The 72,089-nt window shown below is 38.5% G+C and overlaps 2 protein-coding genes across 2 annotated transcripts; both read left to right on the forward strand.

Moving 5' to 3' along the window:
• Window positions 1-18,664: 18,664 nt before the first annotated feature.
• Window positions 18,665-20,188, forward strand: LOC109152726 (receptor-like protein kinase). Its single transcript, XM_019300403.1, has 2 exons — window positions 18,665-19,586; window positions 19,707-20,188. Exons 1-2 carry the CDS (start codon window positions 18,665-18,667, stop codon window positions 20,186-20,188), a joined length of 1,404 nt encoding a protein of 467 aa, XP_019155948.1.
• A 4,749-nt stretch (window positions 20,189-24,937) lies between these two features.
• Window positions 24,938-30,605, forward strand: LOC109152805 (probable LRR receptor-like serine/threonine-protein kinase At3g47570). Its single transcript, XM_019300496.1, has 5 exons — window positions 24,938-26,708; window positions 28,050-28,218; window positions 28,811-28,862; window positions 29,885-29,941; window positions 30,228-30,605. Exons 1-5 carry the CDS (start codon window positions 24,938-24,940, stop codon window positions 30,603-30,605), a joined length of 2,427 nt encoding a protein of 808 aa, XP_019156041.1.
• The last annotated feature ends 41,484 nt before the right edge of the window (window positions 30,606-72,089 follow it).

The following is a 72,089-nucleotide window of genomic DNA, read 5'->3' on the forward strand; positions in this document are numbered from 1 at the left end:
CCCCCCGTTTGGTAGTCACCAAGTGACAGTAGAATTCCTTTACCAATTCGGGGTACGTATCTCCTTTAATCGCGAGATAGGTATCCAAAAGGCCTTGGAATTCAAGCATATCAACCAACTCCGGAGAGAATTCGTCGGGTTTGAGTGCTTTACCTCCGATCACCATGTAGTCAGCGTCGTTCCATTCCAGGACTCGGGTACCGACGGGCTTCTTCGGCATCGCTTAGAGTGATTACGGTTGGGGTGGCCTTCCCGGTGACTTTTCCGACGAGAATTCTGGCGTGGCATGGTGTGGCGTGGCGGCGGTGACGTTGTTCTATTCCAGTGGCCGGCGACTTGGTGGGTGCGGAGGCATCGGGTTCTCGGCAGTGCTTGGCAGGTCGGTAGACAGCGGTTATTGTGGGTGTCTCGGCTGGTGCGGCGGGGAGAGAGAGAGAGAGAGAGAGAGAGAGAGAAGGAGAGGAAGAAGGGTTTTTGATTTAGGGATTTTGGGTTTTGGGACTTGGAGGGGGTTAAGAAGGTTGTGTTCCCTTAAAGTTTCAAGAAACATTCATGGTCTAGTGGTTAGGAACTTGGTTTTATAAGTGGGAGGTTTAGGGTTCAACTCTCATTGGTTACATTAGCTCTCTTAGTGCACTCTTCCATGCTTTTAAGGGCTTCTTATTGTTTGTTTGATATGGTGTGGCAAGCGGTTCGATAAGATCCTCTCGATGGACCTTTTGGGTTCGGAATTTGTAGATTATAGACGGCGTGGATGTAACACCCCAGATTTTCAAGATATTTAAAACTCACAAAATAAAGGTTAAATCTCATTAAATCCCAAAACATAATACAAGAGTGCGGGGTGCTATGCCACACCTAAGCTAGAGAACTCAGGTGCACAGGCTAACTAACTAATATCCTCAATAATGTAAATGCATAAACATGGCACGCAGGCCGAAAGGGAAACTATCTACTTCTACGTCCCAAGTTCTAGCGCGCTCCAGTGACTTATTCTTCTGTGCCTGAAAGCCAAATATATCTGTTCAGCGAGAGATGCTGGTAACCCACTCCAACGCGTTGAAATACAATACATATATATACATATATACATAGTTATATGAAAAGTCATTTCGCAGCATGAAGATATATCCTACGAGACTCTAGTTTTCAAATCAGGGAACCGACTCGACAGATAGGGGTACACGCAATCAATAGTCATAATCAAGCATAAACAATTCTCACATAGGGAACAGTTATAGATAAGCACAACCAACGATCACAATTAAGCATTACTAGTAAGAGTCCTATGGTCACGTTTCCACAACAGTCACACCATCAATTCTTCTCATCTCATCACATAGCACACTTTGTTGGTGCCACAGGACCAATCGCATGCCCATACATGAGGGTCAGCGCATATAGCTCTGACAAGGCCCCGCAGCACCCTGCCCCGTCTCACATTACGGAGGAGCCGATCGCAACCGACTAATGAACCGCAGTTCTATATAATATTTATATACCTGACCGGTCTTTACCAGCCTGGTTAACAGTTGGGATGGTTCTCAGCCCCTTCAACTGCCTGTATAGTGGACCTTTGTCCTATATAATATTTATATACCTGACCGGTCTTTACCAGCCTGGTTAACAGCCGGTATGGTTCTCAGCCCATCCGACTGCCCGTATAGTGGAACTTAGTCCTATATAATATTTATATACCTGACCGGTCTTTACCAGCCTGGTTAACAGCCGGTATGGTTCTCAGCCCATCCGACTGCCCGTATAGCCCGATTGATCTCAACCAATCGGGGTAACATGCACACATAACACATAGCAAGCACATGCAACCCATATTAACACATTGGGAAGGGGGAAAACGTATAACGAAACCTATGCGTGGTCATCCACAACTAGGAATACTCCTAAGGGGTTCATACTTCTTATACCTAGGCCAACGGGATACCAATTCAACTAGCATGCAATATATAAGACTCATACAACCTACGAACGGTACCCGAAATATCAAACTAGACACAGGCACGATAGACGGAGTCCGTTGGGACACCACGGGGGTCGGGGAAACATCAAACGGGGAAGCCGGAATCCCCAGGTAGGGTGTAAACCAGCGGGTAGCCGGTGGATGAGGGTTCACCCGCCGGCTGCCCGCCGGCGGCAACTATTCCGGGCAGCGGGTGCCCGGCGAGCAGCTGCCCGCCCGCCGGCTGCCCGCTGCCGGTGATGCCTAAATAGGCCGCGGGTAGGTGGCGGGTCCCCTACCCCCCACTGACTCTTTTCATCACAAAACGCCCCGGGAACCTTCGTGGAACCCGGAACCATGCTTAGACACTTTCAAACGCAATTGATAACACACGTAGACAATTAACGGATCAACATCAAGAAACAAACGGCACATAACCTATCATGCTTTTCTAAACATAATAAACACCCAATCATGCGAAATCCCACCCAATATACCAAGAATAATACCATACGAATTCCATGATATAACCTAGGGTTCTAATTATTTTTAATCAACAAGAACACAATTCATCTTCCCGAATCAAGATTCGGTAGGAATATCACATAACTATCAAGAGCCTCATATAATCATTAAGAACATCAAGATCACCATGTAATTATCAAGAACGTCATTTTAATCATCAAGAACGCCATAAATATCAAGAACCCATCATCGTTAAGATCATCAAGAACATCAATGGAATCATAACACCAATTATCAATATAACGAATCATCAACATACAATAATATGGGGGATCCTAAGGGGGAATCATAACTATGAAAATAGGTTTTGTTGAGACATGGGTTACCTCTTAGCCTTAATTAATTCCTCGGCTATGAAGGGTCTTTCTTTAAGCTTTCTTGCTTTCTTGATTTCTTCTAGGGGATTCTTGGAGCTCTTTAGGGTGGTGGGCGTTATTCTTGTGGTGGGGGTTTCTAGGTGCCCCTTAAGTCCCCTATTTATATATTTAGGAGTCCTAGTTAGGAACTAATATTATGGGCTTGCTAATTCTATTTCTTTTGGGACTAAGGATTGGGTTTAGGGATAAGGGCCTGTGGACTATGGTGGGCCTTCCTAATTAATTATTGTGATTTAATTCTTTCTTTTGGGTAATTGATTAAATGATTTAATTGATCTTAGGGGTCGTAACACGAGGTGATACAGTGGATCTTAGCCCTTCTCTTACCCCGAGGGGCGGTAGTTAGGGGAAATTAAGCTGATTGAATTAATCGACTTTGTCTTTTATTTAAATGAATGAGAATTTCTAAATAACCGAACTAAATAAGCGATTCTATAAAAAGGGTAGTTTACAGGGGTTCACAGTTTATCCTAAGCAGAACTCTCCTTCCGGATTCCCCTCCGGTTGATTCGTGGGATCCTCGTCCCCTAGAGCTATGTTTTTTGTGTCAATGTTGGCTTCAGTTTCAAGGTCGGCCTGGGTGCGGCTAATGACGAATACCTTTCCGGGAGCCCCGTAACTCCCTCGGTTATTCGCGCTCCCTTGTTGGCCCATGACCGTAGGATTTGTGCTCAGGGGTCGAGTTCACTGGAAAGCCTTGTGTCTTTCTCCCCCGCAGTTGAAGCACCGCAAGGTGTTTCCAAGGCAGTCCTTGCCCCTATGATCTTTATTGCATCTCCGGCAAAGGAACGGTCTCGCGTTGGCTTCATTGTTCCTCATAGACGATCCTTGATTAGATGGGTTAACCGTCCTTGTGTTAGATTCGTTTCTTGCTCTTTTCACATGCGGTCCCCGCTTCCGGTATTCCTCTTGCGGATCTGTTCCTGAACTCCTCGTTGTAAAAGTTGGATCCGGTAGAGGTCGGCGGCACTGGTGTAAGCCTCGTTAAGGGTTCGGGGTTTGCTTACGATTAGAGCCTTCCGGGCTTCGAAGTTGAGGCCCGTCACAAATTTCTCTATCTTGGTCGTTTCTGTAGGCACCAATTCGGTCGCAAAATGAGCTAGCTCGAGGATTCGTTTGTGGTATTCCATGACCGTGGCCATCCCTTGTTTCAGGTGGAGGAATTCCTCGTACATGGCTGTCCTTATGTGCGCGGGGTAGAACCGTCCCTGTAGTCGCACTTTTAGGGACTCCCAGTTGAACCCTGGTTCTTTCCTACAAGCAGGTCCTTCGTGGACCCACCAAAGGTCGGCTTCGTGTCCGAAGTAAAATGAGGCTATTTCCACACGGCATCCATCCAGGCATTCTACTACCTCGAAGATTTTGTCGAAGGTTCGGATCCATTCTTCAAAGATTGTGGGATCTTCTTCCCCTGAGAAGACAGGCGGGCGATGGTTCGAGACTTGGCGAGCTACAGCTGTGTTTCTGTTTGGTGGTGGTGGTGGTCGGTTATTGGTCTCGACCGTTTCCGCCTTCTCGAATGTACTGTATCTGCGTCATTCGGTCCACTTTGACTCTAATTTTGTCCTAGGACTTCCCTTGCTCATAACTTTGACCTACAATGGTTCAAAAGCACTAACAAACACTGTAAATCATTCAAAACGAGTGTAAAACCATATCCTAATGAGAAAGCAAGGAAACCATGTATTAAATAAGCAAAATTAAAGAACTTAGTTACTAAGATGATTCAAAATAACTATAAAAACAAGCACAGATGTGATAACATCAATTATTGTTATGGAGGATGGTGTTGCTAAGTGTCTGGGCGACCTGAGTCAGTTGCTATAGATTCTAAACTAGTGATTCGTGGGCGGATGGTTCAGGGGTCCTTGACTGACTTCTTGTTGGGGCCATTCTGGTGTTCTACAGGGCCAATGTCGATTGTAATGGTAAGTTAAGGGTTCGCATCCTTACCTTGATGCTATAATTATAGGGAATCTTTAAGCTAAGCATAGGATAGAGTGGGGAGGAATTAGGCAGATAATGATAGATAAACTCACAGTCTCACCGCGCGTCCTAAGATTCTTAAGTCCTAAGTATTTAAGCACCTAGAGTTAACGCTTAACATCTTAAAGTCTCAAACTTAGAGTACTATCCTAGATGCAGCCTAGATTCTTAAAGTCTAACTCTTAACATCCCAAGTATGTAAGTACCTAGAGTTCAAGCTTAATGTCCCAAAGTCTCATCATAAGGGTGTTGTCCTAGGGTCGAACTTAGGCTCTGATATCAACTGTAATACCCCTAAATTTTGAGATATTTAAAACTTATAAAATAAAGGCGAATCCATTGATTAAACCCCAAACAAGGCATACAGCTATCCGTAAGTGTCGGGGTGCTATGCCACACCTAGGTTAGAAAACCTAAGTGCACAGGCTAAACTAACTAAGCATAAGGAATCCTCAAATTGATATGCAATACAATCCCAAGGCACGCAGACCAACTATTGAGCTAAGACGAACTAAGCTAAGTCCAAGGCTCTGACTAGCGCGCTCCGAAGCTAATGCTCATCACCTGAAAAACATTCGGTATAACAATCGTCAGCGAATAATGCTGGTAACCCACTCCAACGTGTTAAGTACAATATAGGTAAATATAAGAAACTCATTTTGAAACTGGAATACATATATACTTACGAGACTCTAGTTTAAATCCAAGATCAAGATTCAAGGCGTATTAACAGACTCGATATCATAGAATTATCATATGAACTAATAGGCATCCTAAGTATGCAATTCAAAACATGACAGGAAGATATGCATACAAATAACAAAGTAGAGGCAACGAAGGCAATCATTACAGTCAATTAGCAAGTAGTCAACAAAGCACACAAATCATCCTCCAACCTTTTACCAAGTTCCAACCTTGTAGCTCCACTCCGTCCTTATATCAATTCCAACCTATACCTCCAGGCCACCCTTATATCCCCACCCCTTATGCATCCAGGCAACTACATGCCCCCACCGACAAACCACCTTTCAACCACCAACATATCAAGATGGTGTCGCAGTGCCATTCAATGATCCGCACCTCTAGTGCCAATATCAAGGGTTAGCGCATATAGCTCTAACATGACACCGCAGCACTTATAACCTGACCCATGCTCAACGGCAAACTAGTCGAAGGTGGGTGTGTGCCTTTAGCACAGTCACCGCTATGGCCTGTACCTTTAGTACAATGACCGGGCACAAGTGGTGCTAACCGCCAACAGTTTATTTTCCACCAATCACAATCTCATCATCATCATTATCATCATCATCAGTCACACTGGCCATTGCGCAATGACCACGATACTCATCATCATCAATCAATCAACACATAATCACATAACAAGCAAGACACAACAACAACGACACGTATCACACAAAATCCTAGAACGATGCCTAAAACACCAAACGAGACTCATACACGACAAACGGGGTATAACGGGACACGGGGAAACATCAAACGGGGAAAAACACCACGAACCACGCCGGGATTCCAGCGGGTAGGTAGCGGGTGGAGGACCACCCGCCAGCAGCCAGACACTATTCCAGCGGGTGGCCGGCGGGCAGCCCACCGCCCGCCGGCTGCCCGCTGGAACAGTATTGCGGGCAGCAGGTAGGTGGCGGGTGGTCAGTCCCTCCACCTACCCCCTACTGATACGCAGGCAACTTTTGGTTCTGGGATCTCTCGCGGAACCTGAAACCATGTCCAAACACATTCAAACACATAACGACAACACCACATATTCAAGTAACGGAATTAAACCAAGAATCACACCAAATATACCCTTACATGTTTCCTAAACATGCCAAGACTTAACATAAATCACATAACGATCCAGGGACATCTGGAATCACAAGAACATCAAGAAATCTATATGCAAAGTCCTAAACACAAGTCCTAGGCTAGACTCAACACCCGATCATGCAAAATCCCACCCAAATATACCAAGAATATCATAATACGAAATCCACGTTATAACCCTTGGGCTCTAGACATAATCAAAATACAAGATCGTTCATATAATTAATCATAATATCAATAACATCAAGATTATCACATAAACATCAAGATTATCACATAAACACAATATAAACCCTAGGCAAAGCTCTATCAAGACTCAAGCACTGAATCATATATCAAAGGAGCCAATGAATATGATATAGCAAGGGAAATAGGTTTTGTCGAGACATGGGTTACCTCTTAGCCCTAATCAATATCCTTGGCTACTAAGGTTTTTCTCTAAGATCTTCTTCCCGTGGATTCTCCTACGTTTGGTGGCAGGGGGATTCATCTGTAGGTTTCTCCCTGGGAATATCTTGTGTGGTAGGATTAACTGTAACACCCCTAAAATTAAAAACATAGAATGCTTATGAAATAAAGGTAATTCTATCATTAAATCCCGAAATAGAGCATAACTAAACATAAGTTTTGGGGTGTTATGCCACATCTGACCTGGAGAACTCAGATGCAGAGGCTAAACTATCTAAACATCAGAAATCCTCAAATCAATGTCATGTACATCATCATGGCACGCAGGCCGATAAGGAACTAAACTAGCTAAGCCTCGGGTACTCTAGCGCGCTCCAGAGCTACTCATCTGTGCCTGAAAGCCAAATATATCTGTTCAGTGAATAATGCTGGTAACCCACTCCAACGCATTAAATACAATATAGGGGTAGATATATATATATAAGGAAAACCATTTTGAAGCCGGAATACATATATACGTATGAAACTCTACATTAAAACTGAGAATAGACTCAAGCAAGCAAGCGTAGGCACATTCATCACGCATATAAAGATACTAGCATGCACCCTAAAGTCTCAAGATTATTCCATATCAATCATATCAGTATTCAATCACTACTTCAATCACGTATACACATTTGGTGGTGCCGCAGGACCCTTCACGCGCCCATACACGAAGTGCCAGCGCATATAGCTCTGGCATGGCCCCGAAGCACCCTGTCTATACCGCAGCACAAGGAGATTGATCGCAACCAATCAATGAACCGCAGCTCATTTATAACGTTTGATCGCAACCAAACGGTGGACCGCAGCCCGAATAGTATGTATATTTGATCGCAACCAGATTATGGACCGCAGCCCTATATATATATATATATATATATATATATATATATATATATAACTGACCGATCGCAACCTGCCAGGTTAACAGCCGATGGTTCTCAACCCATCCAACTGCCTATATAGCCAATTTATCGCAGCCAATTGGGGAATCATGCACAAATAACACATAGCCAAGCACATGCAACCCACATTAACACATAAGGAGGGGGAAATCATACATATATATCTTATGAGTAGTCAACCACATTACTGGAGATATGTCTAAGGGATTCATGCACCTTTCTCCTAGGCCAATGGGGTACCAATTCGACTAGCATGCAATACACAAGACTCTTTAATCCTACGAATGGGGGAAAGATATGCATGTAAATTGATGCGATAAACGCAGGGGGGATTCTTAAATTAAGTGCAGAATAGAGTGAGGGGAAAGATATGCATGTAATGATAGGTAAACCCACAATCTCACCGCGCGTCCTAGGTTTCCTGAATCCTATGTACCTAGATACCTAGACTTCAAGCTTAATGTCCTAAAGTCTTATGAGTCTTATCCTAAGGTCAAACTTAGGCTCTGATACCAACTGTAACACCCCTAAAATTTAAAACTTAGAATGCTTATGAAATAACGGCAATACAATCATTAAATCCCAAAACAGAGCATAACTAAACATAAGTGTTGGGGTGCTATGCCACATCTGAGCTGGAGAACTCAGATGCACAGGCTAAACTATCTAAATATCATAAATCCTCAAATCAATGTCAAGTACATCATCATGGCACTCAGGCCGATAAGGAACTAAACTAGCTAAGCCTCGGGTCCTCTAGCGCGCTCCGGAGCTACTCATCTTTGCCTGAAAGCCAAATATATCTGTTCAGCGAATAATGCTGGTAACCCACTCCAACGCGTTAAATACAATATAGGGGTAGATATATATATATATATATATATATATATATATATATATATATATATATATATATATATATATATATATATATATATATATATATATATATATATATATATATATATATATATATATATATATATATATATATATATATATATATTTGTTGTTTTGTTGTATGAGTACGGCAAATACATTTATATACATATTTACATACGGTAATGTATAACAACAAATCAAATAAAAAGATGTAAATTTTTTTTATGCCCAAATCACAATAAAAGTACATATTGTCAAACACAAGAATATTTCCAAATAATCACTTAAATCATTTTATAAGGCAAATAATTAAGAGCCAACAATTCATCATTTTAAAAATTAATTTGGGCAAAGGAAAACCATTTTGAAGCTTATGAAACTCTACTTTAAAACCGATAATAGACTCAAGCAAGCAAGGGTAGGCACATTCATCATGCATATAAAGATACTAGCATGCACCCTAAAGTCTCAAGATTATTCCATATCAATCATATCAGTATTCAATCACTACTTCAATCACGTATACACATTTGGTGGTGCCATAGGACCCTTCACACGCCCATACATGAAGTGCTAGCGCATATAGCTCTGGCATGGCCCCGAAGCACCCTGCATGTACCGTAGCACAAGGAGATTGATCGCAACCAATCGATAAACCGCAGCTCATTTATAACGTTTGATCGCAACCAAATGGTGGACCGCAGCCCGAATAGTATGTATATCTGATCGCAACCAGATTATGGACCGCAGCCCTATATATATATATATAACCGACCGATCGCAACCAGCTGGGTTAACAGCCGATGGTTCTCAACTCATCCAACTGCCTGTATAGCCAATTGATCGCAACCAATTGGGGAATCATGCACAAATAACACATAGCCAAGCACATGCAACCCACATTAACACATAAGGAGGGGAAAATCATACATATATATCTTATGCGTGGTCAACCACATTACTAGAGATACACCTAAGGTATTCATGCACCTCTCTCCTAGGCCAATGGGGTACCAATTCGACTAGCATGCAATACACAAGACTCTTTTATCCTACGAATGGTACCCGATACATCAAACTAGACTTAAGCACGACAAACGGGGTCTAATGGGACACCACGGACACGGAGAAACATCAAACGGGGACAACCACCATGTTCCACACTGGAATTCCAGCGGGTGGGCGGCGGGTGGAGGGCCACCCGCCGGCGACAAACTACGAGGCAGCGGGTGCCCGGCGGGCAGTCGCCTGCCCGCCGGCTGCCCGCTGCTAGGCGGTCTCATGCGGCAGTGGGTAGGTGGCGGGTACCCTTGCCCCCCCACCTACCCCCCACTGACTCCTAAGTAATAATTCGGTCCCGGGATCCCTCGTGGAACCCGAAACCATGTCCAGACACACTTAAACACAAACGATGACACCACGTAATCAAGTAATGGATTAAAACAAAAAATCACATTAAATACACCCTAACACGATTCCTAAACATACCAAGACTCAATACCCGATCATGCAAAAATCACACCCAAACATACGAAGAATACCACAATACGAAATCCACGTTTTAACCCTAAGGCTCTAGTCATAATTAAAACACAAGATCGTTTATTTATCTTAGAATCAAGAACATCAAGATTATCACATAAGCATCAAGATCAACATATAAACATCAAGATCATCTCATAAACATCAAGATTATCTCATAATCATCATATCAATCTTAGGCAAACCCTTATCAAGACGCAAACATAGAATCACATATCAAAGGAGCCAATGAAGAAGAGCATAGCAAGGAAAATAGGTTTTGTTGGGACATGGGTTACCTCTTAGCCTTAATTAGAATCCTTTGCTACTAAGGTTCTTTCTCTAAGATCTCCTCTTCGTGATTTCTACTACGTTTGGTGATAGGGGAATTCTTGGGAATTCTTGTGTGGTGGAAGCTATTGTGGTGTGATTTCTAAGTGCCTCCTAGGTCCTTATATATATTTAAGGTTCTAACGAGGGTCTAAATGGTAAGGATCTACTTATTCTATTCCTTATAGGACTAAGGATTTGATTTAGGGATAAGGGTTCATGATCCATGGTGGACCCTTCTCAATTAATTAAGGGAATTCAGTTCTCTTTTAATGGTAAGCAATTAAATAATTAGTTCGGGTTAGAGGCCGTAACACGGGGTGTTACATTAACTGTGGTAGGGTCTCTAAATGCTTCCTAAGTCCCTATATATAGATTTAGGAGTCCCATCTAGGGTCTGAATTGTAAGGGTTCACTTATCCTATTTCTTATAGGATTAAGGATTTGGTTAGGGTCCATGATCCACGGTGGGCCACCTCAATTAATTAAAGGGAATCCTAACCAAATTAAATCCTTTCTAATTATTATTAACAGAATCAATTAAATAATTAATCCAGGATTAAAGGCCGTTACATGGGGTGTTATAGGACCATTTGGAGTTTGGACTGCTTGACTGAGTTAGTTCCTTCATATGTAGTTTCCAAAATCTCCCAAGCGTCTTTGGCATAGTCGCAACCTATAATAAGGGTAAACTGACTCTCATGCATTAAGGAATAAATAATATCTAAGGCTTTATTATTGTAGTTCGCAGTAGTCGTCTCAGCAATTGTCAATTCTGTTTCTGGTTTGAGAACTGAAGGGGCTCCTATAGTGGCTCCATCTTTGGTAGGATGAGTCCACCCAGTGAGAACTGCCCTCCAGATCATCACCCCATGAGCTCGTAGTTGCATTTTGGTACGAGCCTTCCAGTACGCATAGTTGTCACCTGTTAATTCAGGAGGTGCTCTATGTCGTTCCATTCTGCAAAACTCAATGCACAGTAAGCTAAAGAAGATTGACCAGAAAAGAAGAATCAAGAACAAAAACCGAGATCTTGAATTCAAGAAACACAAGTAAGCCAGATCGATTAGACTAATATTTTAAGTCACAAGGCTCTGATACCAATTGAAAAAGGCTCGTGGATCTTGAATGCCAGATATAACCTAAAGGTTCCTACTAAATTTTAATTCAATTATTAAGATGGACTAGCTCCAGGATCTACTCCAGCCAGAATAAAGAAATTAAATATAAAAGCAATAAATGGAACCGTGCACCAAGAAATGTTCACGCAGTTCGGAGCCTCACTCCTACGTCTGCGGGGCCACTCACGTCAGCCCAATCCACTAGATGATCAACTAGGAGTACAAGGGGGAGCACATTACACACTAAAGCATAAACTACACTACTCCAGCACAACACACTACTCCGATCCAGCGACTACTCCATCATCACCATGGACTTGACGTGCAGGCTATCTTCATCACAACTTGAACCAGTTGAGAAACCTTCAACACACGAATATATTGATAGAAAAACCAGTGGAGGATTTGAGGAATGATATGTATAATTTTAATCCTTGAATCTTCAACTTTAATGTTTAAAAAATTAGCATTTTATAGTGATGATATGAAACCTCTTTGGTCTAAAAAAATGCAGCCTTCTTTCCTCAAATTAAGTTGCATCTCTTGATTTAAAAAGCCATGGAAGTAGGGCCTTGACCAAAATAAATGTTTGAATGAGTTTTAATTCTTCTGGATTACTTCCTGGACTGCATCCTGGCGCTGACACTGGACTAGAGTAGGCGCTGATCCAGACTCAACCTGACACAGACACTGGACTATTTTGACAACTAATTTAAGCCAACTTAAGTGGGTTTTAAATGTGTAACATTTTACTATTACAAATTGTTTTGCCAACTATTAATAATCTTGTAATTTACCAAATAGATATCAAGATTGCATTCTTAAATGGTAAATTGGATGAGGAAATTTATATGAACAAACTTGATGAATGAAATGAACTTAGCCGTCCTCGCAAAGGTCGGATGGAGACTTTTGATTGAGAACAACAGCTTATGGAAACAAGTGATTCCAGGTAAGTACATGCATGGGAAAGATGTTAACCAGGCCTTTACCTGGAGAAAGATGAGCTCAAACATTTGGCGAGGAATTATCACAGCTGATCCGATCCTGAGGAAAGGACTCGGAAGGACTCAACAACTGCCTAATTCTCAGGGAGCAACGAACGGGGCACTTTTCTGGAAACCTGAGAGCAACGGTAGATGTTCGGTCTCATCGGCTTACCACTTGGCGACGAACATGACTGGCCCAGAAAATGAACATGACTGGCCCAAAAAATGAACATGATTGGCCCAGAAAATGAACAAGGCTAAAAAGCAATCTGGAAGATGAAGGTGCCGAGGAAAATTAACACCTTCGTCTGTCTGCTTAAGCATGAGAAGTTGATGACTAACGTGGAGAGACGTAGGACAGGCTACACCATGGATGCAAGATGTCCGAATTGTGACCACATGGAGGAAGATGCAAAGCACTGCATTAGGGACTGCAAGGTGGCAAATGAAATATGGGAAGTGTTTCTTCCTTACGGGGCCTATAGGAGGTTCTTTTCTATGAATTTTGATACGTGGTTATCTATTAATTTGACAGGAAAACCAATGAGGAATTTGGGAGCAGACTGGGACGTGAGCTTTGCCATCATAGTCTGGTGGCTATGGAAGTGGAGGTGCAACAAAGTCTTCATGAATATCGAATGCGACCTGAGCAGAAAAATCAACTAGTTAAGAGAACAGAAGACGGAAATGATGAGAGCTTTTGCCAGACAAAAGATCCAACCAATAAAGGAGAGAGGAAGCAGCACACTGGAGAACGGCTGGACTGCACTTCATACGGATGATTCCTTCATCTCGGTAGATCTCCCTACTGGTTGCGGAGGACTCATGCGCAACTACAATAGGGAATGGCTTGGAGGCTTTAGCTGTATGACGAAAACAGGTAACGCCACGGAGGGAGAGCTTTGGGCAGCATATTTAGGCCTCAAGTGGGCTTGGGATCATGGTGTAAGAAAGCTTAAGCTGTTTAGCGACTCGCAACAAGTGGTAGATTGGCTCTCGGGTGGCGTAGAACCTTTGGGCCAATGTGGATCTCTCGTGTCGTGGAGTAAGGAATGGCTCAAGAAGGACTGGTCGATCACCATCGCTCACATACCACGTGTTCAAAATAACACCGCTGACTGGTTGGCTAAAGTGGCGCCGAGGAAAAAGTGCGAATGGATTGAGTTCAATAGATGCTCGGAGGAAATTAGAGACTTCATGATGAAAGACCGTGAACTGTTGTTTTCAACAGAGAGGAGAAGCTAGTGTATCAGGGTACCCCCTCCCCCTTCCCCAAAAAAAAACTTGAAGGCTTTATTGCTAAGGGACCCGACAAGAGCACAAAGTGTGCAAATTAATAAAGTCATTGTATGGCCTAAAGAAAGTTTCCAAGCAGTGGCATCATCAATTTGATCAAGTAATTTTGAGCAATGGGTTAAAGATTAATTAGTTTGATAAGTGTGTATATAGAAAATTTAGTGACCAATGTCCAAGGGATTATTATTTGTCAATATGTTGATTACATTCCTTTTTCTTTTTTTGGATTGATCTGGACCAAGTAAATGTTGTAAAAAATTTCTCAACACTAATTTTTCTTAGAAAGACATGGGAGAGGCTGGGGCGGTTATCATGGGCATTAGGATAAAGAAACATAATGGAAAAGTTTCTTTAACAAAATTTAATTATATTGAGAATGTGCTAAAGAAGTTTGAGCAATTTGATTGTGCTTCAATGTCTAATCTAATAGTTTGAGCAATTTGATTATGTTTTGGTGTCTACTCTGATGGATCCATGGTAAAATTAGTTTCAAATAATGGGAGTCCAGTGTATCAATTAAAGTATTCAAAGCTAATTAGCTGCTTAATGTATGCTATGACTAGTACTCGGCTGGATATCGATCAAATTCACGATAGGTAAATTGAGTAGGTATACTAATAATTCTAGTATGACTTATTGGCAAGCTTTAAGAACAGCACTAAAATACTTAAAGAAAACCATGAATTATAGCTTGGTATATTCAAGTGAGGCCTATATTTTTGAAGGGTATTTGGATACAAGTTGGATTTCCAACTAGGAAGATTATTCGGATACAAGTTGGATTTCCAACCATGAAGATTATTCTTTACGATGAGGTTGGGTATTTTTGTTAATAAGAGGTGGTGCAATATCCTATGTTTCTAAGAAGCAAACTTGTGTCATGGATCGAATTTATCACACTTGCATTAGCATGTAAAGAAATCGAATGGCTAAAGGATTTATTTTTAGAAATCCTTGTTTTGCCTAAATTGATGATGACTCTTATATGATAGTGCTACTACTTTGGCTAAGGCTTATAGCCAAGTGTATAATAGTAAGCCTAGGCACATAGGTGTGAGACATAGTTACGTTATGTGTAGGGACTTATCAAGGATGATATTGTAGCATTATGTATGGTCCCGATTTAATTTCGCGGATCCATTTATTAAGTCAATATGTCAAGGGACATGGTATATAGGACATCATATGGGATTGGACATAAGCCCATTGAGTAAATAATAAATGAAAGAAAACTCAAATATCGTCTAAAGATGCGACATATATTAGATCTGGAGTTCAATTAACATGAGTATTTCATTTATTATTTGCAAGCACTAACAATTAATTCATCTAAGATAAGTGCTTGGTCATGCATGTAAAGAGAATGATTTACTTCTTAACAGATTTTCTGACAAAATGCTTTATGCATGAACACGAATTAAAAAATCTACCTATATAAACATTAAATGTGGCCGCTAAAATCAAGTCTGGGCTCACCTTGAGACCTATTTATGAATAGATACAGACGCAAGTCCTAGATATAGAGTGTTAAGTTTTTAAGGAAAAGTTGTTACTTAAAAATTTGTGTGTGGTGTACCTTCAATTTTTTAAAGTGATTACGTAGTTCAAAGCTTGTCTATCATTGTAATATAGGGAATATTGTAAAGTGTACAACACTAAATGGAAGTTCAATCTCTAAACACTTTTATTTAGGCATGAATATTTTTGTCTTGTGGCCATGTAAACAAGGTTTACTATATAAATGGAGGAGGAATGTTGAATCTTTATACAGTAAATGGTTGAATATATTAGTTCAGACATGTCTACAAGAAGAATAAATAATATTTTGGTGTTGTGTAATTGAAAATATTATTTATCCATAGTAAAAGTTTTATGTTGATCAATAATGTTGATAAATCTTTCCGATGGAAAAACTTTGGACTTGGGAATCGGAAGAAGTTCCTGGAAGGATTTGAGAATTGTCTCTAGAAGAATTGGGGAAGATTTTCCTAGAATGAATGAGATATCAAGGGGATGTCTTAGGGATATATAATAGAATTTTTGTTCGTTGCCAGGATATACGATATATACTATTATTATTGAATATATGAGAGAATTTTTACAGACCAAAAATCTTAAGTTAGTTCAATGGTGAATTTAAAATAGTATGTTTCACACACTTGAAGACCGTAATCAAAGTGTTTTCTTGTGAGCCTCAAATTACTTATACGACACCTAGGTTTCTAACATTTCGCAAATCAAATGATACAAATGGAACAGTTTAAAACTACAACATCTGCACCTTGCTATTGTCCAATTATTGTTGCGTATTTTTAATTTTAATGGGGCAATTATCGTATTGACTTGTCAGTATGTGCTTACCGCCACACCAACGCGTCAATTTTGACAGAAAATTTCTTCAAGAATGACTTGCAAGCCGGCCGGCCTTTTTGCACGAATGACTTGGGCAACCTAACTGACCCTCCATCTCTATGATTATACTACTTCTGCAGTGCACATTATTCTCCCGATCCGATCCTGTTAACATCAACATTAGTTTTTGTATATAGTGCCACCGTATATCAGTAGTGGACTTAGTCTTTCACCAACCTCCATCCAAAGTCTACTAACCATATTAATTGTTGGATTTGGTCAATTGGTTTTACTGCCACGAAATAGCCGAGGCAAATTATGTTATGCAATCGTGTGCACCATGCATAGTGCACACGATTGCAAAACGACTCCGTTCCAATTTTTTTTTTTTAAATAAAAATCTTTTTTATTGCCGTTTAGATATTATGTCTTTGCGTTCAAACATTTCATTCTTTCTTCACAATCGCACAGTTTAAAAATTATAAATGTACTTGATACTGCTAATTATACGTAAGCAATATGAAATAACTCGAGACCAATTAAAGCAAGTAAATGTCTTTATTGATCACGGTAAAGGCCCTAAGTACAATCTACTTGGTTGCTCTTAGTACCGACTGACTGCGGTCGGGATTCTCTAACAACAACCTATCGATCGTCCAAAAGTCCCTCACACTGTAGCTACTGTGGGTATTTATAGCCGTTATGCCGGGGACAGGATTCCAGCCGTTCGGCATGTCCTCCACGTAGCCACCACGTGTCATCCTCCCGGGTGCCCTGCCTGTCGATGTAGAGAGCCGCCACGTGTCCTTCGTCAGCTCTCCCGCCTAAGGGCTACCGCTCGGTGGTTGACATCGTCGTTCGGGCAACTCCCGGTCGGACCCCGACCGGGTTCTTCACAAGGAGCCCGACCTATTACCTGCAAAGACAAAGAGAAAAGGACAAAGGCTTCTCGGTCGTGGTGAAGCTATGTCGGTCGGGATATTCCCTACCAGTACTGTATTTAAATTATGAATCTACAGTATAAGAATTATGAATTTACAGTATTAGATTTGTGAACATGTGATAGAGCTATATTTTTCATAATTTTATAAATATATATTCATAATTATAGAGCTATATGTTCATAATTTTCGATGCTCATATTCCCAATTGTTGAACTCTGTATTCACAAATCACAGAACTATATGTTCATAATTTGATAACTATACAGTTTAGTAATTAATAATCTACAGTACAAAAATTATGAATCTACAATACAGATATTATGAATATGCAATATAGAAATTATGAATCTACTATATAGAAATTATGAATCTAGTGTATTTAAATTATGAATCTACGGTTTAGAAATTATGAATCTACAGTATAAATTTTATGAATCTACCGTATAAAAATTATGAATCTACAGTATAAAAATTATGAATTGAAACCATGCACACCTTGCATAGTGCACACGGTTGCACAGCATAACGTTCCAATAGCCGAACGGCAAGCCAACACAACCATAAAACAAAAGCAAAATTTAACAGAGAAAGCTAACAAAGTAATAATTGCATTAGAATTGAATTCTCAGAACCTATTACAAAGTAATAATCTCATTTCTTCTGGATATATAGTTCAAATTATGCACAACATAATGCCGTTGACGGAAATCGAAACTGATTTTTTTCATTCATTCTGGATATTTAGTTCAAATTATGCACAACATAATGCCGTTGACGGAAATCGAAACTGAATTTTTTTCATTCATGCTGGGTATTTAGTTCATTCATTCTGAATATTTAGTTCATTCATTCTAGATATTTAGTTCATTCATTCTGGATATATAGTTTAAATTATGCACAACATAATACTGTTGACGAGAATCAAAACTGAATCGTTTTTTTTTTAAATTGGACGCGCGTTTTTAGTCAAAATGACGTCGTTTCTACAACCGTATGCACAACTGCATAGCATAATTTGCCTTAGGAACCTAGTCAAACTTTGAGCCCCATCCGCTAAGGTATATAAGTATATTCCTGACTAAATACCTTACTCGGGAGTATCCATCATGGCCCATCACTATATATAATGATACACCTCCATTGTCCCTTACACAAACAGCGTAGCATACTATAGCAGGTTCGGTTCTGTCATGGAGACAGCAACACCTCGTCAGTTTTCCTTAGCCTTTCCAATGTTATTGCTGATGATGAGTTTGAGCATGTGTGAGACCACCAACATCACCACTGATCAAATTTCTCTTCTTGCTCTCAAAGCCCACATCACATCTGACCCAAACAAAATCATAGCCACCAACTGGTCATCCCTCACCTTTCCCTGCACTTGGGTGGGAGTCAGTTGCGGCTCCCGCCACCGCAGAGTCACTCAACTCAATCTCTCCCGCATGGGTTTAACCGGTGAAGTTCCTCCGGAACTAGGCCGTCTTTCTTTCCTAGTTTCCCTCAACCTGCGACAGAACAACTTCCTCGGCAACCTGCCGCCAAACCTGGCCAACCTGCGACGCTTGAGATTTCTCGACTGTAGCGTCAACAACTTCAGCGGGAATCTCCCAGCTTGGCTTGGTCTCTTGCCAAGACTTGAACACTTGAATTTAAGAAACAACAGTTTCAGCGGTTCGCTGCCCTCTTTTCTAAGCAACATTACAACGTTAGAAGAAATCCATTTAAGTTACAATTCCCTGCAAGGGGAAATCCCTCAAGAGATTGGACATCTTCCTAGGTTGATTGAGTTGAACATTGAATACAATCACCTCACCGGCTCAATACCATTCACTATATTCAACATATCCACGATACAATCTGTCGCGCTCACGAAGAATGAACTGTCGGGAAGCCTTCCTCTTGACATGTGTGACAACGTTATTAATCCTGCCCTCCAAAGACTCTATCTTTCGCTCAACAACTTGGAGGGTGAAATCCCAGCCAGTTTATCCAAATGCTTTGCCCTTCAAATTTTGTCTTTGTCTTACAACAGATTTCGAGGTCAAATACCTCCTCAAATTGGAAACTTAACCAACCTCTGGGCGTTAGCTCTTGGTGGCAATCTTCTAACTGGTATGCATGTAATCTTTGAGAGTGTTTCATATTGAAATATAAACTATAATTTGAATCAAGTTTTTATTAATAGTTTGACTATGTTCATCAATTTTGATGCGTGATATTTACTATATCCAGGTGAAATCCCACAAGAAATAGGAAATCTTAACAGTATGGAGTCACTGTCATTAGAAAGAAACCAAATAATGGGTTCCATACCTGCTGGGATATTCAATAATATGACATTCTTGCTTATTCTCGATTTGTATGATAATAGGCTCTCTGGAACTCTCCCAGCAGATATTTGTCATAACTTTTCTGGGCTTGAGCTACTTAACTTGGACACCAACCACTTCTATGGAAGAATTCCAAGAATGCTTCATAGGTGCACCAATCTTCAAGAACTGGATCTTGGCTCCAACAGTTTTACAGGTAATGCTACACCAACTTATTTATTTTGGAAGAATTATTTGCATTCTCGGTTGCAAGTTCAACTCTCAGTGAGAGCGGCTTATTGGCCTTCTCGATTTGAGCTAGTTAGCTATGAACAATTTAGAGCCACCTCAATAGCGAGGTTCTTACCTGCATGGGTAGCTCAGTTGGACAGGGGTGAAGTTTGAGAAGAATAGTGAGATTCTTTCTCTAAATTTTTTTGTGAGTCCAAACATCCACATCATCATTCACTATCTCACTCAATCTCAAAAACCCTTCTCCCCATTAATTTTAAGTTTTTTTTTTTTTTTCAATTTTTTGTGAATCCACTACTTTACAACTGAATTTTAATTATTTCTTTATTTATTATCATAATAAAAATTATAATTGTCCTACTTGCCACATCGGCCTCCATCTGAATATGTATAGCCTGCTACCCCTTTGCAAACAAGAAGTGAAGTAGCTTGGATATGGGTGTTGCTTATTTTTCTATCCAACAAATCATCAGTCAATCATTATTGTATGGACCACGATTCACATAATCTGTAAATAAGAATTACATTTTTAATATATTAAGGGTACATTATTTATGTACGTAAGTTAATTTTTTGAAAGTACATTTTTAATATACTAAAAATAATATATAATGTACCTTCAGTACAAAAATAATATATCATTATTACAAAAATAATATACTTTTAATATATTAAAAATTATCTAATATTCATGGTCCACACAACTGTGTGGACCATATTCCACACAATAATTTTCCGTCATCAGTTTAACTCTTCTCGGTTGAACCTCCTTAACATTTTTGCTCCACCTTCTCACCCCATGTTATATTATAGACCGCGGTGCATGTGCACCGCGGTAAAAAACGGCGCCGTTTCTTTAAGTAAAGAAACGGCCCACCGTTAGAGTTAACGGAGTCCGTTTGTTTGGTGTATTAAACACCAACTGACACGATAGTATATCTAAACCGACACTGCAGTTATATCAAAATGATACTGTAGTTATAGTGAAATGAAATTGAATAACATTTCACATATTTGAGTGTATATTGTACAATGAAGCTGTAATTATATCAAAATGATCATGTAGTTGTGTTTTAATGAAATTATAGTGTATATAAAATAAAATTAAATAACATTTTCACATATTTGAGTCTATAAATATGGAATGAAACTATAGTTATATCGAAATGAAACTGTAGTTGTGTTGAACTGAAATTGCAGTGTATACAAAATGACACTGAATAACAGAGTTACTTTTTGCAAAAGGGTGCGAAACGACGGAAACAGACACTGTTTATTTTCATTTAAAAAAAAAAAAAGGCGCGCCGTGCATAATCGATTATAATTTGCCTCTTGTGCATTTACCAACCCCTCCTTTTGGGCCTCCTACTTTCAAGCCCACCTCCGTTATTCCTCTTGGGCAAGATATTGCTAATTCAATGGGTCTTGGTCCTCATGGCTCTATCATGTGTTCCTGACTTTTCTTAGTTGTCTTTGAGGGGCAAAGAAAGTATTGATATTCCCAAACTTTTACCCACACACATTGACTCTCCAAACTTATGGGCTGAAAGGTTCTCTTGTCTTTTGAATAGCATCGCCCATACCACTTTCCATATATGCAATTCGTTAGAACAACCAATAGTTATGCTGTGGGATCGTGTTCATTATGTACATGGTAAACACGAGATAGTTCCATAATTTCTATGCTGTAGATTCATAATTTCTATACTGTAGATTCATAACATCTATACTGTAGATTCATAGTTTCTATACTGTAGATACATAATTTCTATACTGTAGATTCATAATATTTGTACTGCGAAGACGAAATAATAAGATTCACAAACGTCGTTAACAACAAATTAAAAACAAAATTATGAATCTACAACATAGAAATTATAAATTTACCCCTGTATTCGACATAATTTGCGTACAACAACTTAGTTCTCACATGTTCCATGCAAGAAAAAGAAAGATTTTTATTTTTTGTCGTCTTGCCTTCGTGGGCTTGTTGTTTTTGCTTGAGTTGACCAAGTTGTTTCCACAACCTGCAAGCAATATATATATATATATATATATATATATATATATATATATATATATATGGTCTGGTTCACATGAAGACTCATCCTTAGGCGAGAACGTAAAGACTAATCTAGACCATTAAATCATAACAATGCACGACTGAGATTAAAAGGAACAAATCACACAGATTAAGGAAACAAATTTCTTTAAAATATTAAAAATATAAAGTTAGGGATAAATCAGTCTTATTAGAAGTTGTGCATTCATATACAGGATGTCGTGCATTCCTATACCGAGTGTCGTGCATTCCTATACTGAGTGTTGTGCACCGATAACTCTCTGACTACGCCAAAAAATTCTACAATGGACATTCAATTCCCTACGATGCACCGCACTAAGTGCACTAATGCACATCTCACCACCCTAAGATGCACAACAAACAACAATGGGTTGAACAACCAGCACACCCAATTGCAAAACTGTAGTACCCAGACATGTGTACATATACAACAACATCCAAATATATGTAATATTATACTCCAAAGAACGAGCGAAAAAAAAATACAAAATATTGATCGCTTTGCATGGACGAACACTCGATCGATGATGAAGAAATCACGGCTCCAAATCGCAACGGTGATGATCCAAGAAAATAGGAAATAAATTTGGTCAAGGATTACCCATACGTTCACACATTAAAAAAAATAGACAAAGACACTATTACCCCGACTTTAACAAAAATGATCAATCCATGTCATCTTGTGAAATCAAATCTAGGTCATCTAAATAAAATAAAATAAAATAAAAACGAGCACACAAGTTTAGTCATCACGTCCTTACCTAATGATGAGTATTCATTTGATCTGAACTATATATATATCCATGTCATCTTGGGAAATCAAATCTAGGTCATCCAAATAAAAATTAAAAAAAATGAGCGCACAAGATTAGTCCTCATTTGATATGAACAATATGTGCGTGTGTGGGGGGGAGGGGGGGGGGGGGGGGGCGTTATGTTATGAGCATGTGCTCACCTTGCAAGGTGGACACGGTTCCATATCCATAATTTTTATACTGTAAATTTATTTTTCTATACTGTAGATACATAATTTGTATACTGTAAATTCATAAAATTTATACTTTAGATTCATAATTTCTAAACTATAGATTCATAATTTAAATACAGTAGATTCATAATTTCTGTAAATTCATAATTTCTAAACTATATAGTTATCAAATTATGAATATATATAGTTCTCTGATTTGTGAAAACAGAGTTCAACAATTAGAATTTAAAGTATAAATTTTATGAATCTACAGTATAGAAATTACGAATCTACAGTATAAAAATTATAAATTTATAGTATAAAAATTATGAATATGGAATTGTGCCCACCTTGCAAGGTGGACACGTGCTCACAGTAGAATTTGTCGTGTGTTTGTGTTTGTGTTATTATTATTATTTTTTTAATTCATTCTCTTGGGTTAGTTACCCTGATTTGCAAGTTCACCATTGGAAGTGAAATTGTTTTTTTTTTTTTTTTTTTTTTTTCTCATTGGGTTGGCTATATCCAACCTGCAAATCCAACCACAATATATATATATATATATATATATATATATATATATATTTTTTTTTTTTTTTTTTTTTTTTTTTGGTCTCTTGGGCTGCCTACCTTGCTTTCCAACATTAGAAGCGAAATTGTTTTTCTCTCATGGGCTGCCTACCCAGCCTGCAAGTGCAACCACTATATTTTTTCTCTTGGGCTACCTATCATGCTTTGCAAGCCCATCAAACATTGGAAGCAAAATTGTTGTTTCTCTCCTTAGACTGATTACCCAATCTGCAAGCCCAACCACATGATATTGAACCAATGATGATGTCTAAAAGGGAGAAATGAGGTCTCTTTTGTAGGGTCTAGAGCCCCCATGTTCGTTGATAAGTGTGTGATCTTCACTGGCCCTTCACCTTGACTATACACGTAACCCTCTTCATCCTCTACTACTTGTACATCTCCCTTCATCTGAATATGCATAACCTGCCTGCTGCCCCTTAGTACACAAGATGTGGAGTGACTTGGATGGGTGTTGCATGTTTAATATCCAACCAAGTCATGAGATTAACTCTTCTTAGTTGCACCTCTTTAAAATTTTGCTTCACCTTCACATCCCATCTTGTGGGCATACCCACTATACCACCTCCTTCCAAGCTCAATACCTCATCATTCCCTCCTTTTAGGCCTCCATAACTTCAAGCCTAAAATATTGATTGTATCCGCAATTTTGTTATGAGCAACCAATTTTTATTACATCTGACCCGTCTCATAAATTGAGACCCATGAAACAATCTCACAGAAAACCAGTCTTATGAGATAAATATAAGAGGGGAATGGCATCACTCTTTTTAAAGTATCTAATTAAGTAAAAACAATATACTATCGTGTTATCATGTCATGAAATCAATCATACAATTATGTAAGGAGTTCTACTACACGAATTTCCAAATCTTACTCCTTAAATTTCTTTTTGATGTGGCGGACACTAATAAACTACTTTTTTCATGTGGGTCCCAATGCAAGTGTCAACATTAAAATTTTATGTATATGAGTAAAAGTTTGGAGTAAAAAATGAAAGTACACGTAGTATATTTTCTTTATGTAAATTTGAGTAAACATTATATGGAATACATTTATACCATAAACTAACCACAATAACTAACCAATATATACAAATATACATATGGCAGGTACAATACCATATGAAATCTTCAATTTCTCAGCGCTAACACGCTTGGACCTAACTCTCAATTATGGGCTTACCGGAACTCTTCCACCAAGCATGGGTTCTAACTTACCTAATTTGAAAATATTATACCTTGGTGAAATGAACCTGGAAGGAATGGTACCAGAGTCTATCTCAAATTCTTCCAAACTGATTGACCTTGAACTCAGTTACAACTATTTTAGTGGCTCCATTCCAAGATCTTTGGGAAATCTAAGGTATCTACAGCTTCTGTCCATGCAAAATAACACCCTTCATTATGAGCCATCCGTGGAAGAGCCCAGCATCATCGATTTCTTGACAAGGTTTCGATATTTGAGGGAATTAAGGATCACTTTCAATCCTCTTATTGGCGGCGCTCTATCCACTTCTGTCGGGAATCTTTCATCTGCTTTTGAGATCTTTGTTGCCGCTGGCTGCGGGTTGAAGGGAAACATACCAACTCAGATTGGGAACTTGAGAAACTTGATTGAGTTGACTATATCTTTCAATGACTTATTTGGGTTCATTCCGACAACCTTGGATAGGCTGCAACAGCTTCAGAAATTGGAACTGGACAACAACAAACTGAGAGGGCCCCTTCCGACCAGCCTTTGCAGGCTACGAAACCTAGGATTGTTGTCTTTGAGCTTCAACCAAATGTCAGATGGGATACCTGAATGCTTGAGTAATCTCTCTTTCTTGCGAGAGCTTTACATTGATCATAATAGGTTTAGTTTTGGGATACCACAAAGCTTTTGGGACCTCAAAGGTTTGTTAAGAGTTGATATGTCCGCAAATTCCTTAAATGGATCGTTGTCGGTTGACGTTGTCAAGTTTGAGGATGTTATACATTTGAATCTATCAAATAATCAGTTCTCTGGGAACATACCTCCCTCAGTCACAGAAATGCAAAATTTGGAGATTCTTCTCCTTGCCAATAACAAACTGCAAGGACCCATTCCAGAGTTCAAAGAACCAACTATAGCATTGGAATTCCTGGACATATCCCATAACACACTAACTGGTGTAATCCCAAAGTCTTTGGAAAACCTTAAAAACCTCAAATACCTCAACCTGTCGTTCAACAACTTGAGCGGCGAAATCCCTTCTGGCGGTTCTTTACGAAACTTAACGAGGCAGTCTTTCATGTTTAATGAAGCACTCTGCGGAAGTCCTAGGTTTGGTGTCCCGACATGCCCATCACCTCATCCACACTCAAGAAACAAAAAAGTATTTGTGTTGTTAGGAGCCCTGAGTTTATTGTTCTTCATCGTTATTGCATTCTTGTTGGTGAGAAGATATAGAAAGAAGAACATTTCTCAAAGTGAAACAGATCAATTGTTCCTACGGGAGCCAACAAGAATTTCATATTATGAACTTGTGCAAGCAACTGCAAGTTTTAGCCAAAGCAATCTTTTAGGTTCTGGAAGCTTTGGCTCTGTTTACAAAGGGATTCTAAATTCTGGGATGGTTGTTGCCATCAAAGTGTTCAATCAATCAGAACATGCACAAAGAAGTCTTGAAGTTGAGTGTCAAGTGTTAAAAAATTTGCGCCATCGAAACCTCACTAAGATTATTACTGGCTGCTTTGGAGATAACTTTAAAGCCCTAGTCATCGAATACATGCCTAATGGAAATCTTGAGGAGTGGTTGTACTCTGAAACCAATTTCTTAAATATTTTGCAAAGGCTAAATATAATGATGGATGTAGCTTCAGCACTGGAATATCTCCATTATGGTTATTTTACTCCGGTGGCTCATTGTGATATAAAGCCTAGTAATGTCCTCTTGGATGAAGAAATGGTGGCCCATGTTAGTGACTTTAGCATAACGAAACTGTTTGCAGGTGAAGATGAGACTTTTCTCCACACTAAAACACTGGCAACTTTGGGTTACATGGCACCAGGTAACTACACTTAATGTCATGTTTATCAAACAATTTCTTGTTGTTCCTGATACGTCAGCTCTTTGCTCTGACTTTGGGGGGTCATTTTTAAAGCTATGACTTATATTATCCTAGGTAAAAATAGGTATAGTACCAATATTAGTACTTTATATAAAAATTATAGATTTATTTAGAGTTTAAATATTTATATTATTGTAAATAATAATAACACGGCTGGAATCACGAAATTTCTGACCACCTAAAAGTGATCTTAAATCAAGTCGGAAGCCCTTGTTCCGACCACTTTTGGTATCTGAAAAAACTTTCGTCGCTATTTCTGACCACCTTGTCTAGTGGTCGGAAAAATCGGCTACTAGAAAGATTAGCGGAAATTCCTAACTCAGTTTATTTAAACTACCGAAATTTTTTTTCGACCACCTTTACTTTGTGGTCGGTATATATTATCTTTCGTCTGAAAAATTGAAAACATGTCGCTTTTTCGACCATTTTTTTAGGTGGTCAGAAAATCAAAGATTTTTCCAAATTATTAATGTAGTCCCTAGTTTTCAATTCCAACCAATTTGATCATCTAATTGTTTAAAATTTCGTCAATTAAACCCTTTCAAAGACCAAATTGATGAAATTTTAAAACTGTGAAAATCAACATTTTGGTCCCTAAAAAGGTTAAATGACGAAATTTTAAACAATTTGAGGATCAAATTGGTTGAAATTGAAAACTAGCTAGTGACTACATTGACAGTTGGAAAGCAATTGAGAGACCAAAATGGTGATTAACTCTAATAATAATAATGTAAAACATTTATAAAATTTGATATTATATTTTAAGAAATAACTAACATATAATGGGTATATATATTATTATTATTGAAGAAGATAAGAAAATATATGGTGGATGCATGTGCATGGTAACAATAATGAAAAAGATAACGGAAGTTATAATGGTAGGAGTATGTTTGTCCAAAATATTGTATAGTAAAACTCCTATAGTGTAATGTATACAAAAACGTAACGAAAAAACGAATATAAATGAAGGGTATAATCTTTATTCACACTTATTAGTGTTTATATTATTACATATAACTTATTTATTATTAATTCTAACCACACTACTAGAAATTATGGAATTCCGACCACCTGAAAATGATCTTAAATCAAGTTGAAAGCCTTATTCCGACCACTTTTGGTATCCGGAAAAACTTTTATTGCTATTTCCGACCACTTTTTGCTTTCGACTTGATTTAAGATTACTCTCAGGTGGTCGAAAATTCTATAATTTCCAGTAGTACCAGCCAGTTAATCTCCTTAGCTGCACTACGATGATGATCATGAATTTGTTTGTAGAGTATGGAACGCATGGACGAGTATCGATATCATGTGATGTTTATAGTTTTGGGATTATGATGATGGAAATGTTTTCAAGAAAAAAGCCCACAGATGAGATGTTCACGGAAGAGATGAGCCTAACAAGTTGGGTAAGGGATGCGTTGCCTTATCCAGGGCCGGATTTTAGGTTTTTGTGGCCCTGTTATAGTAAATAACTGAGGCCCCCAAAATCTTAATTTATAAAACTAACATATGCGAGTTTCGAACCTTTGACCTTCAAGTTAAAATACAACAAATACACATTTCTACCATCACTTCATAAAACCTTTTAAAATCAATTGTAAACTTTTAATTTTTATTTCTAAACTAGCTAGGTAAATATTAAATATTGGGCCTCTAAAATTTGGGGCCCCTCTTAAATTGGGGGCCCTGTGCGGTAGCCCAGCTTGCACAGTCTCAAATCCGGCCCTGCCTTATCATCCATTCCAAGTAATAGATGCAAGTCTATTTAGCGGCAACAATAATGACGACAAACATTTGAATGAGGAGTTGCAATGTGCATCATCATTAATGAAATTGGCTTTGCATTGTGCTGGAGAATCTCCGGAGGAACGACCAACCATGAAAGAAGTTGTGGGAACATTAAACAAGATCAAGCTTTCATTTTTACAAGGCTAGCTAGCTGAGTACGTAGTTTTGTATGTCTTTCAGAGAACAAAATTGAAATGTTGTGAATATAATCTTAATATGAGAGTTTAGTATATTTCTTGTATTGCTAGGTTTTTAAGTGCAACATACTGCATGCATTCAATGTTTTTCTTCGACCTCTTTGTAATTAGCTATTTCTGAGTCTTTTAAGAATAATTATTTATTGTAATACAAAATTTAATATTTACAAATGACTTAGTTTGGTACATACTTAATGTTAGTTATATTTTGGTTTCTGGATGTTTAGCCGGGCAGTGACCTTTATGTCGATGGCTGCGGCGGTAGCACCCCTTCATATGCATGGATTATTACCCCGTTGAATTTAGGTTATTTAATACGAAAGTTTCCTTTTCTATATTTTAAGATTATGATTTATACTTAGACTCGAATATTCTTGTTACTGTTTTGATTCTAAAATCCCAACATGTAATTGGCAAAATTATTATGGCAAATTAGATAAGTTTTCTGTTTTAGAGTCCGTCAGAGTTTGAAGACTGAAGTTCTGATTGACCAGAAGTTCTGATTGACCAGATATTCTGACAGAACGTCTCAGATTTAAAACAATTGGAAATCATCTATTGAAGACGCGTATGAGCTGGCAAACGCGGTTTTGAGGTGATATTTCAAGAAAGAATAGCAGTAAATCATCTCTCCTTAGGTATGGACGAAATCTCCTTAAAGAATCAAGATTGATTAGCTATACAAGTCCTACCTTTTAAAACCAGAGCTATTTTGGAGAGAATCAAAGACAAGAAGTATTTATGCATACAAGCCTTCGGAAGTTAGGGTTGAATGCCTTGAAGCCGACACTCTCAATACTAAAAGAATACACAGCTCTAGTTGTTCCATTCCTTCACAAGAAATACAGTTCATGGTGCTTAAGAAGATGAACTTGAGAAGAATCAATCATGCTTAAACTAGTGGACGCGAAGATCACTCAGTTGTGGGAACAACGTGGGAATGCGTCAGTGAAGCGGACTGCATCAGAGTTAGCTCTCCGTTGAAGGGATTTCATTGGACTTCTGGATGCGCGGCTCCCCGACTTCAACAATCCACTAAACCTCTGTAGACTGGGTACTGACCTTGTGTGGGGCACTTGGGTGAGATCGTTTTTCTGTACCTTTGTACATTGAATTATGAGTTAGTGGATTGGACGCATCGGTGATCGTCTCCCAGACATAGATACTGTTGTATCGAACTGGGTAAACAATATTTTATGTCTTCTACTTCTGTTTGATTTAATTTCCGCACCAAGATTATTCACTGATCTACTGACTGGTCTACGACAGTGCTAAGTCAATCACTCAAACAGAATCAGACTGAAATATTATCTAGAAACAATATGTAACACGAATACAGAAATTTCATGTGGTATCAGAGCTTTTAAGTCTACATAGTGACTTGATCCGAAAGGGAACTATATTTCTGTACTTTCGTGTATTTTTACTTTTCTGGCGGACAAACTGCTGTTTGAGTCATTTGTGACAGATGGATAGGCCACCTCTGTTGGATGGTAATAATTTCTCATTCCGGAAAGCCAGAATGGAAATCTATCTTCAAGCCCAAGGAGCTAGAGTGTGGCGTTCTGTAATTACTAGTTGGACACCCCCTACAAAAAACGGACTGATGCGTACGACAGTCTGTAAACCAGTAGAGGAATGGTCAATTAATGAATTATCTCTCTCAGATTACAATAGCAAAGCATTGAATTCAATTGTGGGATCATTATATGAGTCTGTATTCACCCAAGTCACTGGTGTGAAAGAAGCCAAGAAGGTGTGGGAGATCTTGCAAACTCGATACGAAGGAACCGATGATGTAAAGCAGTCAAATTACGAATGGTTCTTTCAGAATTCGAAGCCCTGAAGATGAATGAAGAGGAGAATATCTCAGATTTCAATAGTCAGGTACAGGATTTGATGAATAGGGCATCTGTTCTTAGCGAACCATTCTCTGAAGAAAGGGTGGTCAAGAAAGTTCTTCGCTCACTACCCAAGAGGTTTCGTATGAAGGTTACAGCAATTCAAGAGAATCAAGGCTGGTCGAATAAGAGTCTTGGTGAACTAATTGGTAGTCTACACACTTACGAACTTCAAGTGCTGACTGATGATAACCTTAGTTCAGTCAGAAAAGGAAAATCAATGGCGTTCATTACTGACGCTGATCAAGAATCTAACGCTGAAGATGTCGATGATGAATCCATAGCTTTGCTCATGAAGATTTTCAAGAAGATTTCAAAGGGATCCAGTCAAAAAGGCCAATGACAGTTTAATAGGAATAAATCCAAGGGTAGAAACTCAACAAATCAGAAACCTGAGTCAACTCCTTCAGTTTTGAAGCCTGGTCAGTCTAAGAATGCATCAAACAGTACAACTAAAGCCCTAAATCTATCAATTCAATGTTGGAATGTGAAGGGTTTGGTCATAATCAAGCAGAATGTGCAACTTACCTAAAGAGGAAGAAATCCATGTCTGCTTCAACCCTATGTGGTGACAAAGAGGAAAGTGCAAACCAAGTGTTTGATGAAAATACTGGGAACTGTGTTACACTCTTCACTGCATCAGAAGTTCACTCAGACTGCGATGAGGATGATGAGCCTACATGTCTTCAGACGATTTTGAAGAAAGACATACTCAGTTAGAAAAGGAGTTTGCTAAACTTGTTTCTAGCTGGGAACAATTGGTGAAGGTAAAAAAAAATTGAATGAAAATCTTAGACAGCGTGAGGAACAGTTGAAGAAACTAAATGCTGATATGGTTATGAAAGATGATCTTATTACTCAGATCAGATCTAGAGAAGGAAAGCTGGTAAAGGAACTGGAAGATTTGAAGAAAAAGATTAAGATGATGGATACTACTTCTACTTTGGACAAGATTTTAGACTCAGGCAGAAAGTCTAACAGTAGAATTGGTTTTGGTTTTGAAAAAGGTCAATCGTCTAGGTCTGCTCCTGTGTTCGTGAAAGGAAACACTTCTGCTTCCACTACTGAGCTTGAACCAGTCTACACTAAATTTCAGTCTCTTCACTCTAAGATGAAAGGCAATTATTTCAAACTCAGAAACTATACTCCTACATGTCATTATTGCCTGATTAGAGGTCACACCAGACTTGAGTGCTACTACTTCTATAAGGATCAAAGAGAGGAAAATTTTAGAAATAAATTCATTACTCCTTTCAAGAGACAGATATGGGTCAGAAAATCTGAAGTGATATGTAATCATACTTCTGTGTTACTGGCCGAGTATGGAGATCCTCCGTCAGCCTAATGCTTCCTTGTCTATCATTTCGCAAAAAGGGGGAGTAGTGAGGACTCATGGGGGAGTAGTTGATATTCTGGGGGAGTGTGTGTGAAGTGTTGGGGGTTGTTGCTTTAATTGTTTTAGTTCTAGTAGGTTGTGTGCTGCTTAGCGTGTTTAGAAATGGTCTATCTTTGGTTTAATTGCTTTAAATCATGGCTTTCGTTTTTATTAGGTTGTTTTGCCAAATAATAGCCAAATGGGGAGTTTGTTAGTGTTTTGAGTCTAAAACCCCAACATGTAATTGGCAAAATTATTATGGCAAATTAGATAGGTTTTCTGTTCTAGAGCCCGTAAGAGTTTGAAGACTGAAGTTCTGATTGACCAGATATTACGACAAAACGTCTCAGAATTAAAACAGTTGGAGATCATCTATTGAAGACGCGTATGAGCTAGCAAATGCAATTTTGAGGTGAAATTTCAAGAAAGAATATTAGTAAATCATCTCTCCTTAGGTATGGACGAAATCTCCTTAAAGAATCAAGATTGATTTGCTATACAAGTCCTACCTTTTACAACCAGAGCTATTTTTGGAGAGAATCAAAGACAAGAAGTATTTATGCATAGAAGCCTTCGGAAGTTAGGGTTGAATGCCTTGAAGCCGACACTCTCAATACTAAAAGAATACACAGCTCTAGTTGTTCCATTCCTTCTCAAGAAATACAATTCATGGTGCTTAAGAAGATGAACTTGAGAAGAATCAATCATGCTTAAACCAGTAGACGCGAAGATCACTCAGTTGTGGGAACAACGTGGGACTGCGTCAGTGAAGCGGACTGCATCAGAGTTAGCTCTATATTGAAGGGATTTGATTGGACTCCTGGATGCGTGGCTCCCTGACTTCAACAATCCCCTAAACCTCTGTAGACTGGGTACTGACCTTGGGTGGGGCACTTGGGCGATATTGTAACACCCCCCAAAACATGCTATATAAAAAGCCTTAACGCATGCAGATATCACAACAAAACACTAGCACAGCGGATGATAAAAGGTAACTGGATAAACGAAAATCCAAAACATGGGGTGTCACGCCACGTCTACCAACAACGATAAATGCTACGACAAAGTCTGCATGGTATACAACTATCCCAAAACTCACAAGTCTAAAACTAAACCGACTCACAGGCCGTAAGACAAACAAAAGGAGCTACACTATCGGCCACTAGACATCGCGCTCGTCTAGACATCACCTGAAAGAACACAAATAAACATGGGACGACGCCCGGTCAGCGAATAATGCTAGTAACCCACCAATAAATGTGAAATAACATACATAGGTAAGATATAAGTTGTAAAACCATTTTCGAAACGGAATACATATATATAAGTGTAAAACCAAGAGTCAAAGCCAACATAAGACTCAACACTCTCAACAAACAACACGGGAACACATCCCAAGACCACAAGAACAACACGACTCACAAAAGAGTCAAGGCAGGATCTATCATCACTCAATAGATCAAAACCCGACAAGCACAACGCCAAGGAAATAAGACTCACACAACCGGCAACACATGCCAAGGCAACACATGCCTCTGTGACTACACACGTCACAAGAGAAGAACACACAACACCGGCTACAATAGCCCTCGTGACATCACCCATCACGAGTTGATATGCCTGCCTTATGCCCGGTTCCAACCTTATGGCTACCCCCAACCTTGTTTCTTCTTTCCAACCATTACCTCCAGGACCCCTGTACTTCTTAGTCCAACCTTTTCCCACCGGGACCGTCGTCCCCCACCAACGACCACCAACGAGACTACCAATTTCATAGTACACAAGGTACCGTACACACACACACGGCAACACATACCACCCAAGAATCACGTGGACCCATCACTCAGGCCACAACTCCATAATCACGTCACGGCCACCACGAGGACCGCTGCAATAACTTGGTGACTAGTATCCCATACCACTAATCGTGCAATCCAGGTAAAGCCACACACGCATCACACTTCAACAAGAATCAATCAACGGATTACAATGAAGGTATGAAACATACTCAATCAAGGAATGGGTCACAGCCCACAACAACAACGATGAATAACACAAGTTATCATCAACCAATCGGAAGGTACAAACAACACACACGCTTGAGATTAAATACCAAACTAGCATGCTTATCAAACGAGTAAACCAAACGTAGTTCCGAGGAACACACAAGACTCATCACGGTTCAACGAAACACAATGTTGAACACTTAGCACGATTCAATACACCAAAGACCTACACAGATACCTACCATATAGTTCTAGACAACGAAACATCAAGAAGACACTCAAATAGTTCCACAAAAGAACATCAGGAAGTCAAAAGAATCACGGGGAACAAATCCCATCACAACACCGAAGGGTTCCCCGCGGGTGGACCCACGGGTAGGCCCCTACCCGTGGTTCCGCCCGCGGGTACACTACCCACGAGGCCAATGTACCTGCGGGTGGGCGACGGGTAGGGCTCTGCCCGTCATTCCTGTAACACCCCGAAATTTTGAAACTTTTAAAACTTATATAATAAAGGTAAATTCTCATTAAATCCCAAAATAGAGTATTTCTAAACATAAGAGTACGGGGTAGTTATGCCACATCTGAGCTGGAGAACTCAGATGCACAGACTAAACTAACTAACTAACCTTGATACATCATTGTGGCACGCAGGCCAAAAAGGAAAACTATCTATATACTCCAAGCTCTTCTAGCGCGCTCTGGGAACTAATCAGCTGCACCTGAAAGCCATATATATCTGTTCAACGAATGATGCTGGTAACCCACTCTAACGCGTTGAAATACCGTATAAGTATATATATATATAGATATAAGAAAAGTCATTTTGAAGCAGGAAGATATATCCTAGGAAACTCTAGTTTCAAAACCGGAATAGACTCGACAAATAGGGACAAACACATTCAACAGTTATAACCAAGCATGTAAAAACACTAGCATATATCCTATGGGATAGGCACATTCAACAGTTGTAACCAAGCATGTAAAGATACTAGCATATATCCTATGGTCACGGATTCACTTCATCTCATGTATATCATCATTCAACTCATCACACAAGCACACTTTGTTGGCGCCACAGGACCAATCGCATGCCCATACATGAGGGTCAGCGCATATAGCTCTGACACGGCCCAGCAGCACCCTGCCTCGTATCGCAACACGAAGGGGTCGATCGCAACCGACCGATGAACCGCAGCTCATCATAATGTTTGATCGCAACCAAACAGTGGACCGCAGCCCAAGAGTGATCATCTGACCGCAGCCAGGAATATGAACCGCAGCTCATGTAAAATGTTTGATTGCAACCAAATGGTGGACCGCAGCCCAAGAGTGATCATCTGACCGCAGCCAGGAATATGAACCGTAGCTCATGTAAAACGTTTGATCGCAACCAAACGGTGGACCGCAGCCCGAGAGTGTAAATCTGACCGCAGCCAGCTTCTGAACCGCTGCTCAGGAATAACCAATTTGATCGCAACCAAATTGGGGTATCATGCACACATAACACATAGCAAGCACATGCAACCCATATTAACACATTGGGAAAGGGGAGAAAACGTATAATGAAACCTATGCGTGGTCATCCACATACTAGGAATAATCCTAAGGGGTTCATACTTCTTTCACCTAGGCCAACGGGATACCAATTCAACTAGCATGCGATATATATATAAGACACATTAATGGTACCCGAAACATCAAACTAGACTTTAGGCACGATAAACGGAGTCCGTTGGGACACCACGAGGGTCGGGGAAACATCAAACGGAGGAATCCACCATCCCGATGTGGGAAAACCAGCGGGTGGAGGCGGCGGCGAGAAACCGGGCAGCGGGTGCCCGGCGGGCAATCGATTGCCCGCCGACTGCCCGCTGCCGGCGACGCCCGAATGGGGCAGCGGGTAGGTGGCGGGTTTCCCCTACCCCCCACTCACCCATTATCACAATAAACGTCCCGGGATCCTTTGTGGAACCCGAAACCATGCTTAGACACTTTTAACGCAATTGATGACACCACGTAGACAATTAACGGATCAAAAGCAAGAATCAAATATCACATATCCTATCATAATTTCTAAGCATAATTAACACCCGAACATGCGAATTCCCACCCAAATATATCAAGAATACCACAATATAAATTTCACGATTCATCCTAGGGCTCTAATCATATTTAAATAATCAAGATCATAGTTCATCTTTTAACAACAATAAACATCAAGATTTACCAAGAACATCACAGAATCATCAAGAACCTCTTATCATCATCAAGATCATCAAGATCCCACATAAAATTATCCCATCAATTATCAAGATCATATCATCAATATTATAAACGATTCATCACGACACTAGCGTAGAGAAGAAGCCAAAGAAGATAATTATAGCAAGGAAAATAGGTTTTGTTAAGACATGGGTTACCTCTTAGCCTTAATTAATCCTCCCTTGGCTATTAAGGTTCTTCCCTAAGATTTCCATCCGTTTGATCTCCCTAGGCCTGGTGGTGGGGAGTCCTTTGGGAATTCTTGTGTGGTGATATTTATTGTGGTGTGACTTCTAGGAGTCCTAATTATGGTCTGAATGGTATGTGTTTACTAATTCTATTCCTTATAGGACTAAGGGCTTGGTTTAGGGATAAGGGTCCATGGTCCCTAGTTGACCATATTAATTAATTAAAGGGGATCCTAATCATAATCTGAATAGTAAAGGCCTACTTTCTTCATTCCTAATAAATAATTAGGTCTATGACTCCTAATTAGAATCTGATTAGTAAAAAGGTTTACTCACTTTATTCCTAATAGGCTTAAGACTCTAGTTTAGGCAAGGGTCCACGATCCATGGTGGACCACATTAATTAATTAAAGGGAATCCTAGCCAAATTAAATCCCTTTTTAATTATTATTAAAGGAATTAATTAAATAATTAATCCGTGATTGAAGGCCGTAACACGAGGTGTTACAGTTCCGCCCACGGGTACATCCCTGTGTCCAAATATAATCCCTTCGGGGATTTTCAACTCCAAGCTCAAATTCAAGTCCAAAACATGCCAAATCTCACCCAATACAAAAAAATGACTTGAATCATAGGAAATGCCAAGCAATGGCACACAAGAACCCTAAACACAAGCTCTAGATATGCATTTTCACAAGACAAATGCATAAACACTCACATTTCATAGCAAAACACATGTAGAATCCAAGAAATCACATATAGGTAAGCAAAATAGGTTTTGTAGAGCATGGGTTACCTCTTGTAAACTAAAAGACTTCACTTCACACCTCAACAAGCTCCTCATAAGGCTCACTTTCCAAACCCACTTCAAGAACAAACCAAAAGATCATAAAGATCCTACCTTTAAGAAAAGACACCTAAGATGGAACCAAAAACACAAGATAGGCTTAGATCTTACCCTCCTAGATGCCCAAATAGGTGAAAGGTTGAATCTTGGAAGCAACTCTTGAAGTCTTGGCAAGGTCTCAACTTAGCTAGGGGGAAAAGCTACTCACCTTTCTAGAGAGAAGGTAGAGCTAAATTTTAGAAAGTGTAAGGGGTAGAATGAAGATGTCTACTAGGTTAGGTTACAATACTAACACTAGGTGAAAGATCAAGAATGCCCTTACTAACATTAGAAAAGTGTAAGGAACAAGGGAACTCTCTTCAAAGCTCAAGGTACAACTTGACTTTGGAGTTGACTAGTCCCCAACTATTAAATTTCAGGATTTTAGGAATTAATTCCTCAATTGAAATAGGATTAATTACTCAATTAATCCATGAATTGAATTTGGATTTTTGGGGTGTCACAGATATCGTTTTTCTGTACCTTTGTACATTAGATTATGAGTTAGTGGATTGGACGCATCGGTGATCGTCCCTGAAACGTAGATACTGTTGTATCGAACTGGGTAAACAATATTTTGTGTCTTTTACTTCTGTTTGATTTAATTTCTGCACCAAGATTATTCACTGATCTACTGACTGGTCTACGACAGTTTTAAGTCAATCACTCAAACAGAATCAAACTGAAATATTATCTAGAAATAATATTTAACACGAATACAGAAATTACATGTGGTATCAGAGCTTTTAAGTCTACATAGTGACTTGATCCGAAAGGGAACTATATTTCTGTACTTTCGTGTGTTTTTACTTTTTTGGCGGACAAACTGTTGTTTGAGTCATTTGTGACAGATGGATAGGCCACCTCTGTTGGATGGTAATAATTACTCATTCTGGAAAGCCAGAATGGAAATCTTTCTTCAAGCCCAAGGAGCTAGAGTGTGGCGTTCTGTGATTACTGGTTGATTATTTTGTGCTTTCTGAATGCTCTTACACTTGGTTTTAAGCACTAATTATGTTGGTTAGAACACTATTAGTATTCATGTATTATTTTTAGCCTGCTTATCTAAACTCAAAGAATGCATAATTTTGGAATAAGATGTTTTGCATTAGATAAACTTATTACTTTTGTGGATTTTGAATTTACTTTATATTAGCCTAGCACATTTAGTTACCTTTTTAACAGCAAGATTTCATATGTGTGCTCATTAGATTTGTAGTAGTCATAACTCATAAGTTAAGTGGATAATATTTGCAGGTTCAAAGTTTATCCTAAGGTGGAAACTATAAATTCCATTCCTAAGCCTACATATTGCCCATCATAGGTTTGCCCTCTTCTTATAATTGATATGGAGTAGTATTTTTAGGCATAAGAGATGCTCTAGTTTGGAGACAATTGCAGTTGATACTAATTACTGCCTTTTGATGTGATTCTAAACCCAAACAAAACCCCTTTGCATTATCATTTTTGTGTACTATATATTTTATTTGAATCTGCAGTCCACATTTGATTGTGCTTGTAAGCATCATCCCAAAAGGATTCAAATTATCGAATGCTTTGAATTTTAAACTTTACATTTATTATCTTATCAGTCAATTAGCATTGAGTTGTTTTTACATCTTTCGTAACCTTTTTCCCTTTAGAGACTATGTCTCTACAGTTTAACATGTTTTGATTCAAAGTCTTTTTGCATACTTTTGATTCCAACTTTCCTATTACAGAAACCTAAATTTTGTGAAAGCACAAATTTCCATCTCGTGGAAGATAGTATGGTTTGCTGTGATTATCAATAGTATGGTTTGTGTGTGTATATATATATATACACAAACCATACTATTGATAATCACAACAAACCATACTATCTTCCATATATATATATATATATATATATATATATATATATATATATATATATATATATATATATATATATATATATATATATATATACACAAACCATACTATTGATAATCACAACAAACCATACTATCTTCCATATATATATATATATATATATATATACATACACACACACACACACACACACACACACACACACACACACACACACACACACACACACACACACACATATATAAGGTGATTTTTATTCTATATGTTTCAGCTCAGAGGGAATCGGTAATTTGGAGAAGAGAAGATCAAGATCGAGATCGTATCGTAATTGGGAGAAGATCAAGGTCGCGATCGCATTGCAAGTGGGAGAAGGTCGCTGGAGATCAGTCGAGAGTGCAATTTGAGGATACTGCAATTAGGGATTTTTTGGAGTTGTGCGATGGCGCATGGTACGTGTTGATTTCTTGATGTTTGTAGTGTTAGTTTGTTCATAATATTATGCGTTTGTTATGTTGTGGATGTTTTTTATATCGTGTTTTAGTTGGTTTGATATTTTTCTGGGAGTGAGATAAGTCTCTATTGTTGTTATGGTGTTGTGTGTTATTGTGTGATTATAGTGCGATATTTGCATGATCGTGGTGCATATTAGGTTAGTATAATATTGTGTGTGTTTTTTAGTTATCAGATGTTATGCATGGTTTATTTAGTGCGTTATTATATACATGTGGTGTGCAGCTGTTAATTTGGACTCTGTGGGTTGCGTTTGCGATAAAGATACGTCCATTGATGTTGGTGTAGAAGGCACTGGCAATGTCTGCAATACAGAGCATTCCACTGATGCTGGGGGTAGATGGCAGTGGTGGTGTTTGTGATGAAGGTAATCATACTGATGGTTGTGTAGAAAGAAGTGGTGGTCGGTGTGGTGAAGGTAATTCAAGCGATGTTGTTGTAGGGGCTAGTGGTGGGTTCTCCGATGAAGACTGTTCCACCGATGCTAGGGTAGAAGACAATGCATGTGATTTGGAAATTTCTCCTGAGTTGACTAAGTATTTGCGTCCAGTTTGCGATGATAGTTTGAAGACTGTTGTTGGGCAAACGTTTGATTCCTTGGATGGTGCTATTGTTTTTTATAAACAGTATGCTGGGTCTGTTGGTTTTGATTATAGGCAGGGTACAATTCCGAAGAGGAGGGATGGTGTTGTTGTGGAGAGGCAGGTATTTTGTAGTCGGGAGGGGTTTAAGCAGAGTATTTCTAGTACGCAATCTACGTGTGGTGGTGATGGTAAACCCATTATTGTGAAGAGACGGAGGGTGCGAAATAGAGTTGGGTGTAAGGCTAAGGTGGTGTTTAACCTTAAGTTTAATGGATTGTGTGTTGTGCATTTTTTGGAGGAACGCTGAAGGGTCTGTCTCCCGATCGGATGCTGTCCTTCTAAAGCTCACACTCATGTGATGTGTTCAATTATTTCTAGGAAATTTTTAATGGTGAATCGTAGTCTGGCCACCAAATGTTTATTGCAAGTTGTGTTCGGGAAAATATTGGTTATGTTTGGTCGTATAAGCTATTTAGGGAGATTGTTGGTGAGTATTCCAATGTTTGTGCTACTAGGGTAGATTTTAAGAATTTCAAGTGCGATTTTTGATGGCATACATATTGAATGGTGATGCTCAACTATTCATAGATACGCTTTTCAAAAGGCGTGAATTGTGCGAGGCTTTTGAGTTTGAATATGATGTTGATGACGTTGATCAGCTTACAAGGGTTTTTTGCGCAGATGCAGTATCGAGGAAGAATTTTGCGTTGTTTGGTGATGTTGTTTCATTCGATGCTACATACCGTTTTAACAGGTTAGTAATTTGTAGTTTATGTGTATTCTGTATAATATTCTGGTGCATATTTCAATGTCGTATAGTGTGTTTTTGTTATACTTAGGGTATTCAGTAGTTGTTGTGTTGTGCATTCTGTAGGTATAATTTGGTGTTTGTTCCATTTACTGGAATCGATAACCATAAGAGATCCATCACATTTGGTGTTGGTTTACTTACGAGGGAAGACATAGACTATATGTGTGGCTTTTGGAGAGATTTAAGATGACCATGCGTCATGAACCGATTTGTGTTGTTACTAATCAAGATCCAGCTGTCAAGATTGTTGTTGCTCGTGTGTTTGGTATATCAAAATATAGATTCTGCATGTGGCATATAATGTGCAAGGTTGGTGAGAATGTTTGACCAGTTTTAGCTAAGGACGAGGTGTTTAGGAGGAAGTTGAATTGCATTGTTTGGAACAAATCTATAGATTCCAAAGCTTTTGAGGATTCATGGAGTCATATTATGGAGGAATATGGTTTGGTTGATGTTAGTGTTTATTTCTTTAAGAAAAACCCCAACATATAATTGTCAATATTATTATGGCAAATTAAGATAGAGTTTAGCTTAGTGTCTGACCGTCTCTGAAGAAGACTGATTGATCAGTTAAGTCAACACACGCACCTCTAGATCAAGCCACCCAAGGAGTGATAAAGGAAAGTTTCTAAAAGCTGGCACGAGGTTATGAAATGATTATTTTGAAAAGAATATCAGCGAATCATCTTGTGAGGTATGGACCGAATCTCAAGATCTTTTTCTTCACAAAAAGTCCTACCTTTTACAACCAGAGATATATTTGGAGACTGTTCAAATCAAGAAGTATATATATATATATATATATATATATATATATATATATATATATATATATATATATATATATATATATATATATATATATATATATATATATATATATATATATACATATACTGTTAGGAATAAAGTGTAATGGTTTTGATATGCCAAATATGTATTTGTAGAACCCCCAATTTTATTTTATAGGTCTAGTAGAGTCTTAGACCATGATCGGGAAATTATTTAAGTTGCAAAAGAGAAAAACAGAGGAAGATGCATGAAAATAGAAGAACAAGATATAAAGCCTAAAATCAAGAATTTGTCTGGAGAAAATGACAAATTGAAGAAGAAGATGAATAACATGAATTTCACGTCGCTACAACTCAATAAGATATCCCAGAAGAATTTTCGTTGAAGAAAATTAAGATTGGAAGATTGCATGAATTTGACTTGGAGATCAAGCATCTATGGAAAGAAAGGAGTACATCAAAGAAGATTGGAAATTTAACTAATATACCGTACGGACGAAGTGGAAGATGCCTGATGTATTATGTGAAATGGCTCAAGTTTGAATCTCACCATCAACAATTTTACAAGGTAAAATTTGAGAAGCCAAAATTAATTAAGTCTGATGGAGTAGGGTGCTAGTTTGGCTTTGGGCGTAATTACATGAAGCAATTGCACTTGGGAGCCGATTTCAAATCAATTCAGAGCCGGGTGCTAGTTTCACATGGGAATCAATTCAAGTTGGAAGCCAATGTGCGTAATTACATGTGGCAATTGAGAAGCAATTGCACTTGGGAGCCGATTTCAAATCAATTCAGAGCCGGGTGCTAGTTTCACATGGGAATCAATTCAAGTTGGGAGCCAATGTAAAATTAAAATTGTGAGCCAATTCAAGTTGTAGTATGGGATGCATCAATTCAAGTTGGGAGCCAATGTAAAATTAAAATTGTGAGCCAATTCAAGTTGTAGTATGGGATGCATCAATTCAAGTTGGGAGCCAATGTAAAATTAAAATTGTGAGCCAATTCAAGTTGTAGTATGGGATGCAATTTCAAATTGGGGAAGACATTGAGATCAAATTGAAATTGGGGACTGATTCAAAGAAGACATTGAGATCAAATTGAATTGCGATGGAATTCAATACCAGGAGAAGTCTGGGAGCCAATTTTGAAGCACCAGGAGTAGATTGGGAGCCAATTACAAGTCAAAGTCAATTAGGTGCCAATTACAAAGGAGAAATTCAAATTGGGACCGATTCAAAGAAGACATTGAGATCAAATTGAATTGCGATGGAATTCAATACCAGGAGAAGTCTGGGAGCCAATTTCGAAGTCAAAGTCAAATGATTCAAATTGGGAAGCAATTGAAGCACCAGGAGTAGATTGGGAGCCAATTACAAGTCAAAGTCAATTGGGTGCCAATTACAAAGGAGAAATTCAAATGGGGAGGAAGTTCAAAGCCAGTTTGGAGTCTGAGAACACCCAGACGTGAGAATGAAGAAGATGAAAAAAAACTTACAGTGAAAATATTTTCACAAAGAAAAATACTAGTCTAACTAGTATGGGCTTAAATTGAAGAATATTTTTGAAGTATTTAAATTCCAATAACCACTTCAAAGCTGATCAGAGAAGCCATTCTACACAAAACTGAGACCCAGATATTTCTAAGAAACATGAGAAAACCAGAGGAATATCAGATGAAGTTTGGGAACTCATTTGCATGAAGTTGAAGCTCTACCAATGGCTAGCTTATCTCTTCTGACATTTTGCCAGAAGATAAGATAAGATCTCTGACAAAAGATACAAGAATTCAAAAATAAGATCGTCTCTTTCCAACGGGAAAATTCTCATTACCAGCTATAAAATGATGAAGATATGAAGACTTGAAGATAGGGGAACGAATACGAACAAAGAGATAAAAAGAGCAAAGAGCAAAAATCTCATTTGGTAGTGAGAAAAGTGTGAGAAAAGTGTGAGAAAAGTGAGAAAGAACGCTGAGAGTTTAAAGAGAAATATTCAGAGAGTTCTTGAACAGAGCAAAACAGAGCATAAATATCAAGTGCTTTACTTGATATACTCAAAGAGAGAAAACACTCAGAGCGTTGCTGCAGGAAGTTGTTGTGTGCAAATTTTGTGGATGAAGCAACAATTGAAGGATTGCGGAGTTAATTGTGATGACGTTAGTATTTATTGTGATAATACTAGTGCAATCGCTATCACTCACAATCCGGTGCTTCACTCAAGAACCAAACATATCGACATTCGACATCACTTCATAAGGGATCACGTTGAAAAGAAAAATCTAAAGATCGAATATATCCCTACGGAAAACCAAGTTGCTGATATTCTCATGAAGTCTTTATGCGAAACGAGATTTTCAACCTTAAGGCACGAGTTGGGAATGACCGAAATGAGCTAAGTATCGCTGGACTTAATCTCTCTATTTAATTTGATACTTGTGCTCAAAATAAAATATTTTATGTGAATAAATTGTTTTATGTGACTATATGCATATGTTTATTCGAAATTTTTATGTAATAAAATTGCAATATGTGTTAGGAATTTAATTATGTATTTGCATGTGTTATTTAACGTGAAATCATATGCCATTCAAATTAATTTGATGAAATGTGCAATTCGTGATTATTTGACAATTTGTTTAAAATTGCATGATTCAATGTGTTATTTAGTCTGCGAATGATTGTTCATGTTTGTATAATTTGATTAATTTGTTTGCATGAACAATTTGCCTAAAAATTTTAATTTAATATGTTTATTGCATAATATATGTGTTTCGCGCATATGTGGTTTATGTGATATAATTTGATATAAAATGTTTTAGAAATCTGAGCTGAAAGTTAAATTTGTTAGTTTCTAAAATGTTTTAGAATCTGATTTGTGTGCTAATTATGTTAAGAGGTTTCTAAATATAAATTTGGAATATATGTGATAATTTTGTTAATTTCCAAAATGTGTTTAATTTGATTTGGAAAGTGCCGTGTATGTGATTAAATATATTGTTATGTGTGATTGATTATTTATGGTTGATTTATGCTACTAACGAGATGTTTGAATGTGATTATATTTGTGGTATACGTTTTTGAGAAGGAAATCAGGAGATAAAGGAGGAAAATCAGAGTTTAATTGGATATCAAACCTCCACCCATAAACTCATACCCTTTCTAAACCTCCACTCATCTTAAACCTCCCCCCATAATCCTCTCCTAAATCAAATCTTTCCAAACAGATTTACCCTCTCTCTCTCAAATTGGCACCCCCATACCTCCTCTCAGCTAAATAATATCAATCGTCTCCCACATAGCAATTAAAACCTAACCCCTCATTAAACTCTCCCCTCTAAACCGTTGCCCATCAAATCTCTTCCCATCCACCGCCATCTCGACCAATGAGAAACCTTGCCGCTATCCGTCACATCCCGTAAATCTTAAACGACGGCCAGAAAAATTAACTCTCCATCGGCAAGTGAGCCGATAGTCTTCCCTGACCGCCCTATATATTGGGAGATAGCCGAGCAATATATCTTGTGGAAGATTTTGTTTGTTTGAACTCTTTTGCAGGTGCAAGAAGGTGTCCAATGAATCACAGGAGAACGAGATGAGGAAGCCAACTCAGAGAACTTGGGAGAAGGTTCTCAAACAACCCCGAAGGGCAACGCGAACGGACGTACGAAGAAGAGAAGGAGAGACCCCAAGCAATCCTCTGATTTTAATATCAGAAGAAAAGGAGCATGAACCGGAGTCGCCACAAGTTCAAGCAGTACCAGAATCACCACCACGTGAACCTGGTTTTATATATGAAGAAGACAATGGTGACAAGAAACCGTCAACGGAACGAGACAAGGTGGAAGGGTCTGAGCCTCCATTTATGAAATTCTCACCAGTTGTTCAACCTAATCTGTATGCTGAAATTCTGAATATGAGTAATTTAGAATATCTCCATTATTTGAAACAACTGACGTTTGGACCGGTTCTACCCCCTCCTGATTCCGAAGGGTTCTACCAACCTCCACCACCTCCACCAGAGCCCCTTCCGAAGTTTCCACCAAGTCTACCAGCTCTTGCACCACTGCCACAAGAAGTTCCTGCTCCTCCACCGCCTCCTCAGCAGATGCCGATCAACCCGTTCATCCGTCCTCCTGTGGACTTTACTAGGTTTTTCAATCAAACCTACTCATCTTCAAGTTCAAACGGGTCAATGCTCGAGGAAGTGAGTCCAGTGATGACTCTGGACCAGGATACGCTCCACCGCCAGGAGGCTACGGGATAGGTTAAGACTCAGATGATTGCATGAGTACTGGTTTCTCTGCCTGCTGAAAGTGTTCTGTTATCTCTCTCTCTCTCTCTCCTTCTCCCTAAGAAGGAGATAAATAAAAATTATGGATGTTTTTGCTTCTGGTTCTCTCTATCTCTCTCTCCTAAAAATAAAAAATCCCTAAGATTTATAAAAAGAACAAAAGTCTCGTAGCCAAAAAGATACACGAAAAATATATGAATAAAAACAAAAAAAAGGAATAAAAAGAAATTAAAAAATATATTATGGCTACAAGAAGGGATAAAAGAAGAAAAGATTAAGAGGAGAAGTGTTAGTACGAGAAGAATTAAGAGGAGAAGTGTCAGAAGAAGTAAGAAGAGATCTACCAGTTGAAGTTGTAGTAGAAGTTGCTACTGAGAGTAGACAACAAATCACAGAGGATTTATCCAGTGTATTGCCAGTACACAATACCGAGTCTACCATGCCTATCATGGACCCTGATCTAGAAAATGAAGATATATTTGCAGACAACTACACGAGAACATAAGTCTTAGAAGAAGAGATTGGTGATCTCAATCAAGAGGTCGAATCACCTGAAGAAGAAGAAAGGATGCAACTCGTTGATACACCCGTTCTCACAGATCCGAGAAGGAGTCCATTCGGATCTCCTCAAAATATTGTGCAGACAAGTGATCAAGAAGATGGAATTTTTACATCTTTATTTGCCAAAGTTGCCGAATCCGGTGATGTTGTTTGTCAAACTATTGGAGAAAAGTTGATTGAACAAAATCAAAAGATGGATCAACAACACACGGATACACGAGTCAATCTGAAGGAATTAATGGAGTATCAAAATATTTTGAAGACCCAGATTGACAAAGCTGAAAGGATCTTGAAAGGAGAAGTGGCAAAAGGATTACTTGAAGTGATTCAACTCCTGAAGAAGGAACGTGAAGCAGCTGAAAAGATTCACAACGAACGTCACTTGCGACAAGTCAAGGCGATTCAAGATCAAAAAAGCCGAATCAACAAACTTGAAGTTGAACTCACAGTTCCAACAAACAAGCTGGACAACGTACAAACTGTTTCTATTGAAACACACAATAGTGTTGAAACTGTGAAGACAAACCAAGACCGAGATTGTAAAACCCTTGCATTTTTGGTTGATAACGCCAAAAGGGGGGAAGAAATTCTCAGTCACTTGGCTTTGCAACAACAAGAATTTATTCTTGGAAGCCAACAACAGCCAGTAATATCGACCCAAGGTCGAGGCCGAAGCCGCGGACAATCCTCACAAGGATCATCTCATATTGGTTTTGCTCAGTTCGCGAGTCCTAGTCTTGGTACGAGTACATCGAAAGTTGCTGAAACTCATGGCTGGTTTGAATGCTCTAAAGGTCCCGCCACTCAGACAACAATATGGACTAAGGAAAATCTACCAAGAATGATCAAAAAATTGCCTGCAGCCGATCAAGCCCAATGGATCTCGGACAAAAATAAAGAAGAAAAAGGCAAAAGGAAAAGAACCGAGATGTGGTATGAACTAAGAGATTTCACTGGAAATATGGGCATGAATCTTGGAGAAGAAAGAAGTTTCGAAGAATGTGTTTTATGGTGGGAAGCTGGAGTTCTTCAAGACAACAATATTAAAGAAGCTTTTGGATATTACATGGCCGGGCAAGTTACAAAGAGATTTCAGAATGCGAAGTTCAAAGATGATTTCTTCAAGCTCAGAGAACATGTCAAGGAAATTTTGAAGAAAGACATTGGAGTGAAGAAACCCAGAAGGTAATCTGAAAAATCTCTTAAGCTGATGTTTTCGCTATTTTCGAACCTCTATTGCGTTTTTCTCTAAATGTTTTGAAATATATCAATAATAATTTCCCATGGTCTATTTTGAGTTTAGTATTTTATTTGCTTGTTGTAATTAGACCTTCGTGAATTAAAAAAGACAAGGAATGTCAAAACACACATAAAAATTAAAAAAAAATGATGATAAAATAATTAAAGATGCGTTTAGGAGCTTGTCTAAAAATTAATTCACAAGTTTTCTTTTGATTGTGTGTAGAAAACCATCTGTTAAACTCATCTTGGCTTTGTCAAATAAAATTGAGCAAAATGATTATTTTTCAAAGACTTAAAGCCGATGACTGAGTATAGGTTTTGGCATTATCAAAAGGGGGGAAATTATTAGGAATAAAGTGTAATGGTTTTGATATGCCAAATATGTATTTGTAGAACCCCCAATTTTATTTTATAGGTCTAGTAGAGTCTTAGACCATGATTGGGAAATTATTTAAGTTGCAAAAGAGAAAAACAGAGGAAGATGCATGAAAATAGAAGAAGAAGATATAAAGCCTAAAATCAAGAATTTGTCTGGAGAAAATGACAAATTGAAGAAGAAGATGAATAACATGAATTTCACGTCGCTACTACTCAATAAGATATCCCAGAAGAATTTTCGTTGAAGAAAATTAAGATTGGAAGATTGCATGAATTTGACTTGGAGATCAAGCATCTATGGAAAGAAAGGAGTACATCAAAGAAGATTCGAAATTTAACAAATATACCGTACGGACGAAGTGGAAGATGCCTGATGTATTATGTGAAATGGCTCAAGTTCGAATCTCACTATCAACAAATTTACAAGGTAAAATTTGAGAAGCCAAAACTAATGCTAGTTTGGCTGGAATTGGGTGCTAAAGCCAGTTTGAAGGCTGAGAGTGAATTGGGAGGAAGTTCGAAGTTCAAAGCCAATTTGAAGGCTGAGTCTCTTTCCAATGGGTAAAACAGAGCATAAATATCAAATGCTTTACTTGATATACTCAAAGAGAGAAAACACTCAGACCTGCGCATCATTGAAGATCCTCTACAGAATTTGGAAGCAAGACAAAACTTGTTTTGAAGCAAAACAAGAGAAGGGAGGAAAGTAGATCCTGGATTGTCACACGGAGCTGTGAGATCCGAAGCAGCAGTGTCGGAGGCACTGGGCGTGATTAGTGCGGGCTTTGTGATCAAAGCACTAGATCACGGGATACGTTTCTGATTAGTGCGGGCTTTGTGATCAAAGCACTAGATCACGGGATACGTTTCTACCGGAGTGTGGAAGACGAGGGGAAAGTAACGCGGAGTCGTGAAATCCTGGGATAGTAGCGCAGCGACGTGAAACCCGAAGCAGCAGTGTGGTGTCACTGGGTGTGATTAGTGCGGGCTTGGTGATCAAAGCACTAGATCACGGGAATTCATTGTATCTTGCAACCAAGAAGTGGTGGATATAGTGAATTGCTCTTGGAAATAAGAGCAAGTGGAGTAGGAGGATTACACCACCTCCGAACCACTATAATTGTCTTGTGTTCTTTACTGCTTTCTTTACTTGCTTCACACGAGATATAACTCACACAATCTCACACACACTTTATCTTTATTTAATTCCGCTGTGCACCATACTCTAACAATCTAGTTAAGAGTTTTGGTTTATCTCTGGCTTAGCAATTGTTGTGCTGTGCGAAAAAGTTTGAAAGTCTATTCACCCCCCCCCCCCCCCCTCTAGACTTTCACCTTACCTATTTTGGGACCAACATATACGTTCGGAAGTTAGGGTTGCATTGATTGAAATCGCAACACTCTATACTAAACAGAATACACATCTCTGGTTGTTATGCCTCTTCTCAAGATAATATGTTCATGGTGATTACGAAGATGAACTTGAGAAGAATCTACATTGCTTAAACAATTGGACGCGAAGATCACTCAGTTGTGGGAACAACGTGGGACTATGTCATTGAAGCGGACTGCATCAGAGTTAGCTCTCCAATTGAAGGGATTTCATTGGACTTCTGAATGCGTGGCTCTTTGACTTCAACAATCCACTAAACCTTTGTAGACTGGGTACTGACCTTGTGTGGGGCACTTGGGTGAGATTGGACGCATCGGTGATCGTCCCCCAGATGTAGATACACGCTGTATCGAACTGGGTAAACAAACATATGTGTTGATTTACTTTCTACCTTAGTCTTCCGCATTACGCAATATCTGTCTATCTATTTGTATGACTGTTTGATCGAGAATCTGAGTTAGTCAGTCCACTATTCAGTTTGCAAGAAAGTAAATCGACAATCCTAGATTAAGAGAATATGCAAAATTACAGTTGATAATGGTTGGTTTCGTTACTTGTTTGAGTCTCGTACATTTTGGGCATCTCCATAATCTCATGATGAGTTTATGTCGGGATTGGTTAGGACAACGTCTCAATCAGAGTCTTAAAATAGTTTTTTTTGGTAGTTTCTCTATTGGTCATTCCAATTTGGTTGAGTTTTTGGTGCATTTTGACAGTGCTATTGGTGCACAAAGACATGCACAAGCAAAATTGACTGCTGACTCTGAATCTTGTTTTCCTGTTTTGAAGACACCATTGGCGTTGGAGAAACATGCAATGGATATCTATACCATTTCTGTATTTTATGATGTGCAAGTAGAGATTTGTGAAGGTTGCTTTTCTTGTCGAGTGGTGTCTTTGTGTGATTGTGTTGGTAAGGTGTGTTATGGGATAAAAGATGGTGACAAGCGGGCATGATGTGTGGAGTTTTTGTTGTCTGACTACACTGCTACTTGTTCTGCAAGATGTTTGAGCAAACGGGGTTGGTGTGTAGGCATATTTATTTTGTGTTTAAAGATCGTGGACTTGAGGGGATTCCTTCTAGGTGTTTGGTGTCTCGGTGGACAAAGGGTGCTTGTTTGAAGCCAATATTTGATATTGATGATACGGTTGTTGATCAATCGACTAAAGTGAATAATGCTAGGGTGCTTACTAATCTAATATGGTCTGAAATATATGCTTGCGTTGGATTGGCTGATGGTAATTTAGAACGGTTGGCACATCTAAGACGTGTTATTTGTGAGCAAAGGCAGTTTTTTCTCAAAGACGGGTGTGAGGATGACAATGGGGTGGCTGGTTGCAGCAAGGAAAGTGTGATTAAATCATTTTGTGGTGATGTGTCTCAGGGGTCAACAGTGGAAGTGCGTGATCCAATCAAAGCTAAGAACAAGGGCAACGGGAAGCGGCTGAAGAGTGCAAGGGAGAAAGCTGCGAATAAGTGTGTAAAGCAATCAAGGAAATGCCATACTTGTGAGTTGTGACGAATATGGTCATAATTGTAAGACGTGCCCATTAAATGGCTAGAGTTGTGTTTGCTTTCTTAGTTGATTTGTATTGTGGAATTTGATGTTTTTACAGTTGTGTAGGCGTTTTATAACATAGAATTAGGATTTTTGAAACATTTTTGGATTTGTGCATTTTATAATAGATCATGGTGCATTTTGACACACATCGTGGTGCGTTATATTACGCATTTTTTTACATACCGTTGCTGTTTTTTTAGTGTATTTTATTCGGGTGATTGGTGTATTTTACAGGTGTGCAGACTTATGCATTTGTAATAGATCATGGTGTGTTTTGACACACAGCATGGTGCGTTATATTACACATATTTTTACCTACTGTTGCTGTATTTTTTGTGTATTTCACCTTACATTCATGGTGTTGAATGTAGTGTATATATTCATTCAGAAATGGTGTATTTATGTTTTATTCTGTGTTATAAAACATCACTTGAATACAATAAATAACAATGGCTTGTGTTTTATTTGTGTGATTGGTGTATTTTACAGGTGTGTAGACATTTTATAACACAGAACCAGATTTTTGAAATATGTTTGGACTTGTGCATTTTATAATAGATCATGGTGCGTTTTACTATATCATATGGTGCATTGTTATAACTCAAGAAATAGATATAAAGAGGTCACATTATTTGTCTGACATCACAAACTACTAGGGTTAAGTGTTATCACAAAAAACATAGAAGTCAGCAATTCTCATGCGGTTAAAAGTCATCACAAAAAAATCTTTCAAGTCAGCCATTCACATTGTCTTTCTTCCACATTAACTTTTTGCTCAAACCCGGAACTCTGCTGCTTGTTGAATGTTCCTATGTTTGTGGTCATTTAAGTCTGACATGATTAGGGCAGCCATGTATCGCACTCGTAGCTTGTTCAACTGCTCTTTGTTGTTCTTCTCAAGTCCACACTACCATTGCTCCTGTGTTTGCCCTCGGAAAGTCTCCAAATGGCGCATGAGAAAGATCCCACAATCCACCTTGTTTTGTGCATCTCTCCAAGGCATTTTCATTCTCTTAGATTTGACCTTATTCACTTTCTCAGCCTTGTATGAGGATTTCAAGAACCTTGATAAGAAGTTTTGCTGCATCAAGTAATACAAATCTGAGTGTTTTTGTGTGTAGTTGTGCATTAAATATATGTAACCAGTCAGGGTTTAGTGTGTTACCATATTTCCAAGCACATTTCCATACTTGTTGTCTTTCTTTACATTGACGGAAGAGTTGTTAATAATGTCAAACATTTCCATTATTGGGCTAATGGAAAGCAGGTAGTAGTGGTTGGATGACACAATTGGAAACAAAAACTGTTATAGCAAAAAGATATGATTTAGGGTTGTTGGTATTAATCTAAGGCTGGTTAGTAATGCAAGACAAATAGCTAAATAATAGAATGCACCAAATGTCTAAAGTCAAAATTCAACTAGTATGAAAATATAAAGCACTTAATATGTATATTAATATCTTACGTATAGAACGTTATTTCACCTAATGTCGGCTGCAATGGCTTTGTCTTTGAGGTACTTTGATCTGAATCTTGCAAATCTAACATCCTCATCTCCTTGTGGGTTCACAACTGTGTACAGCTGCAAATTGTAATGGTATTTTTGTTAGAACTTTAAGCTTGTTAAATTTGAAGTTAGCTTTATATTTTTCACTCATAGTTGTCCATAATGAAGCAATGAAGTTTGTACATCCCCTTTCTGACTCAAGCATGTTGATTATGGCTGACCAAGCATCAATTATAGAGGCTAGAATCTCTGCATCTGGCCTCATTCACAACATATCTTTCCAGTAGATGACCCTTTAGCAGGTTGATCAGCTTCGTTAACATCCTGGTAGTCACGTGCAATATAACTCACATTTGTCCAGCCTCTGTTTGGTCCATCTTGTGACAATCCTAGGCTGAAAGAGGGTATATCATTTAGGAAATTCCTCTTGTTTACTGCACGTGCAATTTCATCAATAGCTTTCAGGAACTCAGGGTCACTCCAGTAGGCGTCTTCTCCTTGAGTAAATGTCAATTGTCCATCTTCTTGTGCTTTGAATCCTAGCATTTGTCTAGCAGATTCAAACATTTGCTTGAATGTATCATGTTCCAAAACTGCTGCAGGTGCATTTTTAATCAGTCTTGATATTCTCAGTAAACTTGTTGCAATTGTCCTTGTGTCGCTAGTAATCTCATCAACAAACTCCTGTGTATGCACCAGAAGGATATAATATAGACATACCAATGTATATCGAAATATGCACTAAATACTTCTAAAAAGCACACCATTAGGGTAACTCATTTTATCAGACAAACTGATATTATTGTAAGATACACAACAGTCTATAGGTATAAAAACACTAAAAGAGATATAAGGAATACACCATGAATATGTTTCAAGTGGTCTGTTTACCTGTAATGCAGTGGGAAGTGGTGCATTATTTTCATTAGTCAGTGGTTGGGGTAGAACATCAGAATTTCTTCCTGGGGTGGCTTCCTTCATTGCATGGTGTGCTCTCCAATGGCAAGGTATCTTCAACACGGCCATATCCAAAGCTTCCGGATTTTATCTCATCCTGTTGTCGTTGACGGAGCAGCTTAAACGTCCAGTTCTTCATGGCAGGGAAGCTTCTTGGGACAGTCCTCCGGTAGAGCACCAAACGGTCAACATAGAATATCTGCACTTTGGATTTTAGATTATTAATAGATCGGTGGGTAATAAATTAAATGCATATTGCTGGTAGTTTATTTACCGTCAGGAAAACAATTGGTCCTCCATATCTCCCATCAGCACCGACCAGCCATGCTTGCTTGCTGGTATGATTGAGTTGATGAGAATTCTACACCAATTTAGTTTCTTGATATTGTCAACATTATGAAGGTTGTCAATGTAGCTTTGGTTGACATAACCATTGACTTGGGGCTCAACCTATACACTCATAACAAGTAGTGCAAAGTGCCTCTTAAACCAAGGGTCAGTAGCCTTTAGTGTCAGCATCTTCTCAGACATAACATGGGGGTGATGTGGCCGTCACTCTTTCTAAAGATTGTTCTCCAGTCAGTCAAGAGTTTAGATACTTCTTTGGATGCCCTCTTCGTGATTTCTATGCCTCCAATCGACAGCCCCAATGTGCCAGCAACATCCTTTTCTATGACGCAGAGTCGTTCACCAGTGGGTAGGTTCAATGTGTTGCTCCTAGCATCATAGTGTTGAACTAGCCACAGTCCCAACTTCATTGGTAGATTTGTAATATTCAGGTCAAGAATTCTTCCTATCCCAATATCATCTACGCATTGGCGTTGTCAATGGGTTTGTGCGGCAATTGTTTCGTTAATTGTGTGGGAAGGGGTCTTATCTTTAGGTCAGTTTCTACGTCTTCATTATCTAGTATGTCTGCATCATCACTTGAGCTGGACTCAACTTGATTTTGCGGCTCAGTATCTTCACTTTGTAGCTCTGTCTGTATTCTGTCAAGGAATGGCAGTGCTTGTTGCCTTCGTTGATGTTTTGGTGCTGGGGGTTCTTCTTGTTTTAATGCCTTCCTCTTGGTGTCTGCATGAAATAAGTGATATTAATCTAAAAATGATATAACTTTCAGTGTTGAAAATACACTAATACAGAATAAAAATGCACTGAGTACACAAATTAAACACTCATCATTGGTATTTGTAGTTTTTATATTACATATTCCAGAATACACCATTACTTATTGAAATATGCACTACATTCAACAACATGAATTCAAGGTAAAATACACTAAAAATACAGCAACAGTAGGTTAAAATACACCAATATCCAAATAAAACACACACCAATGTTGTTTACTGTATTCAAGTGGTGTAGTTCATAATACACCATTACTTATTGAAATATGCACTAGATTCAACATCATGAATGCAAGGTAAAATACACAAAAAATATAGCAACAGTAGGTTAAAATACACCAATATCCAAATAAAACACACACCAATATTGTTTACTGTATTCAAGTGGCATAGTTCATAATACACCATTACTTATTGAAATATGCATTACATTCAACATCATGAGTGCAAGGTAAAATACACAAAAAATACAGCAACATTAGGTTAAAATACACCAATATCCAAATAAAACACACACCAATGTTGTTTACTGTATTCAAGTGGCGTAGTTCAGAATACACCATTACGTATTTAGTATACACTGATCACCAAATAAAACACAGAAGAAGGTTTTTTGCTCTATTCCGAGTATATATTACAAAATACACTGACAGTTAACGAGGTATCAAATACAGGCATGTGTGAAATTGATTTGTGTGCTTAGAGACTGAGTTCATACCCCTGGGTGCTGGTTCTTTGCCTTTTTTCACCATTGTTGGGTTTCGCAGTCGAACGCGACTATGACACCCCGTAAATCAAAATGCTAATTGGGATTAATTAAGGAATTAATCCTAACCTTCCTTGGTAATTTCTTCCTAAAATCCTGAAATTTCATAGTCGAAGGACTAGAAATTGACTAGTCTTCTTGGTGTACCTTGTGCCTTGTGTGTTGTACCTCAATCCCTTATTCATCCAAACCTTAGTATGGGTAACTTGGTTTTTTCACTAATGAGAGGTGCTCATGTTTCCCTAGCAAGACCTCTTGCCTTCATTTCATACTAGCCAAAGTTCTAAAAACTCTCCAACCTCTCTCTAAAAGAATCCTAGCTTGCTCTCCAAGCCAAAAGGGAACTTCCAAGCTTTGCATAGTCTTCCACCAAGATTCCAACTTTCCAAAACTACAAGGCTAGGAATGGTAAGATCTATCCTTCCGTACCTTTTCCTTACAAGATTCCCCCATCTTTTCTCTAAATCTTTCTTCTACCTTGTGGGTTTTTGGAGTTTGCAGAAGATCTAGTGGTGGGTGAAGTGCTAGGTTGATCTAGAGGAGCTTTGGTCTTGCTTTAAGGTTGAAGAAGGTGTTCTTGGTCTACAAGAGGTAACCCATGCTACACAAAACCTATTTTCACTTGATAATAATGATTATTGGCTTCTATGTGACATTCTTGATGTGTTTGAGTGATTGATGCATGATCTTGTTATGATGCATTTTTAGATCTTGTATTTATGGTTCTTAAATGCTATTTTATGAGTTATTCATACGTTCAAGTCATATCTTTGTTGTGTGGAAGATTTGGGGTCATTTGGACTTGAACTTGGCCTAAAAAGTGATTTTTCGTGAATGCTGAAATTTTGGGTGCAGGGTGTACCCGCGGGTGGAGCCCTACCCGTGGTTCCCCCCGCGGGGAATATGTTTGGGATTGCGGGGATTTGTTCCCCGTGATCCCTTCTTCTAGGTATTTGATGTTTTAACCTCTCGTTGTTGAATTATTGAGCTTTTGGGAGTCTTCTTGATGTTTCGTATGTCTAGAACGATGAGTTAGGAATCCACGTTAGGATTTGGTGTCTTGAATCGTGCTTATGATCCAACCTTGTGATTCATTGGATTGATGTTGAGTCTTTGAGGTTCATTGGAACTATTTTGGTTTACCCGTTTGATATGCATGCTAGTTTGATATTGTAATGCTAGTGTGTGTGGTTTGTTCTTTCCTATTGAGGTTGGCAACTTGTGTTGACCATCGTTGGTGTTGGATTGTAATCCTTCCTTATTGAGTATGGTTTCATATCTTTGTTGTGATCCATTGATTGATTCCTGTGATGAAAACATGGGTATTGGCTGTACCTTGATTGCACGATTAAGGGTATGGGACCTTAATCTCCAAGGTACAGATGTGGTATCCGTTGTTGTACACACTTTGTGTGGAATCTAGGTGTTGTTGTATCTCTAGATTCTGTGTGTTTTGACTCTTATTGAGATGATGGATTGACGTGATGAGATGATTGAGCGGGTAAAGTGGATAGTGTGGGGACTTATGTGTGAACTGACCGGTAGTGAAGCTCCGGGTGGCCGTTTGGTTACTTGTGACTTGTGGGCAACATGGGAAAGTCATCCCCGTTGCCAGAGATAGTAACTAACCCTTTGAGCTTGAAATCTCAATAGGGGGTGTATACACTTAAGGTTACTAGATCTATTTCCATTGGGTTGCGGTCCTTGTCATTGCGATGACCCTATGCATGTGATACGGGTCGTTGCGATGATTACGCGATACATGATTGATGATTTGGATCCCTCCACACTGATCCACTATGAAACGAGCCGTAGCGCTGACTCCACGGTATATGACTTGGTGTGATAGTGTCCTATGTGGACTTGGAACTCGTTATGGTGTGAATCTTACCTTACATTGCTTAAGAGCATGTCTATTGTGAATCCTTCGTTGTGTGTCGCATGTTGTACCTTGTTGTTGAGCTTGTTGCTTGTGGTTCTATTGTCTTGTTGAGTATGTTAGTCTTTGACCTTTGTTGTGAGTGATTGATGATTCCATTGATGTTTCCTCTCTCGACTTTAAAATGATATATACTGTATTCCCAGTTTCAAACGCTTTTGATTATATCTATGTATATATTATGATACTTAACGCGTGTTGATGGGTTACCAGCATTATTCACTGACCGGGTGTTATCCGTTATCTTTTACAGGTTGAGTAGCTTTGGAGAGCGCGTTAGTGGCCTGTAGATAGATTAGATCACTTCCTTTAATAGTTGTTGAGGCCTGAGAGCCTAAGTAGTTGATTTGTTAGACTGTTTAGTGGTTAGTGTTTGCCTGTGCACCTATTGTTGTGTAGGTGTGGCATAACATCTCCCGGATTGGTGTAGTTAGCTTCCGCTTTTCTTATGTTAATGTTTAGACTGCATCTCTTTTCTAAGCTTTAATTGGTTTTAAAAGTTGTTGAAATTCGGGGGTGTTACAGTTGGTATCAGAGCCTAGGTTTGAGTCTAGGATGTTAAGAGTTGGACTTTAGGAACCTAGATTGGAACCTAGGTTAGTGCTTTCATGTGTAAGACCTTAAGAAGTTAAGCTCGAATCCTAAGTGTTTAAGTACCTAGGTCTTAGGAACCTTAAGACGCGCGGTGAGGTTGTGAGTTCTCTTATCTTTTCTGTTGTGTTTCATGTGCTTGTTCTTCTTTCTGTTGTGGGTTCTTTTTTAAGTTAAGGCACCGGGTAAGGGTGCGGGCTTCTAAGTTTCCTCCCGTCTTCGTGCTGTTTCTGTAGAAGTCAAGGATGGCACCATCAAGACGTCGTGCAAGGTCTTCAGAAGCGGCCACCAACGATCAGCTAGTTCAAAGCCTGCATCAGCTGACGTAGATCACCCAGACGCTGAGCAACGCCCTCCTCAACAACAGCCACCCTCCTCAGGATGGGAATCGGGACGTAGTACGCCAAGTATCAAGTCTTCGTCCCCCGATCTTCTCCGGTGAAGAAGATCTCGCGGTGCTGGAAGAGTGGATCCGGATGTTTGACAAGATCTTTGAAGTTGTGGACTGCCCGGAGGATTGCCAAGTGGAGTTATCTACGTTCTACCTTAGGCAAGAAGCGGACTTGCGGTGGATGCTTGAAAGGCCAGCTTGTAGACAATATCCGGGGTTTAGTTGGGAAAGCTTGAAGGATAAGCTTCGTGAGCGGTTCTATCCTGCTCATGTTAAGGCAGAAAAGTACGAGGAGTTTCTCCACCTTAAGCAAGTACCCATGTCGGTAATGGAGTACCATAAGAAGTTTTTGGAGTTAGCTCGTTTCGCCTCAGTTTTGGTACCTACGAGGAGAGTAAAGTTGAGAAGTTTGTAGCCGGACTCAACTTCGAGGCTAGGAAAGCCTTGACGGTGTCGAAGCCTAAGACTCTCAATGAGGCTTACCTTTGTGCAGCCGACCTCTATCGGGTGCAGCAAGTTCAGAAAGGAATCCGGGAGAGCCGTAAGAGGAATTTTGAAACAAGTGTTGCACCTGTAGTTATGAGTTTGTCAGTTACCGGTGTCGAACCATCTCGATGCCTTCAAAGGAACGACTCTAGGATTGATAAGACTCCTCAACCAATCCGGAACAACAAGGTTAAGGGAAAGCACTCCGTTTGCAAGAAGTGTGGAAGTGGCCACCCTGGCATGGACTGTCACGGGAAGCCGATATAGTGCTTTGCTTGTGGTAAGAAAGGTCACCGGTCCTTTGAGTGCGTGCCTAAGAGGAAAACTTCAGCAAGCCCGAAAGCAGCTGGTAGTGTGAGACCTCAGTCGGGAAGTAGGCTTCAAAGGGGAATCAACAGTGGACTCAGTGGAAGAAGCAGCCAGGACCCGTGTGCGAAGTCGAGACCTCGGCAAGGCAAGATCCACAGATGTAAGTCAGATGCAACCTGAGACCGATGAAGTAAGTTCTTATACCCTTTTGTTGCACCTCCCTTTGCCTCCGTGCCCTTCCTTGCGTGTTAGCTTCGGGTGTTAGCTAGTTTAAGAGTCATTTTTTACCTTGGTTTTGACTCAAAGCTTCTTGGGTTTTCAAGAGTTCTGGAGAAGTTTGGTATGGTACGGGTGTTCTTAGCTTGTGAAGCAGAAGAAACCGTTTGAAGTCAAAGAACCCTTGACCCTCTTTAATCTTTTTCCTCCTCCTAGACGAACCCAATCATCCTTTTTCCAAGTAATCCTTTTTCTTCCGAACCTTGTTCTTGTTTTCTTTCCTAACCATCTTGTGTAAGGCGACGGTGACTTCAGCTTTTAAAAGAAATCTGGCAAGGTCTGAGAGTTAAGTCGCGTCAGAATCAAAGAAAAGAACCTTAAGTTCGACAAAAGTGTAGTGATCAAGCGCCGAACAGACGTTTTCGCCCGAAGTAGGAAATCCCTAACCCTCTTGAAGCCGTTTTCCTCTCATTACCTTGACGGACCAAAAGCCTTTTTATTGGAAAATCCTTCCTATCTTTTCGAAACTCATTCCTGCTCCCTTCTTTAATTGACTCTGTACAAGGTAACAACCTCATTTTCCTAAGTTGTGACTTTGAAAATCTTGATTCCCTTTCTAATCAATGCTATCCTTGGACCTAAACCTAGAACTCTTCCGTTAGGAAATCCTTATCTATCCTTTTTAAACCTCGTTCTTGTATTCCCCGCTTCTAACGATTCTGTGCAAGGTGGCAACCTTGTTTCCTAAGTTGCAACTTTGATGACTTTGATCGTATTCCTATAACATGGTCCTCAAGTTTCTGAACCTAAACCTTTCACTCTGGTCTTTTCCTTTGAACCGTACTGTTCTTGCGAGCTTTCTTTTCCCTAAGTTATCTTTCTCCTTGCTACCATTCCTGCTTTGGACCTTTCATCCAGATCGAAATTTTTGAAGTTTTCAAGCGCTGCTTTGTAGAGAGTTGTGGGTGGTGTGTTAATGCAAGTGATAAGTTGGCAGCCTGCATCAAGTTAGCCCAAGAGCTAGGGAGAAGGACATCGTGCTCGTGTTTGGGAGCTGGCAGTAGTAGCCTTTGTCTGGAAATGGCGGATAAAGTTCAAGCAGATGCCGAGATCTAGTTGTGCAGTGTGAGAACCTTGCATCCTTTGGTTGGAGAAATCAGCGGTGATCTGTTGAAGACGCGATCCTTGTTCTTCGTTCTCGGGTAATCTAGCTTTAGTGTTCTCTTGGTGTTAGTTTTCGTTGTAGCTTGTTCCTTAGCTGAGACGTCTAGGTCTGGGTAGTCCGGTGGCTAGTGATGGGTAGAGAGTTGAGTATAAGGTAGAACTAGTTTTCCCTTCCGGTAATCTTCTATCTATCGCCTTATCTTTCTTTCTTGACTTACCTTTGTGAACCCTTAGCCTATTTCTAAGCCTACCAGTCTTATCACCGTAAATTGAAACATTGATTTCTTTAACTTTAGTTATTTGGTGGACACCTTTGTTCATTGCTTTCTCTTGTCACACCTTTGATCATTGCTATTCCTTTTGGTAACCCGTCGTGCCCAAGCTTCGGGGACGAAGCTTCTTGTTAAGGGGAGAGGATGTGACACCCCGTAAATCTAAATGCTAATTGGGATTAATTAAGGAATTAATCCTAGCCTTCCTTGGTAATTTCTTCCTAAAATCCTGAAATTTCATAGTCAAAGGACTAGAAATTGACTAGTCTTCTTGGTGTACCTTGTGCCTTGTGTGTTGTACCTCAATCCCTTATTCAGCCAAACCTTAGTAAGGGTAACTTGGTCTTTTCACTAATGATAGGTGCTCATGTTGCCCTAGCAAGACCTCTTGCCTTCATTCCATGCTAGCAAATGTTATAAAAACTCTCCAACCTCTCTCTAAAAGAATCCTAGCTTGCTCTCCAAGCCAAAAAGGGAACTTCCAAGCTTTGCATAGTCTTCCACCAAGATTCCAACTTTCCAACACTACAAGGCTAGGAATGGTAAGATCTATCATTCCCTACCTTCTCCTTACAAGATTCGCCATTCTTTTCTCTAAATCTTTCTTCTACCTTGTGGGTTTTAGGAGTTTGCAGAAGATCTAGTGGTGGGTGAAGTGCTAGGTTGATCTAGAGGAGCTTTGGTCTTGCTTTAAGGTTGAAGAAGGTGTTCTTGGTCTACAAGAGGTAACCCATGCTACACAAAACCTATTTTCACTTGATAATAATGATTATTAGCTTCTATGTGACATTCTTGATGTGTTTGAGTGATTGATGCATGATCTTGTGATGATGCATTTTTAGAGCTTGTATTTAGGGTTCTTGAATACTATTTTATGAGTTATTCATACGTTCAAGTCATATCTTTGTTGTGTGGAAGATTTGGGGTCATTTGGACTTGAACTTGGCCTAAAAAGTGATTTTTCGCGAATGCTGAAATTTTGGGTGCAGGGTGTACCCGCGGGTGGAGCCCTACCCGTGGTTCCCCCCGTGGGGAACATGTTTGGGATTGCGGGGATTTGTTCCCCGTGATCCCTTCTTCTTGGTATTTGATGTTTTGACCTCCCGTTGTTGAATTATTGAGCTTTTGTGAGTCTTCTTGATGTTTCGTATGTATAGAACGATGAGTTAGGAATCCACATTAGGATTTGGTGTCTTGAATCGTGCTTATGATCCAACCTTGTGATTCGTTGGATTGATGTGGAGTCTTTGTGGTTCATTGGAACTATTTTGGTTTACTCGTTTGATATGCATGCTAGTTTGATATTGTAATGCTAGTGTGTGTGGTTTGTTCTTTCCTATTGAGGTTGGCAACTTGTGTTGACCATCGTTGGTGTCGAATTGTAATCGTTCCTTGTTGAGTATGGTTTCATATCTTTGTTGTGATCCATTGATTGATTCCTGTGATGAAAACATGGGTATTGGTTGTACCTTGATTGCACGATTAAGGGTATGGGACCTTAATCTCCAAGGTACAGATGTGGTATCCGTTGTTGTACACACTTTGTGTGGAATCTAGGTGTTGTTGTATCTCTAGATTCTGTGTGTTTTGACTCTTGTTGAGATGATGGATTGACATGATGAGATGATTGAGCTGGTAAAGTGGACAGTGTGGGGACTTATGTGTGAACGGACTGGTAGTGAAGCTCCGGATGGCCGTTTGGTTACTTGTGACTTGTGGGCAACATGGGAAACTCATCCCCGTTGCCAGAGATAGTAACTAACCCGTTGAGCTTGGAATCTCAATAGGGGGTGTATACACTTAAGGTTACTAGATCTGTTTCCATTGGGCTGCGGCTCTTGTCATTGCGATGACACTATGCATGTGATCCGGGTTGTGGCGATGATTACGCGATACATGATTGATGATTTGGATCCCTCCACATTGATCCACTATGAAACGAGCCGTAGTGCTGACTCCATAGTATATGACTTGGTGTGATAGTGTCCTATGTGGACTTGGAACTCGTTATGGTGTGAATCTTACCTTACATTGCTTAAGAGCATGTCTATTGTGAATCCTTCGTTGTGTGTCGCATGTTGTACCTTGTTGTTGAGCTTGTTGCTTGTGGTTCTATTGTCTTGTTGAGTATGTTGGTCTTTGACCTTTGTTGTGAGTGATTTATGATTCCATTGATGTTTCCTCTCTCGGCTTTAAAATGATATATATTTTATTCCCAGTTTCAAACGCTTTTGATTATATCTATGTATATATTATGATACATAACGCGTGTTGATGGGTTACCAGCATTATTCGCTAACCGAGTGTTATCCCTTATCTTTTACAGGTTGAGTAGCTTTGGAGAGCGCGTTAGTGGCCTGTAGATAGATTAGATCTCTTCCTTTAATAGTTGTTGAGGCCTGAGAACCTAAGTAGTTGATTTGTTAGACTGTTTAGTGGTTAGTGTTTGCATGTGCACCTATTGTTGTGTAGGTGTGACATAACATCTCCCGGATTGGTGTAGTTAGCTTCCGCTTTTCTTAGGTTAATGTTTAGACTGCATCTCTTTTCTAAGCATTAATTAGTTTTAAAAGTTGTTGAAATTCGGGGGTGTTACAGTGACTGTGGTGTAGGGTTCGTGCTTCGCTCGCAACGCGATGGTGTATTCGACATTAAGTTCTTCGTCTGTGATGATGTGATCGTCGATGCAGTTGGCCGTCATTCGTGAAGCGGTGTGAAGACGTCGTCGTCGGTAAGAGGAGTGGAGTGGTTCTCTGTTTGCTTTGGGATTGTTAATGGACGTGACTTGTAGAAGGAGGAAGTATATAACGTTTGAATATAAAGTAATTTACAATTATGCCTCTATTTGCTGCGTTTTTCTTCAATAGTCGCGCCAATAAGTATCAATCTAGTACGTTAGATTTAAATGATCTAATGACCCTTATTTGACCACATGACCACACCTAATGGATAGGCCACATGTGATCACCCCTATATGTATATGTATATGTATATGTATATGTATATGTATATGTATATGTATATGTATATGTATATGTATATGTATATGTATATGTATATGTATATATATATATATATATATATATATATATATATATATATATATATTGTGAATATAAACATATAAAGAATAAAAATCAAAATATACAAGTATTTACATGAATATTATGAAACATATAGTAAAATTTGAAGTCGATCGATGAAAAATTTGTTTTGTTCATGTATTTAGGGAGAAAAACTTCTTAGATAAAGTTTAGAAGTTATGGAAAAAGTTCGTTGAGAAAGTTTATAAGTTAGGGATAAAAAGTTCGTGGAAAAAAATAAAATCAAAATCAAAATATTCAAGTAATAATGAAGTAAAAATAATATTATTTCGAATTTTTAGAGGAAGATTGTAAAGGTGAAGAGAGAGAAAAAAAAAATTGGTAGAGTTTGGGCATGCATGAAGAAAATATAGGATAATGAAGAAAAAAATAATTTTAATGAATTTATGTATAAGGTTGATAAAGTTTAAATAGGGAGAAAAAGTAGAATTTATTTTTTTTTTTTGAATGCTACTAGCTCTATTACATTGTAGTATCTGTTCATATACTTTCTCAACCTACTGAAACACAAAGAGCTAATAACGCCTCCACTGAGGCTCGAACTTACAACCTTCCAAATGGAAGTTTAAATAGAGAGAAATTAAAATTTTGAAATCTTGGGGTTGAGAGTTTGATTTCAACTATTTATATTTGAGAATGAAAAGTTTACAAAAATCTTACAATTAAAAAATCTACACACATTCATAACTTTTTTAATATTAGATTCTTTTAAAGACTCTTTAAAAGTCTTAATCAAATATTATCCGTCATTTAAAGACTCTTTAAAAATCTTAATTGAATACCGCATGACTTTTAAAAACTTTCTAAAAATTTAAATTGAATATCTTCAAACTTTTAAAATTCATAAAAATCTTTAAAAGTTTATGAAAGTTATGATTAAATACACCCATTATTCAAAAGAGTTTCGAAATCTACATGATTTTATTAATGTCCATGACGTATCTGGGTTATCTAATGCAATCTCCACTAATTTCATCCTGGTAACCAATACCCCTAGTTGAATTTATGTTTCAACATTATTCAAATTAAGCAAGTGAGCTTTATTTTCAATCCTCATAGAGACCCGTTGTATAGTAGTAACTCGAAATGGGTGAAGTTCCAACATATCATTTTTTTTTAAAAGAAAAGTTCCAACATATCATAAGTCCGGGCATCTTCAACTTAGAAAGAAAAGGAAAAAAAAAAGAAAGGAGAAAAAGTTAGAGGGGATGGGTTCCGAAAAGACTATTCTCTGTAGAGAAAAAGGGTCATGGACTCATGGTGTGTAGGAAAATGCGGGTAAATTTTATTGTGGACCATGATATATGTAGCAGCGTGGACCATAAAGTATGTATTATTCTAATTACAATTTAATTTTATTTGACAATATTGTTTTGTTTTTTTTTGTTTTGTTTTTAGTTTTATTTGTCACACACATTAGTTTCATTATGGCAATATCAAAGAATTATTTTAATTTTACTACAATTTTATTTGACAATATATATTATTGCATAAGCTCTATTTTTTAGTTTCATTTTCTATACACACTAGTTTTATTATAGTAATGCTGAAGTATTATTTTAATTGCACTTCAAGTTCATTTGAAAATATACATTATTGTATGTAGTCTTTGGATTTTAGTTTATTTTCCACGCACTAATTTCATTATAACAGTACTAAAGTATCATTTTAATTATACTACAGTATGTTTTGACAATATACATTATTGAATGAACTCTGTTTTTAGTTTCACTTTCCTCACGCACTAATTTTATTATAGCAACATTAAAGTATCATTTTAATTCTAATATAGTTTCATTTGACAACCATACTTTACACAATGTTGTGTGAACTATGATCCATTGTATAACAACTGGAACATGTATGCCTACCTTGGCCTGCACACAGTGGCGGATCCAGAAATCGTATTTAGTGTGGGGGCGAAAGATGAAAATTATCGAGATATTTTGAACAAAAATGAAACACTTAGAGACCGAGTTATAAATATTTTTCACTGGAGATGAAAAATCAAAATAAAAAAATATTTAAAATAAAATATAAAACATAATTAATTAGATAAAATAGTTTGGATGGAAAACACATTATAAATCACTTATGTCACTATTAATATTAAAAAATAAAAAATAATAAAAATAAAAAGAAATCACAATGTTACAAATAAAAAATCTGAGAAGAAGTCACAATTTAAAAATAAAATATTCAATTAGAATTCTCACAATTAAAAATAAAAAGTGCCAAAAACAATGGTCTTACACCTATACACACTTAACCTATGTTTAAATCTTGCTATATATATTATATATAGAAGAATGGGGCAGCTGCCCCTACTGTGACTCCGCCACAGCTTGCACATGCCATGGATGGTGGGGGACAGAAGTCTTCCCCCATCATTGAAAAAAATAAACAAATAAAAACAAAAACAATAGTTTTGCCTCAATGATTAAGAGACTCAAACAATTTTTATTTTATTTTATTTTATTTTATTTTATTTTAAAACTATTTGATTCAACGGTCATGAGGCAAAAATAACTTCTTCTTTTTTCTATATCTATATATAACCTAATTAAATTTGTTTGAATTTAATGTTTGAAAATTTATTATGTAATTCAAAAATTATTTTATTTATTTATTTAAATTTATTATGATTTAAAATTGAAAACTATAATTATAAAATTGAAATTAGAATTATAATAAATTAAATACAGTAATAGATGATATGGATGGATGAGTGGTGCCGCAAGATGGAGAGAAAATGATTGAAAGGTTGGAGATGTCCTAAGGAAGACCAAGTTAATGAGAAATGAAATGCACAAGTGCTTTTGAAGGCACAAGTTTGGAAAGAAATATCACTAGAGTTTACATACAAGTATAAGAGAGGGTTATTTAAACACCCCTAAATTAAGTACAAGTCAGAGTAACATAACTTAGGTTATTTAAACACCCCTAAATTAAGTACAAGTCAGAGTAACATAACTTAACAGTAATTAAGGGTCTGTTTGGAAACCCGGAAAATGACTTCTGAAAAATGAGTCATTTTTCAGAAGTCATTTTCCTTTCCTGTGTTTGGCTGCACAATGGAAAACTGTCTTTTGGTGTTTGGTTCATTTTCCAGAAAATGATGGAAAACTGTCTTTTGGTATTTGGTTCATTTTCCAGAAAATGAACAGAATGGCATACTTATTTTTATTAAACATTTTAATTATTATATACCGAATAATATATTTTTATTTTTGTTTGTAGAATATAACAATTTTTATTACAAATTATATGCAACATAAATTTTGATTGTATTTAATTCTAATGCCATTGCTCTCTATCTTTCTAGTACTAAAACTATTGACACAATATGACAATTTGAAATCACAATTACATGTTAGAAACAGCATAAACGCATAAATAATCAAGTCTTGAAAATTAAAGTCCACAAAGTGTTAGAATCCAATATAACAAGTACTATGATCCAACATAACCAATCCAAGTCTTAACATGCATGTTAACCAACAAAAAAGACATACATAATTTAATCCGTAGAAGAAATAAATTTCTCAATCCATTTCCTCTTCAAACTTGCATTCTTCGCATTGAAAATTCGCGCATGAACCTCATTTGTCATCAAGTATTCAAATACCTTACATAGGTCATCCTCATGAAAGTCATCACCTATGCTCATCACATCCGCAAACAACTGATTTTCATCAATACCGGTATTCAAAGATTTAATTGCCGTGGCAATGCTACCGAGCTGTTCAGCAATTTCATCCACCTTCAAGTCAAGTGTCTTTCGCTTCCGACCGGATCTTTGAGACGACGCAGTTGATGCAGATGTTTTTCCCTTACTAATTTATTCCTCAATGTTATCAGGCAGGATTTCATCAATGTTATCGGGCAATATCTCATCATGAGGACCATCTAAATTAACATCTACAAAATTAACACATAACCACAAATTAAGCAAAGCATGTTATTATATAATCAGTAAAAAAAAATACCAGAAACAAGTTCACGGTTTGGCATAAAAAAATAAAAACAAAAAAATTTGCAACTGTTTCGAAACCAATTGGTTTCCGCATCGGAAACCATTCACTGGTTTCCGATCGGAAACCAGTGACACTGGTTTCCGATACCAGTGACACTGGTCACTGGTTTCCAATCGGAAACCAGTGACTGGTTTTCCGCATCGGAAACCAGATCTGGTTTCCGATGCGGAAAACTAGACTCACTGGTTTCCCCAGCCATAATATTTGGAAAAAAAATTTAAAAAAATAAAAATAATATACCTTGTAGCTTTTCTAGTGTTGGTGAAGCTTTTGTGGATTGTTGGAAGAGATGTGTTGGTAGTTCTTTTGTTGAATGTTGAAGAAGCAGTGAAGGGAGAAGACGCGTGTCTACGGATGTTGATTGAAAGATGGAAAATGACTTCCACCAAAAAAAATGGGAAGTCATTTTCCGGATTTTAGCCCTCATTTTCCATTGACTAGAAGTCATTTTCCTTTGACTATTTCATTTTCAGCCTTCCCAAACACCAAAAACCTGGAAAATGACTTCCAGAAGTCATTTTCCGGGTTTCCAAACAGACCATAAATCATAAATAGGGATAGTAATTCCAATTTGATTGACGGATATCCACCTGAACCCATCACATATATACCTGATTTGTTTAAATAACAGTGGTGGTGGATTGAATGTGGGTTTTAAAAATTAAACACGCAATAGGTCAGGATTAGTTCAAATTTCATGTAAAACCCCACATGACCCACCGTTATATATATATATATATATATATATATATATATATATATATATATATATATATATATATAGGCTTCGAATCCGGTGCAACCCCTATGCTAGATGAGTTCATGAGACCTCATGATATCCATAGATTCATTTCCCATCAATGGTTGAGATTATAAGAGGTCCTCAAAGTAATTAAAGATTTATTGGAATCAAAGGGATTGAATAGTAATTGTAGTTAGTTGTCTAATTATGGATATAATTAGATTAGATTGGAAGATTAAGCATTATTCTAGGGATATTATGAAAGGAAATTGATATTTTGGATTCTTTTACCAACTGTGATGAAGATAAATATTGCGTGAAGAATTTTTGAGGTGAAAACAAAAGGGTGAGATTGCAGAATCAACCAAGAAACACATCAGAGCAATGGCTAGTAGCAGCACAGGTATTTGCATTTGCGAGTTTCAGCGTGTGCGTAAGCAGTATTTTTTTTTTGGGGGGGGGGGGGGGGGGGTGGGGGTGGGGGATTGGGGTTATTTGTTGAATGGACAAACTCAAAGTTAACGGATGTGTGTGCGTATAGTAGGGTTTGTTAAGAAGGTGCAACAACAACGACTAGAAAAAGCGTAGTTTTTAGTGGTCTGTCCGCTTGTGACAAGGGCGTAGAAGTGGTAGCGTGGGTGTATTTAAGCGTGAGCAAATAACCGGGAAGAGTAATCCGATTACTGTGAAAGTGAGCTAAGGTGGAGGGTGCGTAGACGAACATGAGTATGTGCATATTGTGTTGTAGCAAAGGTATTTGCATGGACGTGTGACGGTATGTGCATAGGTTGAATATGTAATGTCTGCATTCCCCCATGAATAAATCTTATCTCTGAATTCCATAGAACTGTAATTGCCCTAAATGTTTAATGGTGAAATGCGCGCGTGCGTTGTGGAATATATGGATGTGATTTTATTGGTTGTAGGATTTGATACAAATACCGTGGTCTGTGCGTGAACAGCGGTCTAGCGTGTGCGTAAGGGTGCATGTGTGTACCTAATGTACGCACCCCCCCCCCCCAGAAAAAGAATATTGGTTCTCCCTGTATTACATAAAACTGTAATCCCCACACTTGTTAAACGGTGGAATGCGCATGTATGTTGTTGAATAAATGGTTGTTGGGTTCAACGTTACTGTGATCCGATACAAAATACCATATGTCTGTGCGTGAATTGTTAGAGCATGTGCGTAAAGGCTGTGAGGTTTCAAATACATAAAAAAAAAAAAGATTCCAAAAATATAAGCGTAATATAGGACACATCCGTAATACGCAAATGTTCATGTAAAAAATCACAAATAAACACAACCATCCGGAAACAAACACCGACGAAACTAAGCAAAATAATTGAAGTGAGGCGACAATGTTAAAAGTTGTGTATAAATGACTAAATGTTATCTCTGAATTCCATAGAACTGTAATTGCCCTAAATGTTTAATGGTGAAATGCGCGCGTGCGTTGTGGAATATATGGATGTGGTTTTATTGGTTGTGGGATTTGATACAAATACCGCGGTCTGTGCGTGAACAGCGGCCTAGCGTGTGCGTAAGGGTGCATGTATGTACCTAATGCACGCACCCCCCCCCCCCCAAAGAATATTGGTTCTCCCTATATTACATAAAACTATAATCCCCACACTTGTTAAATGGTGGAATGCGCATGTATGTTGTTGAATAAATGGCTGTTGGGTTCAATGTTAGTGTGATCCGATACAAAACACCATATGTCTGTACGTGAATAGTGTGAGAACATGTGCGTAAATGTAAGCGGAATATAGGACACATCCGTAATACGCAATGTTCTTGTAAAAAAAATCACAAATAAACACAACCATCCGGAAGCAAACACCGACGAAACTAAGCAAAATAATTGAAGTGAGGCGACAATGTTAAAAGTTGTGTATAAACGAATGGGATTCTACGAACGGCAGCAATTGACCTCATAACACAGTAGACATTCGCGAAACGATGTGTATTGCTTTGGAACATAACAAATATCATACAAGTAAACGCGCAAAGCAAGCAAAGCATGTGCATCACCCCTACGGAGGCCACAATCCCATGAAGCGTAGGGCTGGCCAACATAACACTTCATGTGACGCATCGCACACACGCCACGATCTACTTTGTTCTTTGCATCACGCCATGGAAATCGAACCCTACGAGGGACCAATTTTGTGACCTTCAAAAACAAAGCAGTAACACCCACATCCTCAAAGAAAACGGGCAGCAAATCATGCTACAGAAATGGCATTACGTTAAACAAGCATACGTAATAAAATTGGATACTTAAAAATTAACCAAATATTGATTCAAAAGACGAACTAAAAAAGCACATGCAGTCACCACACATACCAGCGCCGTAGGGGTGTGCCCATATTTCTCACACACACAGACTACGCACATACCGATGACCTCCCACGCACGTGGTATTATTTAATACTACAACACATTTACAGTACACTGCATTAACCTACCTACACAAGTGCACACATCATACTTCAAAAAAGAAATTTAATTTAAAACCCATCAACAACAGATACTCAATGAAAGAAAAACGCATTACAAATCAAAAACAAAGACATAAACATTAAAACTACATTAGCATGACCATCCCACCACCCCTGAATACGCAGTATGCACCTACTACGGATTGTGTATGCACAAACCATAACATACATGCAAACAGACAACAAATACGCACAAACTGACTACAGTCTATGCACACACAAGAACATGAAGCCCCACACGCCATATACTGTTTAATGAAAGAATAAATTACCTTCACTAGAGCAGCAACATCATGTGGATGGACACCCCTTCGTGCATCAACTGCCTAAACCGACCAATAAAAAAAATAAAGAGACATTTTAGGACACTCGCACACCGAAACGAACATAAACAGCGAAGGGAAAGTAGAGCAAAAATACGTGCGGAACGTATGGACCAACCACCTCGCCACGACCAAACCCACCCATTCCTAACCAGCACACACACATTAAAGATAACCCCCCGAAAGCCCAGTCCATTTAGCCTAAGTTGCACATGGTGGCTTACATCTATGCACAAACCAAGAACCCACACATATGAAGCCAAGCAATTCCGTTAACCACCCGACGCACAGGCC

The sequence above is a fragment of the Ipomoea nil genome, unplaced genomic scaffold (genome assembly GCF_001879475.1).
Source record: "Ipomoea nil cultivar Tokyo-kokei standard unplaced genomic scaffold, Asagao_1.1 scaffold0114, whole genome shotgun sequence".
In the NCBI taxonomy this organism is placed as follows: domain Eukaryota; kingdom Viridiplantae; phylum Streptophyta; class Magnoliopsida; order Solanales; family Convolvulaceae; genus Ipomoea; species Ipomoea nil.

What these genes read in the sequence shown, in the direction of transcription:
- LOC109152805 (XM_019300496.1), top strand. Translation starts at nt 24,938, where the DNA reads ATGGTACCAGAGTCTATCTCAAATTCTTCCAAACTGATTGACCTTGAA. An exon ending in TTTGGGTTACATGGCACCAG is followed by an intron (nt 26,709 to 28,049) that starts GTAACTACACTT and finishes ATTTGTTTGTAG; the next exon opens with AGTATGGAACGCATGGACGA. An exon ending in ATACTGTTGTATCGAACTGG is followed by an intron (nt 29,942 to 30,227) that starts GTAAACAATATT and finishes CATTTGTGACAG; the next exon opens with ATGGATAGGCCACCTCTGTT.
- LOC109152726 (XM_019300403.1), top strand. Translation starts at nt 18,665, where the DNA reads ATGGAGACAGCAACACCTCGTCAGTTTTCCTTAGCCTTTCCAATGTTA. An exon ending in TGGTGGCAATCTTCTAACTG is followed by an intron (nt 19,587 to 19,706) that starts GTATGCATGTAA and finishes TACTATATCCAG; the next exon opens with GTGAAATCCCACAAGAAATA.